The following is a 72,089-nucleotide window of genomic DNA, read 5'->3' on the forward strand; positions in this document are numbered from 1 at the left end:
CTATAACCTTCAAAATCAATCCCCACCTTCCTTTTGTGGTTTTGAACCTAATGTTAAAATTTCATTGAGATCCATTCAATTAAACTAAAGTAAGAGTGCGAAAACTAATGCGTCTTCGGACGACGACGCCAACGTCATACCAATATACGACCACAAAATTTTTTTTGCGGTCGTATAACAATGATTCTTGTATATATTTCTGGGTTTAAATCCTGTACAAATTTACCTTCAGCATTGCACAGAATAGTCCTCTTGTGCTGTTTATGACGTTGTTGTCCATTATACTGGTATTACATGTAAACTGGGTTTCTTCTCAACTGATCATTGTACATTCTTCGTACCTTCTGATTATTTCAGATTGATATTAGAAAGGGGAAAGTTGAGTGCTTAAAATCTAGATTAACCTTCATTTACAACTTTTCTCGACTTACCGTAATGTAGAACTTTAAACTTGTCTAGTATTGTTAAAAACCGTATGACAATGTTTACCTCTGGATATCTGGTTAGATCGTTGTCTCTTTAATGTATACCACAGATTTTCTATTCATATCAAATGTCTGTGAAAATGGCTTATAAAGAATCATCAGTTTCCTTTTATCTATCCTTTATTCATCATTCATCTGCTCTTTATACATACATATCAATATTAACAATGTCTCAATCATTTCAAACATACAGCAATACCATCATTTACAAAGCCATAATGAAAGTACCACAAAAGCACTGACTTTCAATTGTTTAGAAAATTGGTTTTATGATCCTCTTCCAACATACCATTTTAGAAAGTGGCATATCTACATATCTCTCTCTGTAAAACAGCATTTGTTTCAATTATCTTTGAAATCTATGAATGATAGTGCCATCTCAATATTTCTTTCTAAAATTCCAAAATGACAACTTATTTTCAATAAATCAAAAGCTTCATTCTTATCCTTTTATATATATTTTTAACTGACAGTCTGAAGGTGGAGTAACCATTTCTGCCTTATGTTATTAGCATTTTTTTTTTTTAAATTACAACCTCTCATACAAAAAATATTTCACATTAAAACTTTACATCTAATTAAATCTGATCACAATAAGCTGAACATTTATAAACATATTTAATTAAACAAGTGATGCATACACTGTATTTACAAGAAATAGAGCAAATAAACACTATTGGAGATGTCCACAAAAAAGAAATCGGCACCAATTTTCCATATTATAGTCATTCTAACACAATAATGTTTGAATAGAAACACCTTTTTTTTATGTTTATATTAAGGAACCAATATTATTATCAAATTAAGGTAGATAGGGTGTCTTCCTCCATCTTGGATTTTGTAATACCTGAAAACAATCGGTCTAGATCTTTAATAGAATGTGCAAATTTTGAGAGTAGTAGATAATTCATGTGTAAGAATTTTCATTTCAACATAGAAAATGGCATGTTTTATCATATTTATGGTTGTATTTTACAAAAAACAGAAAACTTTTGTTTGATTCAATTTTTTCCAACTTTGCCACATTAGGGGAGGCAACTCAAATGTAAGGGCAGATAATTCAGATAAAGGTACTTTTACAATAGAATGTGTTAGGAATTTACCTATTTTATTATGTAGCAAGAAAACGGGTCCGGTGACCCCATTTTTTCTTTTTCTTATCTGAAAGCATACTATTAAAGCTATCTTCTCATATTTTATCTCAAAATTCTATGGTGTAGTTTTCGTTTTATGGCAGAAAATTGGGTTTTCCATGCATAATCTATACAAAATCTGTTAATTTTGAACAACCTGTAGCGTGAAAATAAGCCCTGTGACCCATTCTTTTTAACATTTTTTTTTAAAAAGCTTGATATAAACTACATTTTGGCAAATTATTAAAAAATTCTATGGATTATAATTTAGACACCCCATCTACCTTAATAGGTTTTTTTCTTTTCAAATGTCATTACTACAAAATGAAACTGAATTCTGTAACAGAAAAAAGTTATTTTAATTATCTATTCTAAAAATTCTGTTTTTTGTTTGATTTTGAAATGTTTCAATTACAGGATGAATTAACCTTGAAATCAAATTCTGTATTAGACATACTAAACTGAAGGCTTTCTTCACCAAATATTTATGCTATACACAAAAAAATTCTGACAATAAAAAAAATAATATTTAATACATATAAACCACATGTCACAAACATTGCTAAATGTACATTGCAACATAAAACTGTGAATTTTCAATAACATGAACATTCTTTTATCAATATGATAACATTGTTGCTAATAAAAAAAATATAATCAAAAGATCTTATTCTTATTCTTGTCATTGGTAACAATTAATCCTTAAAAATGGTGTTCCAGTCTGAGGAATGGACAGAGGCTGAGATGAAGCTAAAGAAAATCTATTGAAAAACAGAGACTTAAGTCTGTCAGAAATTCTTTTTGATAATCAATCAAATCCAAAAACTTAAAATTGTAATAACTCCTAAATCACTATGAAAAATATTACCAAGTCTCCATTTATAGACAACACTGCTCAAAAATTACAAAAGCGCAAATGAGGAAAAATGTCTTTACTTTGCTTTATATTATTATACTTTATAGATGTGTATTATTTTTTTGTATTTTTTTTTACATCAATATATGGTATAGGAGGATGGATTTATTTACAATGAATGATAATTATTTACAATTTTTGTATGAAATATATAGTGAACATGAACAAAAACAGGTCCTTTCACAATACAAAGCACTAACTCAGACATGCTTGGAAATGATGTTGGAGCATTCACGTACATGATACATTAATGATTGACTGATTATTTGGTGTTTAACACCACTTTCACCACTATTGGCTATTGAAATACCAGTTTAAAATATAAACATATGTGTCTAATACCAATAACCATAACTATCTTATGTATACACATAGGCACAATAATCTGAAAGTTGAGGCATTAAACACTAAAATAAGACAAACACTCATTTTAAACATCAAAGAATGAATTTTCTGCTTAAAACAGCATAAATTACATGCAAATTAAATATATATATATGAACACCTTAAGATTTTTCAGGTTCTTTTTTTTTTCCAATTTGCCAAAATCATGTATAGCAGGTGTAAAATATCTTGATTTAGGGGCAACAAAGTCGATGAAAAAAATTTTGGCAGTTTATATTTTGGTGAATTATTAAATCCCAATTCAATATTTTGGTGGATACTGAAATTGTTGCAGTTAAAAAGCTGTAAAAATTGATATAATAGAAAGTACTTTAGTCATATCATGATGGATTATTTGAAATACAAGTCATTGCTTTTTCCAATATCAGTCAATATGAAAACATTATCAGATAACTCAACTTTATATAAGATACCTATATGCATACAAAAATTTATACAATTTCTGCAATTCCACTATGTTGAAAAGCAAAATGAGAAAAATATCTCTCTAGAAAAAACTATATACATTTTGACAGTCAACACTTGAACTTAGGTCATATGAAACCCACATTTCTGTACATTTGGTTTCCTATTGCTAATAATTGTACATTAACAGTTCACATGTGAAAATTTCAAAATGAAAATCACTTACTCCATATCACTATCATCATCGTCAGCAGCAGAGTATGCTGGACTCGTTGGTGAATACTTTGGTGTTCCAGGAGTGTATGTTGGACTTGTTGGTGAATACTGAGGACTAGTTGGAGAGTACGTTGGACTTCCAGGTGAATATTTCGGGCTAGATGGCGAATAAGTTGGACTCTGTGGACTGTATTTTGGACTTGACGGTGAATAAGATGGTGAAGCAGGACTGTACTTTGGCGAGCTTGGACTGTACTGTGGTGAACTTGGACTATATTCTGGTGATGTAGGACTGTAGTTCGGTGAACTTGGTGAATAAGTCGGTGATGTAGGTGTGTACTTTGGACTGCTTGGAGAATATGATGGACTTGCTGGTGAATATTTCGGTGATGATGGAGAGTACTGTGGTGAACTTGGAGAATATGACGGACTCGTTGGAGAATAACTTGGACTTGTAGGACTGTACTTTGGACTGCTTGGTGAATAACTCGGACTGCTTGGACTGTAATTTGGACTACTTGGACTGTAGCTTGGACTTGTCGGACTGTAAGATGGGCTTGTCGGGCTGTAGCTTGGACTTGTTGGAGAATATGATGGCGAAGTTGGCGAGTAGCTCGGACTTGTCGGTGAGTAACTTGGTGATGTTGGACTGTAACTTGGTGACGTTGGACTGTAACTTGGACTTGTTGGCGAGTAAGAAGGTGATGTCGGTGAATATGAAGGACTGGTTGGACTGTATGATGGAGAAGTTGGTGAGTATGATGGACTTGTTGGACTGTAGGATGGCGATGTTGGACTGTAGCTTGGACTTGTTGGAGAGTATGATGGTGAAGTTGGCGAGTATGATGGACTTGTTGGACTGTATGATGGTGACGTTGGAGAATAAGATGGTGATGTTGGTGAATAAGATGGAGAAGTTGGACTGTATGAAGGACTTGTAGGTGAATATGACGGGCTTGTTGGACTGTAATTTGGAGAAGTTGGTGAATATCCAGGACTTGTTGGAGAATATGATGGACTTGTTGGTGAGTATCCTGGACTCTGTGGTGTCACTGCAGGTGATGATGGTACGTAGGAAGGAGAGGCTGGAGAATAACTAGGAGATAGTGCTCCAGCTGGACTTGGTATATATGGACTGGCTGGGGAACCAGGAGAACCAGGTTGTGGAGACCAGGCTGGACTGTATCCTGGACTGTAACCACTCTCACTAGCAGCAGATGGTGAGAATCCAGCAGCTCCTGGAGTCATTCCACTTCCAACACCTGGTGACCATGCACCATAGCCGGGAGTAGCTCCAGTCTGCCATGGTGTCATCTGTGGTGACATGCTGGCTCCAGGACTTCCAGGTGCTCCAAAAAACAAACCAGTACCTGTAATTATACAATTTGATTTAAATATTGTTTTTGAAGTTTACATAGTACATAACATTCATCTTCATTAGTAGTCATCAATCAGTTGTCATTTGCTGAATCATTAAAAAAAACCACATAGTTCTTTAAGTTAACCTTTCTTTTCTTACAAGTCTTTTAAAAAAATAAATGGGGAATGTGTCCATGGGACAAAGATGATGCCCCCGCTTGCATATCATATAAAGTTATTAAGGGACATAACTGAAGAACAGTAAAAGTGACACTACCCAAATTTGTACTTGATCTGAGTTTTGTGGTAATAAGTATTGTGTATAAGTTTCATAACATTTGGTTGAGGCTAACTTAAGTTAGAGAACGGAAACGAAAAATTCAGCAATTTTTCCTTCTGTAAAGGGGCATAGCTCTAGAACAGTAAAAAAGTGACACCACCAAAATTCAAACTTGGTCTGTGTTTCGTGGTAATAAGCATTGTGTATAAGTTTCATAACATTTGGTTGAGGCAAACTAAAGTTAGAGAACGGAATCTTGTAAAGGGGGCATAACCCTAGAACGATTAAAGTGATGCATCCAAAATTCTAACTTGATCTGTGTTTTGTGGTAATAAGCATTGTGTATAAGTTGCACAACATTTGGTTGAGGCCAACTAGAACAGAAACCAACTTTGGGACGTACAGACGGACGGACAAGGGTAAAACTTAATGTCCCCTCCGCTATGGCGGGGGGCATAAAAACCATCAACAGGTCATTATCTATATAGTGAGCTGATGATACATATATAATTTCACCAATGTATTTATTACATGTGCTATTAGGAACACCATACTCACTTCCACCAATTATTCCCACACCAATATTTGTAGGGATCTCCATTCCAAGTTTACATTTCTCTGCATCTAACAACAGATCAAATGCACCTGTGCCAATCTTAGCTAACTGTCCAACCATAATGGCTTCAGATACACCCATCATAGGATCAACTTCTGCATGGGCTGCAGCTTCAATCAAAATATCAACCTAAAAATAAATTTAATGTCACTGATTAGTTATATATATGAGCAATTATGAAAGGGAGGCAATTCAAAATATTTAATATAGAATTTCAAATTAAGAGAAAAAAGATGGAGATCAATAGTTAGTATTTGCCTCAAGACCAACGTTAAAAGATGTTAAAATTATCCTTTGATATTTCTACTACCGTACCTACTCGCTTATTAGTCGGAAAATTGGGAGTAAAATTCATAATCCAGAGAGGGGGACCGACTAATAGACGAGATCTAGCGACCAGAGGAAAAATCCAAGCTTGAGAAAAGTGGTCAGGAGTGAATTTCCTGGTCAAAACTACGTTTTTGATTGCCAAACCTACATAAATCAATAAATAAAAAGTTTTTGTTGAAAATAAATGACTACAATACTGTCTTTGTGTTTTATTTGTTCTTTGGTAAACATTTTCTGCAAATTCGTGTTGAAATTCTACTGTTTCCGGTTTGTGTATTGATTTTCATGGTCACATGGTTTTCCTATAAACCCAAAAGAAGAGCCAAGAACCAAAAATGAAAAGGAGATAACAATGTACCAAATATGTGAAAGGATGTTTTCAGCGGTGTTATTGTGTCATTATTGTGATATCATGATATCAATTCAATGCTTATAAATCATATAATAATCAAAAAATAATTTTAAGATTCATTCCCAAAATCAAAATATTATTCATTAAAGTGTCTCAGGTAAACAAAAATTACAAAATTGATTGACAAGCCAATATAATCCATTGATAACCCCAATTAAGAGACAAAGAGTTGTATTTACTAAAGGTGTGAAAACTATCAGTGATAGGTAAACAGATGACACTAATGAGTTGGAGTTAGTTATTTTAATATATTGATAAGCTTCACTTAATTTTTTTAATCCTTTAATCATCACAATATAATAAGAATTATGAAGTGTACATGCTCATTTAACACCGAGTTATGTATGCTGTGAAAAATATTTTCATCAAGTGTTGATTGACTTTAAATTTTTCAGGTTCATATTGGTTTATATTCGCTTTTCTCAAACAATAGGTTGTTAATCATACCCTACAAAATCATTGATGCATTACGTAAACAACACATGGCTAATCTAACATTTGAACAGTGAACAAAACAAGAGAAATGAATACATCTTTATTATTAACAGCAATATAAATTATCATGATGAGCATCAACTAAATTCAAACCAAACATTAATGCAGAAATGAATATTATTCCTGGATTTGCATTGGTTCTACCGGCGTTCAGTTACTGTCAGCTGAAAAAAAATACCCAAATTTTGTCTGACTTATACGAGGGTCAAGACTAAATCCTTAGAATTTGGAGCTGAAAAGGGCCCCCGACTTATAGTAGGATCGACTATTAGGCGAGTTTATACGGTAATTACTTTACGAGCAACAAAATGTGTAGCATTATGATAATTTCATATCAAATGTCGGTATGTCGCAATCCATGGTTCGTATATGTATGAATGTGCTCATCTGGAATATGGTCATAAACAATATAAATGCCCACCACAAAATACATATATAATGAAGTAAATAAGACAGACAGTCTGATTATGGAATGATACTTACTGTTTCTTCAAAAGAACATCTGGCTAGGGCACCAGTTTCCTGTCTGTTAATGCCGTGACGAGTAATAGCCATCAAATGACCTTTAGCTGTCATCACGTCACACAACAAGGCCAAATGTCTGTAATTTACGTAAGAACCATCAAAAGAAATGACATGAGTCATTTCTTTCTCAATTGACTTTCGCACAGCTTCAATGCCTAGTGTCTGTAAAGAAAAAGAATTTTCAAGAAAAGATGTGCAAATTCTCTTCAAATAATTCTAAATTTGTTTTTTTTATATGCTCATATCGAAAAAATACACAACGTTAAATTAATTAGCAACAATGGCAGCTTTCTTTCACACACTTCGTAAGAATTGTGACTAGGTTTTATCATGATCCCCTTACAGAACATTCTAGAACAGAAAGGTTGGCACATTCAAACTTGTTTAACTCTCCCACATTCTTTATGTACCTGTCCCAAGTCAGGAGCCTGTAATATTTACATTGGAACTGTGTACACATATATGGGGACAAGTAGCAAGTTTTTTACTGATCCAGAACTCAAAACTTGATCTGTTACTTCTTATGCTTTAACTATATAGCTGTTACTTCTTATGAAATAACTATATAGCTGTTACTTTTTATGCTATAACTATATTGCTGTTACTTCTTATGCTATAACTATATTGCTGTTACTTCTTATGCTATAACTATATATCAAATATTTTATCAATTGCTTCAGGCATAACAGAAGAAAATGCATGTAGTATAAATTAACCTGACATTACTAATTACCTTATTCAAAGCTTACCTGGAAAACCTCAACAATATCGTTAGTTGTAGTTCTGATAGGATCTACATTACGCTGACTCAAAACTCTCATCAGAGCTGTACCATCAGTTTCCAAGATCCATTCTGCCACTCCTTTAAACTCTCCTGTGTCAGTGATGAAAATTCTCTTCTTGTCATCAGTTGTTGGTAAATGCATGTATACCTGTCAAAATATACACAGTATGCTAAATGAAAGATGTATTTATAAACAGCTTTTTATTTTGTGGAATACTTTTCCAAAGAATGTAAATAACCAAATTTTACTGTCAGAGGCTGGCTGTCAGATTATAATGAACTAAGATATGTAAACATATTTACCATTTTTTTAGTTAACTTGGAATTCACATGGGTGAAAAAAATAATCAAATACCATCAAATAGGCACTGCAAACTCTCACAAATCCCCCAGGTTGACTGGCAACTATATCACAGGTGTCTTATTTTTTTTTCTATCCTTCATTTATACCAATACTGTTAATTTTTGCAAATAATTTGCTCCATAGTATATTACCTTTCCTATAGCCTCTAAACCCTGTAGAGACATATCTGACAATAGATTTGACTCTATACATCTTAGGAATACATCATCCTCCATTTTGTCAACAATCTCTTCTTCCTACAAAATCAAAACTATATATGAAACATAGGGTTCAACAACCAATTATTTTGGTAAAAATTTTGGTAAAAATAAAACATTTATTACTTTCTTTAAGTCTGCCTATACCACATCCATGTTTTTTTATTACTGTATTTAAACATGTAAAAAGAAAAGGTCCTTTCCCTGTAAATTTTGCTTTTTACTCTGTTTTGTTAGGCAGTTCTAGCAGTCATAACTAGTATATTTCACCATCTTGCAATTACAATGAAAATCAAGATACTTATCTGTGAAATTTTATTGCAAAATTTGAGGCACTTTACTAAACTTACAGAATCTACTTTGTCTCCTCCAGAATTCATAATCCTGATCCTAAGCACTAACTTCTCTGCATTGTCATCATTGAATATACAATTAAGATCATCACCAAATCCTGCTGTGATCTTTTCTGAAATATGTTCCATACTTAATTTTTTGTCAGTCATTCGCTTTCTGTTCAGTTCAATCCTTAGCAACCAGGGTGAGATCCTTGAGACATCAAAGTCAGGCATTTCATAGTAAACATTAACCCATTCTTGATCTTCAGCAATTACTGTGTTCTGTGGGTCTGGATCATAATATATAGCTGTGTTGGCTGTCACTTTTCTAAGTGTTGTATGTTCTAATTTACATAACACATCCTTAAAGAACAGAAAATGTAATGAATAAAATCAACTGAAATTGAGGCCAAGTCCATATAACAAATGTGAGAGATATTTCTTCCATGCAAACTATTTATCATGTATATTTTCTGAGGAAAAGACACCCTGAAAACTTAATTGGACTGCAGATGCCTGAAATTGAGGTCAGTCATGATAATATGTCAGACAGCATAAACTCCTCACAACCAATTTATTTACAGAATATTGTTAACAATGCATTTATTGATTTGAAATTAACATGAAACTAACAAAGTTAACTTGGAGTATTAATATTAGAACAGAAGAAATGTTTGTTTCTACTTTGGTCGGTCATCTTTGTTCATTTTATGGTGTCTAAAACCATTGAGACAAGCAAAGTTATACTATTGAACATGTTTGAAACAACACAAAATTCTTTAGCAGACAATTTTCTATAATTGTGGACAACTCTTATCTATCCACCTTTAGATTTGTCTAAATTTTGTTTGAAGTTAATCAAATAAAGTTAAACACTCAAATAATGCACTACATTTTTTACAATCAAGTAAAGCAACTTATTTAATAGATTTTCAGATGTAACCATATCAATATTTCAAGAAGTTACGAAAAATGTCTCAACATTGCAAACAATTTCAATTATGCATTCTCCCAAACCAGGTAGTGAAATGATGGCCTGTCCTATAAGTATTTCATATATTTCAAGGAGATCATTCAACTGTATTATCCCAAATGTCCTTTTCTGCAACTTAAAGAGTAAAACCTTTATATTGTGCAAGAACTGATACTGACCTTAGCTTTCTCAGCATCTCTGGCTGCTTGACCCGTAAGATATACTGTCAATGATGGAGTTTTTGGTTTCTTTGATATATTGATAATCTCCTTCAATCTAGGTACACCAAGAGTTACGTTTTTAGCTGATACACCAGCATGATGGAAAGTGTTCAATGTCATCTGTGTAGCAGGTTCTCCCAGAGATTGGGCACCTAGAGCTCCAACCATTTCACCTGGATGTACCTAAGTGTATAAATATAGGAATGCTGATGATACATCACACAATGTTTGTCTCAATTCATACATTCAGTGGTACTTCTTTAATTCAAATGTGTGAAACAAAATTGATTTTCCCCTCTGTACATGCATATGCTGATTATGAGAAATAAATTGTAATTTTCTTGTTATTTTCTCAATACTGAATTATCATATTAAGTATACAAAACTATGGTTAAGAATCTTCAGAATTTAAAAAAAAATAAATCGTAATTGATTAAAACAAATATGTTTTTTTTCCTGTACATATAATTGACACATACATGAGACTGTTGAAATCTTGTTTCAATTTCACCAAGCAGCCACTCAAATGCTTCAGCACTGAGTCTGAATTCTTCTGTCACTCTCTTTGCACACAGTGTTGATCTTACAAGACATTTCATCAGAATTGTAGCATTAGCATTAGCTTGAACACTGAGTTTATCGTCTCCTGGTACTGATATCAATCTTTTACACAGCTCAGCAACACCTGAAGTTGTTTTTTTAAATATGAAAACATTGATATCATTATCAGTAATATTACATAGGGAATCAAAAAGGCCAATCCTATAAGTCAAATGAACAAGAATTCAAATTGAGTTGTCATATAACAACCATAATGAACAATGTGTGTTTAAAACGCCCACAATCATCATACTTTGCAAATATTATTTTTTGAAAGCATAAAAAACAAGCGTTCTGTAAGTATTGCCTGGCAATACATAGTCCCCTACCGGTTAAAAATTCATTGTACTGGAACAAAATGCTAACTTGATCTATAACTTGTCATGGTGTAAACTATATAACACATATCATGTCAATATCTTCAAGCATGACGAAATAAAATGTGTAAAATTGATTATTTGAGTGCATTTTCTAAGTCAAGGACCACAACTCTGCACAAAATCATCAGACTGGAACAAATTAGAACTTGATCTGTAACTTGTCATGATAAAACTATATACCAATTATCAAATCAATATCTTCAAGCATGATGAAAAAAAGTGACGAAAACTGATTATTTGTGTGAATTTACGAAAACTGATTATTTGTGTGAATTTTCTAAGTCCAGGGACCATAACTCTGCACAAAATCATTAGACCGGAACAAAATAAGTCCAAGGACCATAACTCTGCACAAAATCATCAGACTGGAACAAAATTTGAACTTGATCTGTAACTTGTCATGATAAAACAATATACCAAATATCTAATCAATATCTTCAAGCACGAAGAAAGAAAGTGTGGAAAACTGATTTGCCAGACTGACAGACGGACGGAGTGCAAACCTAAAGCCCCCTTCGACTTCGTCGGTAGGGGACTAATAAGCCAAATTAAATGTCCAATTTCCAGATTTTTAATATGAAGATTGTTAATTTATATTCTATGTAACATGTTTCCATGTACATTAATTTGGTTTACATTTTACTGCATTTCAATTGGAAAACTTTCAGCTCTGCATAACATTGATCCTAAATCAAATTACCTTCTACAATTTTAGCTGGATGAAGGTCTGTAGGTTTATGTGTATTAATCCTGAAGATTTTTTGGGCATTCCATATTAGTCTGTGTAGATTGCAAGGTAATACCACTTTACTATCTCCTCTGGGGAAGATTGAACGAACTGTTTCCCTGTCCTCTCTTAATTGTTCCCACTCATTTTCTAACAAGGCTAAGGCCTGAGCATCTCCAAGCAGATCTTTAATAGTCTCTTCACTCATTGATTTCCTTAAGAGCCTACACAATTATAAAATGTAAATAACAATATTATACTTGATATCCCGATACATAATACCTATTACATTCAGATTCACCCAGTTGAAGTAATTGATTCCATCTGGGGGTAAACTTTTGCTTCATCATTAGACAGCATTTAGTCTCTTTGTGTCCTAGGCCTAAATGTAGTGGCAATCAAAAACATTTTGTCAACTTTAACCAAAATCTCTATGTTAGGCCTGTTTGGGGGTGTAACTGTTGACAATTGCCAATTTTACCTTCTCATATGTTTATGCAAATACTTGTCATTTTCAAATAATGGACTTTTCATTACCAAATTTCTTTTTACTTTAAATTTCTGAAAGTATGAAACCATAGCCTAATTTCATCAGTTTTTCAGAATTCAAAACAACTTGACGCATACAAATTCTATTAATTATATGTTTGTATCATAATTTTATAAACATTTAACAAAATTAATCTTCTTATTCATGATCATCATAACAGTATATGCTCCTTGTTGAAGGCTTCACTGTTCCTTTGCTTTTTGTTTTATTTTCTTGTGCATGTACTGATTTTGTGTCATGGATAGATACCCCATATCCTTTCTTTTTCTATTATGTGCAAAATAAATGTAAGCAATGTAAAGGGATGGCAATAACTATGTCCTTAAAGCTCAGATAAGAGCTATGCAAGTCCATTGGCATGCTACATATTCATATTGAAACTTTAAATACCTTTAACTTTGTTTTACTGGAAGAAAAAACACCTACCTTTCATCATTAGGATCCAGCTTGAACTTTTTCTCAAAGATGCGCTCAGGTGGTTTAACTGTAGGCAGATCTTGAAACTCAACATGACAGGCATCAAGGCCATCCTCACCATATGTTAACTGACACAACTGTTCAATTTGGTTACGTACAGTTCCATCATATTTTACCATCACACTCTCCATAGCTTTGATCAATCGCCTTTGAATGTAGCCTAAAATGCAATTTTTGCATAAATCATAAATACTGAAAGCCTTCATTAAGAGAAAATAGTTTAACTGGTCCCAGAATTACCTCTAAATTTATCATCAAAAGTGTTGAAATTTAAACAAATTTAGTTTTATACTGGCTGGCAGACTTGTAGCGTTAAAATCTTTTAATATAATCAGTCAAATCTTTCTTTAGGCAACCTTTGATTTTTTTTCCAAATATCCTATTTTTTCTTGCAATGTCCTTTCAGAGAAAAATATTAGAGTGATTAACATTTTTGAAATCACTTTACATCATTTAGATTACATCATCATGAAGGACACCATATAGTTAACTGATATATTTGTTTTGCCTTGCACCTTTGTTTATCTAAGATATATCATTTTTGTCAAGCCTTCGACTTTTGTTCGAAAAGCGAGACATAGCGATCCTACATTCCGTCGGCGTCGTCCACAAATATTCACTCTGTGGTTAAAGTTTTTGAAATTTTAATAACTTTCTTAAACTATCCTGGATTTCTACCAAACTTGGAAAGAAGCTTGTTTATGATCATAAGAAAGTATCCAGAAGTAAATTTTGTAAAAAAAAAAATCCATTTTTTCCGTATTTTACTTATAAATGGACTTAGTTTTTCTTCTAGTCAACATTACATACATTCTACCGTTTAAGTTTTTAAAACATTTATTAGATTCATAAATTATCCTGGATTTTTACTGAACTTGGACAGAAGCTACTTACAATCAAAAGATAGTATAGAGAGGAATATTTTTATTAATTTTTTCCTCATTTTTGTTGAGCCTGCGATTAACAGCAAAAGTAGGCGAGACACTGGGTTCCGCGGAACCCTTACAAATTTTTATTAAACCTACCAGTTTCTGCAGTTTTTACAGCAGTATCAATGAGACCTTCACGTCCTCCCATGGCGTGGAAGTAAAATTCTGATGGTGTCAGTCCGGCAAGGTAGGAGTTTTCTACAAATCCTCTAGATTCTGGACCATAATCGTCTTTGATGAAATGTGGCAAAGTTCTGTACCGGAAACCAAAAGGAATTCGCTTTCCTTCCACGTTCTGTTGTCCCACACAGGCAATAACCTACAACAGACATTTTATATATCCTTATTTGTTAACTCAAAGGTTAGGTTTTCCTCCCCATATTTTTAGGGCAACATTAATTTCATTGGGTTTTGAAAGCAAAATAAATAAATGGGGAATGTGTCCATGGGACACAGATGATGCCCCCGCTTGCATATCATATAAAGTTATAAAGGGACATAACTGAAGAACGGTAAAAGTGACACTACTCAAATTTGTACTTGATCTGAGTTTTGTGGTAATAAGTATTGTGTATAAGTTTCATAACATTTGGTTGAGACAAACTTTAGAGAACAGAAACAAAAAATTCAGCAATTTTTCTGTTTGTAAAGGGGCATAACTCTAGAAGGGTAAAAGTGACACCACCAAAATTCAAACTTGATCTGTGTTTTGTGGTAATAAGCATTGTGTATAAGTTTCATAACATTTGGTTGAGGCAAACTAAAGTAAGAGAATGGAAACTTTGGGACATATGTACGTATGTACAGACAAGGGTAAAACTTAATGCCCTCTCCGTTACGGTGGGGGCATTATTATTTAATAGGTGATCAAAGAATATCTTAGGTAAACACTCTTGTTGTCAATGTCCCGAAATTTAATTACAGGTGTGATGTCAGATAAACTGGTCAATCCATTTAAATCCCTGAGGTCATGTTTTGACATGTGTGTATTATATTTCTTCGACAACAAATGCAAATTTCTACTCATCAGGAGTCAAAATACATATATTTGTATGGAACAAAGTTCGGGAACCACAGGAAAATTTTTGACTCAACTGAAGTGTCAAGTCAACCGAGTTCGAGACGAGAGTTGACTGTATTTGTTATTAACATTTTGAATCTGAAAGTAAATCTTTAAAAACAAAACTTCTACTGAAATATTCTCCTGAGATGAAAACAGTATCAATTCACGACAATCAAATAAATGTCATCGAGTCGAAATTGCACAATGGAGATGATGATTTCAATGTAGATAGCTCATAAAATATTCATCAAATTTCAATAGTTATAATTACGTCAATTACTTTTTTTTATTTATAAAATCTGTGAATTTAACAGAAGAGTTTGCATGAAGTTCACAATGTGTAATAAAATGCTCCGCTGGGGCGCAGCTTGATACGACCGCAGAGGTCGAACCCTGAACAGTTGGGGCAAGTATGGACACAACATTCAAGCTTGATACAGCACTGAATTTGGATTGTAATTAAATATTTGACACAGCATAGGTTTCTGACACAGAATGAAAGTGGTCTAAGAACTTAAAAAATTTAAATTAACCTATTCAAACCATATCATTATTATTTGCTTTTATATATAAATCAGAAATAACCAATTTAAAATGGAAAATTTTACAGAAAAAAAAGGAAAAAAAAATCCCCCCCCCAAATTTTTTGAACCCCCTTATGATTCATCACCCCCAAACTCAATCCCAGCCTTCCCTTTGAGGTATGGTACCTTGCAGTACAATTTCAGAGAGATCCATACACTTGAACACAAGTTATTGTCTGGAAACTAGAAAAATGCTTGTTTTTTGGCCCCTTATTCCTAAACGTTTAGGGCAATTACCCCCAAACTCAAACCCAGCTTTCCCTTTGTGATATGGAACCTTGCAGTACAATTTCATAAAGATCCATACACTTACACACAAGTTATTGTCATGAAACTAGAAAAATGCTTGTTTTTTTGCCCCTTTATGGCCCCTAATTACTAAAATTTTGAGGGAATTACCCCCAAGATCAATCCAAGCCTTCCCTTTGTGGTATGGTACCTTGCAGTACAATTTCAGAGAGATCCATACACTTGAACACAAGTTTTTGTCTGGAAACTAGAAAAATGCTTATTTTTGGCCCCTTATTCCTAAACTTTCTGGGCAATTACCCCCATTGAAACTCAATTCCAGCTTTCCCTTTGTGATATGGAACCTTGCAGTACAATTTCATAAAGATCCATACACTTACACACAAGTAATTGTCCTGAAACTAGAAAAATGCTTGGTTTTTTTGCCCCTTTTTTGGCCCCTAATTCCTAAATGTTTCAGGCAATTACCCCAAAATCAATCCCAGCCTTCCCTTTGTGGTATGGAACCTTGCAGTACAATTTCATAAAGATCCATACACTTACACACAAGTTATTGCCATGAAACTAGAAAAATGCTTGGTTTTTGTCCCTTTTTGGCCTCTAATTCCTAAAATTTTGAGGCAATTACCCCCAAAATCAATCCCAGCATTCCCTTTGTGATAATAAACCTTGTGATACAATGTCAGAGAGATCCATAGACTTACACACAAGTTATTGTCATGAAACTAGAAAAATGCTTGTTTTTTGCCCCTTTTTGGCCCCTAATTCCTAAAATTTGGAAGCATTTACCCCCAAAATCAATCCCAGCATTCTCTTTATGATATGGAACCTTGTGGTACAATGTCTGAGAGATCCATACACTTACACACAAGTTATGTCTGGAAGTTACAAAAATGCTTATTTTTGGCCCCTTTTTCCTTAACTGTTGGTACCATAACCCCCAAAATCAATCCCCACCTTCCTTTTGTGGTTTTGAACCTTATGGTAAAATTTCATTGAGATCCATTCACTTAAACTAAAGTTAGAGTCCGAAAACTAATGCGTCTTCGGACGACGACGCCAACGTCATACCAATATACGACCACAAAAATTTTTTTGCGGTCGTATAAAAAATAGTGTTGATTTATTAGGTGGGTGGAGCTAATAATTCTATAATTACTTTTTTAGAATTCATACATTGCCTTCATACAAATTGAAAACATCACAAGATCAAATGATTCGTCCTTCAGCCAATCAGATCAGCATTATCATGAAATGAACACCTATTGTAAATCCTTCCTTTTAAAATTATAAAGCTATTACACAAGTAGTGTTTAAGTACCTGAGATATATTAATCTTGGAACCTTTAGATCCAGCCACTACCATAGATTTGAAGTTGTTGAAATCTGACAAAGACTGTTGAGCTTTACTACCAGTCTTGTCTCTAGCTCCATTCAAGATTCTGTTCACCTGATTCTCAAAAGTCTGACGCAGTGTATTACCTGGTGAAGGCTCCAAGTCATCATTGTGGGCTTTTTCAATAACCTCTATCACATCAAACTACAATGTGAAAAATCAAATGAAGCAAACAGTTTCATAATTTGTTAGGTTATTAATAATCACAGGTAACCTCATTACTGTCAATTGGTCCTTTGAAATTATTGGTGGAAGTTGTTCATTCTTGAAAATCTATGTTGATCTCCGACATTGAATTTAATGCATTGTGCTATGGATTCTGCGCAATAAAACTTAACAAAATATACATCCAAGAGTCCTTAATATGTGTCCTCCTGATAGTCAATATTTCTGACCCTACCCATACTATATTTATTCTGTGCAATAAAACTTAACAAAACATATATCCAGGAGTCCTTAACATGTGTCCTGCTGATAGTCAATATTTCTGACCCTACCCATAATACTATATTTATTTTATATACTCAACCAAATTTCAACTGTCATTCTCAATCAGAACCCATATAAACAACAAAACAAATTGGTTTATTGTTCACTTTGATCTTGTCCTGAACAAACCTGTAATATTGACCACCTTTGATACAGTAATTAACATTATTCTCTAAATATTTGAAGCATCAATGCCATTTTTACCTTGGCTTTTCTAATAGTGTCCTGAATATCAACGTAAGTTTGAGGATCAGCAATGGTGTCACCAATACCAATACTATTAGCTTCGTACATCAGCCAGTTGTTGACAACAGTTTGAATGTTACCATACATATAACCAGCTGTTTCAAATCCCAGCTCCTGGAATAGCACGTGAAGCAGAGATCCAGAAGAGGCACCCAAAGTCTTCTTACATAGAATACCACTAATCAGAACACCATCCTCTATCAATACCTATAAATATAAGTATACATTGTAGTTTTGTAACATCATTGTAACAGCAATTGTAAGGTCAAATATGCTAATTCACTATTTTAAGATATAAGCAAATTACTGGCATCTTACCCTTATGTTCCATTTTATGCCATGGTGGTCATGTTAGTTGATTGGTAAAACAGAAAGCACAAAACACCCAAATGATGATTGAGCCTATGTTAAGTTAAAACTAGTAGGTACAAGGAGTCATCATGTTTCATTTGTAAATCTAATCTGTAGATTGTAATTTGCTGAAAATTTTAATTATATTTTTACTATATTTATATATTTTCTCTAGCTGATCATTTTGCTGTTCTCTTTATATCTATCATTGTTTCAAAAAATATCCAAAAATGCAAAAAAACTGTCTTTTACCCTTAAATTGGGCATGTGGTTTCAGTGAAAAAAATTTAAAAGTTGAGACAGATGCCAAGTGATGGCAATAGCTCAAAGATATATATCTTTTAATATAACAACTGAATATTATTGTCATATATTTTTACCTTAGTATCACCAGGTGAAATCCATTTGTACGGACCTCTGTCTTCATCATCATTGTGAGTACTGTGGGTTCTTATACAATTTACACGACCTGGAATGACTAAGGTAATCAGCTGTTTTCCTGTCCAATAAGGTCTGGGTTTTAGTATAGCCGGCTGTGGCATGTGACCATCCCAGCTTGGTAAAAACATCAAAAGGTTCATCATTTGTCCCTAAAATCACAAAGTATATGACTTTTCCTGGAACAATTTATTCAATTTATGTCAAAAAGGTTATCAATTTCCATTTTACATGTTTTACATTTTCTCTTTTAAGTGATTTAAACAACTTTCACTCTTTGTACAAATCTAGTTTTAGTCCATTTACACTTGCAAAAGGGTTTACTTTAGATTAAAACTGTTAATTTTTCATATTTTCAAAGCTGTGTGAAGTTCAAACATAGACATAATATACTTGTAATCTGATATAAAATGTTTAACTGTAAAATCTTATTTACCCTGTCTAAAAATACATCTCTTTTGGTCATTTTTCGGACAGCAGTCAACGTGTCCTGTACAATACCCATAACTGGTCTGTTAGACTGTGGTGTTATTATCATCTTGGATACAAGGGCCAAGTTAGAAATCTCAGCTTTCGTCTCTAAAGACTGGGGAAGATGCAAGTTCATTTCATCTCCATCAAAATCTGCATTGTATGGTGTGGTTACACTGCAACAAAATATACAAATAAAACTTTTTTTTTATACTTTAAAAAAAAATAAGAATTATATACATTCTTGAAACAGAATAAGGAAGGTTTCAAGATTTGTTAAGATGAGGCAGGTTGTGGGGCACTTCCATTAAATTGGATGGGTGGTGATTATTAAGAAAAGTAGTGTGAACAATTGTAGGAAATGATCATTTAAATTCATGCATGGGAGATATCTTTAAAAAAAAATGTGCCTACCAACCTCCATATCCCCCTACATTTACTTCTATAACAGCCCTAAGCTCATTTTGTATGTAAAAACCAGCACTTTATCAATATGTAATTTTATCGACCAAGAAATGTTCTTCCAAAATTTTAGTGAATCATGCATATGTTTAAAAAGCTGTAGAGGAAGTTTTATTTTCAGCATATGCTTTGCATCTCTTCACGACTCCCACAGAAAGTGTCTGCTGCAAAAATATTTTCCCATCTTTACCATGTTAATAACTCTACTTCTTACCCTGTAGCTGTTGTTTCCACATCAAAATGGAAAACAAAATATTCCGACAGATTCTCTACAATGGAGATTGTACATAGTAAATGACCCTAAAAAAAATAATACCTCAGATTTAATCTGAATGTAGACCATGGTAAAACTTTGACTCTGTGACACATCATACTCATCTTATGTAGTGTTGGTTGTCGATTAAACACAATAAAATCATTATCCTGCATATGCCTTTCCACCTAGAATTAAAAATAAAACATATCACAACAGGCTCAATTAGGTAGATATTCCATTGAAATGGCTGTTCCAAAATTAAATGCATGGGAGGAACTTTTTGAAAACCCCAACCACCCATAAAATAATTTTTTTTAATTTACTTACCATTCATACAAAATGCTAAGGAAAATGCAACCACCCATATTCAATTAAAGTGCTTCCCATGCCTCACCCAATAAAATTTGAAACAACACTTAAAGAAATGTTCTGCCTCAATGACAGGCTTTAGCCTACAACGTTACATAAAATCAAATTTACACTATTATCATTTAATCATATATTATTTCACAAAAAATAATTAGAATTTGACAGATGGAAAGATACTATATTCTTTTAATGGTAGTGAAAATTGTATAAAATAACAAGAAAAAAACAAATTGAGATACATACCCAAAAAGCTAAAAATATGACTGACCATCAACACATAGATTAAATTGTTATTTACCTTGTGTGATGTCTTAAGAAGATCACTTGATTAAGACAGGAATTTTATATTTGTTCTTTCTTCCTTACACTTACCTTGTATCCTATCTGTAGATGAAGATCACTGGATTTTGGATGAAATCTTAAATCTATTCTCTCTCCATTATCCCGTACAATATACTTAGCACCAGGATACTGATTGGATCCTCTCTGCACTAAATCATGCATTCTGAAAACACAAATATTCAACTGTGCTACCATTTAATATTACAATTATCAATGCTATTTTCTGAACTCCCTATCTTTTGTTTTTGATAAACATGACTTTTCGAACCGTAGCTGATCTATGTCAGAAAAGCATTTGTGTCCATTCTTCAAAATCACAATAATAAATGCATGCAATAATTTCTGAATTTAAAGTATATCTAACGACTTGTCCTCCATCTCTACACCTCAACTTATTTTTGCCTTATAAATATAAAAGACTACTACAAAATATATCAGACTAGAAAACATTGCACTCACTTGTCTATATTAAACGGTGTGACTAACTCAGGAAATGTCATGTTCTGTGCTATAGATCTGGGCACTCCTACTTGATCAATTCTCAAGTTTGGATCTGGAGTAATGACAGTACGAGCTGAAAAGTCAACACGTTTACCCATCAAGTTTCCTCTTACTCTTCCTTCTTTACCCTTCAATCTCTGTTTAACAGACTTTAAAGGTCTACCCGATTTCTGTGTGGCCTGAAAACAAATAAAATGATTTAATTCGAAACTAAACATGAGGTAACCATAATTCAAACAAGTTAAGAAATACTAAGCTTCATTGCTGATTACCAGAAGAATTTTTCCTGAAGAATAACTTTTAGTCCATATTTAAAAATCTTTTCAATGTCTTGGACAGTAACTTAGTGAAAAATTATTTAAACACATTCTCAAAGGAAAACTTATTTGATTTAATTTGATAAAAATTTGGAAAACTGCAGGAGTCTGTAAAATGGAACTAACCTTTAAACACTTTATTTGTAAAGGAATTTCTAACAGAATAAACTAGATATGTCAATATTCGACCAAAAGTCAGTCAACTGAATTGAAATTCATCCATACACAAATGAACTAAAAATATTCAGGCATAACAAAAATAAGTCTGGACAAGAATTTGTTTTTAGAATGAGGGAATGACACTATATTCCCCAGCCACTTAGTGGTGGGGCAAAAAAGATAAGGAAAGGACATGTAGCAAATCTGTTTATTATAAACATGATAAAGTGGGCAATAGTCCAAATAATTTCCTACCTTTGGCAAACCAGGAAGTTCATTATCTGTGAAAGTTGCCACATGATACTGTAACATTTTAGTGTCTTCAGAAATGATGTGTGCAGCTGCACCATTTTGTTCATTTCTTCGTAACTGATTATTTGCTTTGATAATGTCTGACAACTTATGAGTTAAATCATCCTGATTTCTAGCTGAGCCAAACATGACAACAGCTGGTCTGACACAGAGTGGTGGAACTGGCTGTACAGTAATAACCATCCAGTCAGGTCTGGCAAACTTGGGATCCATTCCAAGTACAATGCATTCCTCATCTGAGATGCGCTTCAAAATCTCATGAACTCTTTCTGCAGTCAATACAATCTTTTTCTCCTGTGTTTCTTCATTTATATTCTTCCATTCTGCAGTTAAATCTAAACCTTGTCTTCTTATTTTTGGTTGAAATCTTCCACACCCACCATGCTGATGCTGAAATATTTACACAAAAATTAATCATTTGCCTTTTTTCAATACTTGGGATTTCTTCAGAAGTTTTATTCCAACACTTATTTCAAGTAATTTGCATAATTTTGTGTTCTAGTTACAAATTAACAATTTCATTTAGTTTCTCAAGTTGGATGTGTTCATTAATGAATCATGATCTTATTTTTATATGATATATGCTTCATTCATGAGAATACATGCTAGTTGTACAGAAATGTTACATGCCATTGACCTTTCAGGACACTATTATTAGTATTTTAACCAACTTATTATTTTACAGCAGATTCCATTGAGTGTGTAGCCAAAGGTAATATCTTTGGTTAGCTTGCTTGTTAGCTGAACCGTGAAGTCATTATTAGGTCAGGTATACTACCCTCCTTTCGAAGTAGCATAGTCCAACAGACAGGTCGATTGGTTTTCTGTCGGACAAGTCTATTCTTAAAGTAGGGTAGTTTACCTAACCTAACAATGACTTCACGGTTCAGCTAACAAGCAAGCTAACCAAAGATATTACCTTTGGCTACACACTCAATGGAATCTGCTGTAATCTAAATTTAGTGTTTTCTGACCTGTGAAATATAATGTAGAACCCTTATTTCAGTCCATCAAATTGCTACTGTGACCTTGACCTACCTCAAAATCAACATGATTTTTACCTTTTTCTCTTCATCCTGAAGATCTTCACCAAGTTTACCATCCATCTCATCTCCACCTTCACAGATCTTCTTAGTTTTACAAAGATCATAAACATGTGCAAATCTTTTTCTTGGAAATCCTTTAGATTTTGCTATAACATCTTTAACCTTTGGATGATTCTGAAAACAAAATAAACATATACATTTATATATGCTGTTGAAAACTAGAAAACTGAAATGTCAGCAAGGGTCAATCTTGCACATTTATGTGCGAGCGAGGCACAAACTGGTGCATACAAGGTAAACCATGTTCATTTGAAAAAGTCAACAACTAAAAAGTTGTCAGCATACATGTACATCAAAAATTAATAATTGGACAAAAAATAAAGTTCTCAGTAGCAGGTAATGCTGCTGTTGACATCTTTGTCAATAAACAGTAAATTCTATAACCACTAGTAATATACCTATTTAGTATTTAATAATGGGCCCCTCCAATCAACACTTTAATGAATGCTTAAGTAGACACTATCATAAATAATGACCTGAGAATATACAAAATTATGTTTATTTTTACTATTGAGAAGATTTTTGCCCCTTTAAACAAATAAAAGCAAAATGTACAAGATGTTAAGATAGATTGTTCATGTTTTTCACTCAGCAACCATACAGTTTTACGGTATTGTAAGTAAGCACATATGGGAATGCTAGGAACAGGATTACAAGCAGGATAATGGCGAAATTTTCTACTTGTCAATCTTGAGTACTTTCTCTGATCTGAAAGTCATTAATAACTTTAGATAAGGTTTATTAATGTCTGGTCAAACATTTTTATTATCACAAAGTAGTGAAGCAGAATAAACTACTAAACAAAGCAGACATAGGAAAGTACATTATAATTATCTGTAAATTGCTAACTTACGATATCAACCAACAGCTTTGAACAGTAGAAACACACACATCTTATCATTTTGATGGTTTTTGTCAGAAAGCCAACATGGAAGACTGGTTTGGCTAATTCTATGTGTCCAAAATGTCCAGGGCATTCCTGCATGATCCCTGCACATGTCTGACATCTGGAAGTCCTATCTACTGTTCCTTGTCTGGGATCCATCAATCCACCAAGCTTTGGTCTACCACCCTCCATTGTTTCAGAGTATTTTATACCTCCTTCTGTAACAGACATCCTCCTCTGTAAAATGACAAAAAAATAAGTTAAATACTTTTAAACTAAATCAAGCCAAAAGGTAACAAATTAATAAATGTTTCACTGTAGAGTATGTGTTTTCTCAAACAAAATGCAGACTTAATAGACTTACAAATTAACAGGTTTATCTTTATATACAAATTCTTAATTAAATGCAGTAGCATACTTTTATTCCTCTTTCAAAATATTTTTTTTAGTAGATAGGTCAGACAATAAGGGAAATGTTTCATTCCACATCAATTATAGACATCCTTGAAATAGGTTTATCTAAATGTACATGTATATTCCAACAGCGAGAAAACCTCATTTTACTGTCAACTGGCAATTAATGCAAAACATGAATCTTTGCATAAATATCTTGAGACAAATATTGTCATTTCATTTGTAAAAGCTCTTTTTATATATATCTATGATTACAATATGGAAATGCCAGGTTTTCTATTTTTATATGCACCATGGAAGATACTTTTGTGCGGATGTGTCATCATTTTTTTGAAAACTTACCATTTTCAGACAAATCAATATCCATTCTTGCTACTGAATACAAATTTCTTTCAAAAGAATTAAAAAAGGTTTAAAATTATTAAATTTAAGTAAAAGGCCCCCCTTCAGGATTTACTCTTCACACTGAATTACAGGCCCAGCAGCCAAGGCTTGAAAAATCAACCATACAGTCCAATAGAATAACTAAAATTTTCGTAAAATTAAGCTTGTGGTTGTGGATTTAGAACTCAAAGGATGTCAAGACTGCAGCTATTTGATGTTTTCAAGTTCTGAAATACATATACTTGAAATGTTCAGATTTAGAAAATGAAATTTATGGGCAGAATGAGAATAAGTTTTGGTTAATTTAATATATAGAATACAGTTTTTCTTGCTATATGCAATGTAACAAAATATGACATAATATGTTCAGATAAGTGGAAATTATATCATTTAGTGACTAGATTCATAAGTAATATTTACTGGTTCTCAAATTAAACCCACAATATCATCACATCACACAAGTAAATTGTTTATCTTTGCTCACAAGATGATTTAGGATCCAAGTCTATGGTACAGCATAGACTCAGCGCTGAACCTTACTTTTGGTGACACTTCATATGTAACCAGTTTATTTCCAAAAAGAATCTTAGTTACTAAATATTAAACTGTTGACACAGAGATGTCTCGCCTGTCTGCAGAAAATTCGAAAAAGACAAATCTGATGGACAGCAACATTGCTTATCAATTCAAAAACCCCGGACCATGACCTAGGAGACAGGGCCTCGAAATAGTTGTCAAACTGTTATGTTATGATAGTAATGCAACTTTATAGAAAATATCATTGATCTATCACAAGTAGTTCCTATAAAACTGACTTAAGCAGAAACGTAACAATTGTTGATGCATCCTCTGCACTTAACCAGAAGAGCAACAGCTACGTCTAACCGTTTTGAACAAAAAATCTGTAAAAGTTGTGAATTCTGACAGTATTACAGTAGTGTCCAGTAATTCCGCCCGTCCGGTAAAACAGCCCACTCCCATTTCTTCCGCAATTGTCAATTCCGTGAATATTTCAACTGCTATTTTATTCATAGGAACTATACTTATCATCACTGCATGTCAAATTTTAAAGAAAAATCCTTTATTACAAAAATATCTAGTGATATATATAATACAGTTCCTAAAGTTAACGATAATCATATTATTGCTCACAAAACTCATTTCTGACTTGAAATTATTTTTTGGATTCCCTGGAATCCCTTTATTAGTGGTCTATGAATAAATAGATCAGCTTTTCGCTTCTTAAATTTGTGATAAACTGGCCCTCCATATATATTAACTGCGCATGGGCGGATTTACCGGACAAACACATTTCCATCAGGGCTCACACTACTTCAGAATCATAGGGAGAAGTGACTTCTCTTTTTGAAACTTGAGAGGGAGAAGTGGTGAGATTTGAGAGAGAAGTGCTCGTTCGCTTGCGGCGCTACAATGTTTGGTTTTACTATAATACAAAGGGCCATATGTATCTTATTTTTTTATATTGTTCAATTTGTACCTGGGAGTACAATAAAAGTAACAGTTCAAATTCAAAGTTGTTTAATTTTATCATATCTAGCTGCACAATCATATTAGTCCTCTTGTCAGAAAAAAAAAAACAGTTTAATATCTAGCAATAATATTAATAAAAAAGATTTTTTTATATCCAAAAGGAAAAGAAAGTTGTTATTTCAATTTAAAATGTACTCTGTTATGTTTATGAAATTCAGTGGTTAAAATTCACATTTAAAAGATATATAAATTTAACACAATTAAGCTTGGACATAGTATAGTAGTCCCAGAGTTGAGCAATTTTAATTAATAAATTGAAACAATTCATATACATGGAAATATATACATTAATCAAGTAGATCTAACCAAAAGTATGTTAATGCGCGTGGAATGTGTAATTTTTCCTTTTGGGATCAATATTCCTCTGTCAGCTGTGCCATTCATTCTTCGGTAGTCATTATCTTAAGAATCTGGATTTTGGTCATAGCTGGTCCGGTTCCAATCAGTAGTTTAGTACAAATATTTCAATGGCTGATGCAGAAGAAAAATTTACAAAAATAAACGATGTTAGACACACTATTTGGAAAGGAATATGACATTTTTAATGCAATACATGGATAACAAATTTACTTCAGGCAAATTTCATCACGTTCTAATGAAGTAACGAGCTTATTTTGCCGAAAATTAGAATGATTTGATGTACGCTCTCTAACAAGTACCGGAAGTGATAAAAAATTGTTTTTATGAAATAACATGCAACCAACTTTAAAATCAATGCTTTAACCTCTTTTCTGAAGAAAATAAATCGTTTATGTCTTTGAATTTCTTTACTTTTTACTGAAAGATTGCTGTTTCATCGACTTGGTAAAAATTGAATATTGCGGATGACGAAAGCGACTGAAAGCGAGTATCGTTAACCACAGGGCAACTAGTTTTCGCTTTTGAGGGTCGGGCAAAGCGAAGTGACGGACGGGAAAGCGACTTCTTAGCCCTAGTCGCTAGATAGCGTGAGCCCTGTCCAATAAAATCATGGATGACCCGCTTGTTTTGTTGATTTTAAAATTTATTTCAGATATTTTTTGGGAGATAGATAAACTATTCAAAGTTGATTTGTCAGTGAATCGACTTATATTAAATTTGATACGATTAGTATATAATTATGCAGAAATACATATGATCAAAGCCTTCTGTGTGCAGATTTACCGGACTGCATCGTAAACCTGTTTTGAATGTGGTAAATCATTTCAAACTTGGTAGCAAATTTTATATTGTGCAGACTCGCTATGTATAATTTGACTGACAATTAGTGCGCAATGATAGCAGAATATAGCATGGATATGGCATTATAACAGATGAAATCCTAATCTCAAATGAAGGACATAGAAGAGAAATAAAAACAAAGTATCTTCAGAGAACCTAGCTGCTTCCCCCTTTTTTCTACCCCATCTTTTTATGTAACAAGTCTTTATAATACAATTATATATAATTTCAGATTCATTGTTTTATTTATTATTATGTGTTATATCTATTAGAACTGTGGGGTGACTAAATACATCAAAACAATTTATAACAGAAACATTATTTTTTCGTACGATTTCATCTGGTCCTAAAATCCCAAACTGTACTCTCTTCACGTCGCGAAGAGGTGCGTTGGAATCACCAGTATAAGCCATGATGCTTGTCTGTTATTCCTGAAGTGAATATGTTCTAGCAGAAAATTTTCCGCTTCATTTATCTGGCTTATTTCACAATTCCACTGCAATATGGCCGCCCTTCACAGAGCGTAATAAAGTTTCGGGTGGTAGGTGTTGTGTATTTATACATTTCATCGATTACTACGGGTTGAACATTTTCATTCCAAGGACTAAGCCTCAATTAAACGTTTATCTAAAGCTGTAGTTACCTTTAGCTTTCAAGCCGTGATAGACTACTTTAGGGGGTACGCTAAAGGTTAATTTGTTTGAACTATACATATTTTTATAATTTGGTCGTCTGGAGGCAGTGGAGGGTCTGTTGAATACATAATTGTTGACTTGAAAATAACCCAGAAAAGATCTAAACCGTAAAATAATGAATAATCTAGAGTTGTCAGAAATGTTAATCTATTCGTAACTCTGTAACCCCTTGTTTCTCAACAGGTATATAGTTCTTCTTCCGAATAGACTCCTAGGTAGGAGTGTAAAACTTCCCGGAACTATATATATATCTTTGCTTATCATGTGTATTTTCGGGGAAGTGCTAAAGAATGTGTAAAAATTTATTTGGTGAAATCTTAGTGTTTTAATCTCATCATGCTCATGTATTTTGTTGTTGTATTGTCAAGTTTTGATTGATATAAAGTGGTTGCAATGCACCTTGAAAGCGTTTGTAATTATTTTTTTAAAAGTACTGAACTGAAATTATGAACTATGGAAAGAATTCAAGCATAAATCAAACTTAAACTGATTGAAACTTTACATGTAAAATCTCATTCTAAATGGTTCCGTTCTATCTGAGACTACTATAACACAGAGATTGGTCACTACAGATTTATCGGATTATCTGAGTCTCCGGTAGTTCGCTACGTTATTTTAACGTAGTTTCGTATTCGACCGTAGCAGACGACATATATCACCTATCACTGAGAATACTATAATAGTATCGGATATTATTATTTTTCTTTTAAAAATAATTTAAAAACAAAATTGAATTAATAAAAAAAAAAAGAATATTGTTTTTATCTTTCAAATGCAGTTATCTCTATTCATATTTAAATTATTGTTTTTAATCATTAATAATTTGTTAATAGTTTGTTATTATGCGGCCACTCTTGAAAATGTGAATGTGATTAATCTTATCAATCTTACAGTTACATTGTTTTGCTACACGTCCGTTAATTGTATCTAATATACAAATATTTTACCTGTAAAGACAGGTAGTCTCAAAAGCATGGGCGATGAATTTTGGAATTTTGTTTCACAGCTGGGTGCCCAAGGTACACGAGGCTCCGTTTATTGCAGTAAACTTTTATTCTATACTTGTAAGGTATTTCACTGCTGAGTGCCCAATATACATGTTTATTGTAGTATAAACCTTGTCAAATATCGTCGGTGCACTTGTGGTAGGATTCAGGAGGGTGTGGATGGGGTTTTATAGAATGGAGAAATAGGGGCAAAAAAAGTATAGAATGGAGAAAAATGGACAGACAAATAAAGAATAGAGAAGATAAAATAATAAGTTATTAAGATTTAAAGAATAGAGAAAAATGGCATAGAAATTATAGGAAATAAAGAACCCCCATCCAGACCCTCATTCAGATTATCCAACGTAAAATTTTTTTTTCAAACAAGTTTCAACCCCCCACCCCCACTTTTTTTAAATTTCCGTCTGATAATTAGGTCAAGTTTTTGCAAACAATGTAATAAGCGGCGATCACAGAAGAGAGAAAAAATTTCATTAAAGGTAAATGAGTAATTTCCTTACGTAACAGATCAGCAAAGAGGTTATAACTGCAAATGAGTAATTTCCTTACGTAACAGATCAGCAAAGAGGTTATAACTGCAATGGATACATAAAGCAAACATAAGCCCTACAAATTATATATATGTTCCCAAAATATCGCCGGCATTTTCATTTTTCAATTCACAATGTCCAGTAACATTGATTTTTTATCTTGGGATGATAGTGATCTCAATCGTGATCTTTTACGTGGTGAATATACTGCATCAGATATTGAATCTGAGGATGACTATACGTCCCTGCTGCAAAGACTGCAAAAACTCCAAAAGAAGCATCAAACGCAAGTACATGTAAATCAGAATGAAGAAGCTTCAAAATAACGTGACTGAATAATCAAATTATCTCTATGTTAACATAAATAGAACCACATTAGTGTAAATTACGATGACATTTTTTTCAACACCAGAAATATGTGCCCTCTTTCAAAATCCCAGACAAGAAATTTTGTGCTTCAATACAGAGCCGTAAAGTTTTTGAAAATTTGAATATTGTCTATTGTTAAAGTGTCGTATGTTTTAGTTATATCGCTATGCTTTTTGTAACCTTAATAATTGAGCAACTCAGATGAAAAGAGTTGTGATTTGCTTTAGTTTTTTTAGCCACAGCAAATATAAATGTGCTTGTTCAATGTTTGGTGACAAACCATGTTAATTGTTGTCGGCATGATGCTTTGTAAATAGGTTCCCTATAACATTTTTTTTGTTGGGTAACTGCTGACAGTTTACCATGTGAAAATTCTGAGAAGCCAAAAATAATGCGGAATGTATAAATACGTAGCGATGTCAGATCTAAACAAGAATGTTAAATATGATAGCATATATTGATGTCACCTTTCTGTAAATTCAACTTCGATTCACAACTGCTTGTCAATGGCAAATATTTCATGTACAGTCAGCCTGATTAAACCGAAATGAACTATTTTCAAATTATGTTTAAAGTTTGTTTTTATGTTATTTCGTTACACCAATGTCCCATGCTAGTGGTGGTGATGAGCGCCTAAAAATATTTAACATTGTCACATTCTTTATGTGCCCGTCTCAAGTCAGGAGCCTGTAATTCAGTGGTTGCTGTTGGTTCATGTCCGTCATATTTGAATTTTCGTAAATTGCTTTGTTATTGTAGACACTTCGTTTTCTCTAGTGAATTGTTATATATTTTCCATGTCGGGGACTTTTGAAGCTGACTGCACGGTATAGGTTTTCTCATTGTTGAAGGTAATTACGGTGCATTCCAATAACTTACATCCACTTCATTGAACTTCATTTGGACTAAAGGAGTTGTCTGATGATCATTAGCAAAAATATATAAAAATATCCTTAAAGTTTGCTTCAAGTGGCTATTCCTTTAATATATATAAAGATGTGTGGTTACTTGTTTTATTTTCTTTCATTGAACTTTTAAACAAACTGAGCGTGTTAGTGAATTTCTGCATTCCTGTCTTAGTTTTAATGTATATAATAATAAAAATGTATATTCAAAGACTTAAATATTTATTTCTCCATGTAAGACAAGCATGACAAATTCAATGAAATTAATAAAAATACTAAAAAAGTCATTTTCTCCTGTAGTACTTCTCCCTTCTTCTAATGCGTGATTTCTTTCTGGGGGTATTCCTACAATAAAGAATATATTATAAATAAAAAGAAATAATCTTTGTCAAGTTTATAGCATAGGCAATTCGTTAATTTTCAAGACAGTAATCTGAGACTTGAGACTCAGCAGTAATTGACCAATCATGTCAATATGGATCAAAATAGTTATAAAGGATGCAGACCAAAGGTGCATGTACTTTTTACATCATGTTTGGGTCAATTATTTAAAAAAAAATACGTCTATTTAGGAACTCATAATGTACTGGTATTTCACATGGTGACACATTTTCATTGCATAATACTATTATACTACATGTAGCATGTATAGACTGCATATATATTATCAAGGGAACCAAATATAAATCTAAATTTCTTTCACTAACAATACAAATTCACCTATCAGACCTCATGTTGTGTGTGTGCAACTTGTCTCGTGTGTTTCTCAGTTCTGCAGCGGGAACTTACTGGTCAGAAAAATTGGAATTTCAGATAATTACAAATTTTACATCATTACATCGGTTAATTACTAAGGCTTGCACATACATTATCCGGAAAACAGATTGTTCATCTGAATGCAAGTTATGGGTGAGTTGCTCATTGACCCTGTCCCACGGACTGGCAATAACTCGAGGTTACTTTCCGGTTTGGTCGGTAAATTCAAGTCTATAACTGCACTTATTTTATTTATAGTGCTTATAAACCAACATTTATGAACATGTCAAATCTTATATTCACACTTACCGGAACATAACACTCTTTATAAATCCACATTTGTTAATTATTATTTTCTCTTTCGCTGTCAAAAATGGCGGTAGAATCCTTCTTGTCAATCATTGCAAGTCACGTGCCGAGTCACGTGATCGAAGACTTACAATTAATTACTATTTGACTGGTCAGTACGGGAAGTGACCAATCTCTGTGTTATAGTAGTCTCAGGTTCTATTCTCTGTGAATCGTGAAAGAATTAATGCATTCGTTGATTGTTTGCTTGATGTCCATTTGCAAATATTTCATGCATTTTCAGAACAACACATTTGATCGAATTATAATAGTGATACGCCTTATCTTAGAAAACTGATATGGGGTAGTTAATGTTGAGTCAACCAATAATAATAACAGAGACATATAATACAAGAGATTCGCATCTCGGCGAAATCCCGTAAAAACACGCGGCCACTAGTTAAACCTCGCGAGATCTCCTTAGGTAATAAAGTCATGAATAAAAGTATTAAAAGTACTCGAAGTAAGGACGAATGTTTAAGCATAACATAAACTGTTTCAGTGTTAAATTTATCATAATTAATTAAATAATTTGAGTTCATATATAATTATTTATTTTAATGTAATTTTGATTTAAGATTTGTATTATAGAAAAAGAGACATAATTTGATATTGTATTTAAAAAAAAACTGATAGTAAATAATTAACACTTGATAAATTGTGTCAGAGTTCATTTTATTTGATAGTTTCATAATAGGTTTCCATTGAATATACACCTGTCTCGGAGACATAATTTCACAGTGTGACATGTATATTAGGTTTGAATTATTCGATGACCAGGTAAATCACGAACATGTTATAAATAAGGTGTCTTCCCGATTGTCCCACTTTTTAAAATTACAGGTAAAAAAGTAATGAAATTTTGTGGGACAATCGGGAATATGTTTGTGGGACAATTGGGAAGCTTAAATGTGGGACAATCGGGAATTGTTTTTATAGTGATTAATTTGTTTGTATAGGGTGTAGAAGGATTAGTTACAGGTAAACAATCAGTGTATAATTGAAGTATCATCAATCATAGAATATAATATTAAGTAAAAAAACATCACATATCAATTTTTCATCCTGTCTTGTGCAAAGTCATTTATTTTCAGTTAATACCAGGCCAAGTTATTCATTTTCAAAATCCTCCTCCCCTCCCCCTTTCGAAATCAAATGGTCGTCCCCTTATTGAAAGCTAATGTAAGGACGTCATCAATAGTCTTAGAAAAGTATGATCATAAACATCGTTACCGTAAAAACTAGGATTCTACTATTACAGCATGTTTTACTAACTTACTGTATTTTGTAGAAAGTCTTTGAAAAAAGGATTATACATTCTGTATATGCCTGTCCCAAGTCAGTATCGTGCCGGTATTTGAGTGGTTGCCGTTGGTTCATGTTTGTCTTAATTTTTTTGGTAAATTGTTTAGTTATTTTGGCTGTTAGTTTTCTCAAATGAATTATATAAAATTTTCCATATCGGGGCATTTTATAGCCGACCATACTGTATGGGCTTTCTCATTGTTGAAGGCCATACGGTTGCCTATAAATGCTTACTTCCACATCTCCTTATTTTTACATTATACAACTAGTACTACATAAAATTTACATTATCAATGTTCCATGTAAATGAGGTAAGGTCAGATTAACTCTGTCACAAAGACATGTACACCCTGCTACCATTCCATACACCAAAAGTATTTGACCCACTACTTATAGCATCTGAGATACGGCCTTGGCCATTGAAACTTAACCTTGTTCATAGATCCATAAAATGAGGTCGAGGTCATGTGAACGATGATGTCTGGCGGACATGTAGGCATTGCAAGGATACCATATGTTAGACTAGTAGCCAAGTATAGTTATCCTAGAACTTATGATAAATGAGACATTCACATGACGAAAACAAGCTATACAGTTTTTAGCAGTCACCAAACCATGAACATGAAGTCAAGGACAATGATTATATGACAGACGGGAACTTCGTAACACAATGGATCTATATACAAAATATGAGCCATCCGATTCCTCTACCCCCTGAAATATAAAGCTTTACAAATAGTTAACGGTGTTGCCGTCACCACCATCAGATTGTATTCTGTATGATAAAGAATCTTGTGTAAATGGCATCTGACTTCACTGGTAAAAGTGCAAAGACTAGTGGAAACATCTCTCCATCAACTAGTGCGTGTATAGTGTACAGCGTAATTAAGTTTTAAGTTACACTTTTCTTTAAATTGAATGGATTATATCTTAATTCATTTTAAAAACTTTCGAAAAAAAATTTAAATTAAAATCACAGTATTGATATTTGTTTTATATAAATAAACGTAAGCTTATAAATATAACTCATAAATGTTATATTATTTACTCAAAAGTGCATTAATCTGATGATATACCAAAAAAATCATATCTTATGCTTTTATAAAATTTATATTAAATAAAAGTTTGAACATGCAATAATTAATTCTTGTTTATCTAGCAAAACAAACAATATATTCCTTGTTTATTTAAGAACATTTTACTTCATAAAATAATGTGGGACAATCAGAACTTTTCATGTGGGACAATCAGAACTCTAAAATTTTAAAAAGTGGGACAATCGGGAATAAACCATAAATAATGAGTTTTAATTGACATCCTGTAAACAAGAAGTTGTTACACCACAGGTGTCCACACACGATTTCCAAAAATACAATTCACAAAATGTAAAATTAATTAATGTGGAAAAAAAGTTAATTTATTTGTTAATTAATTGTTAATCATGAAAAGCTTTGTTTTCTATTCTTGATATTTATAAATTATTAAAATTTTATTTATTTTTATATTCATCATTAATTGGGCTTGCATTGAGTTTTTTCTGTGGGATTGCCGGTAAATGTTTGATTTCTAAGAGTTGTTTGACAGTTTCTTCATAGGCTTGCATTGAGTTGTTTTTTAATTGATTGTCGGTAAATTTATGGTTTCTTCATGTTCGAAGTGTGTATTGAGAATTAATATTTAAGAAAATTACATTTAATTTCTCATTTGAATAAAGCTTCATTCATGTGCACGCAATATGGAAAATTCCGATTTTATTTCGTGGGATGACAATCTTAATAGTTACTACTTAGATACTCTCCTAGTTGAATAAACTGATAACGAACTCTTTGTTGATAGTGAAAGTGACGAAGACATAAGCGAGAGACCCACCAACAAAAGCAATTGACAATACTGCATTCATAGATGAATATGTGTGTCCTCGAAGCAACAAAAAATCTATAAAAAAACACAACATTGAAGTGGGAGCCGAGGTCATACATCAAAGCAACATGGAAGACACTATTTAAAAAGTTTTTTATAACCTTTTTTCTACGAGACAATCATTTGTAGTGGTTTTTGTCTTTAAATCATTTGTAGTGGTTTTTGTCTTTTTTATTCTGGGGTAAAGAGATGGCAGTTTAAAAGTAAGTGTGTATACATATACAAATCCTTGGTGTAAATACATTTTTTTATTATCAAATATATATATATATATCTTTTGCAGTCACCATTGAAATGTCCTTAATACGATTTTAATTTAAAAATGAATAAGTTCATGATTGAATGAGAAGCGTAGTCTGAAACGACAATAGATGCATGAAGCTCATTCATAATATTACGACCAGCAGAAGATTTCCTTTACTAGGGAAATTTTACTCCTTTTGTAAATTTACTGCATTCGTTCATCTTTGGCACGCCACCCTAAAAGGAAGAAAAAAACAATGACTTCAGAATAGGAGAAAATAAACAACTTTGCCATAAACAGAATGAAAAATGAATAAATTGCCAAACAAAATGCAGGCTATAAATTTCATAGTGCACAAAAATGAAGAACTGATTTAAGGAAATTTGTCCATGAAAAATTTCAAAATTTAGCCAGTTTAATAAAAAAAAAAGAAATTGGGAGTAATATATATCCCCATAATATGACATATTTATTTGTAAATTTCTAGTTTTGACGAAACAGATTGAAATAATTAGCATAGCTGGCTTTGTGTATAAATAACAAAATAATAGTCACCTTTGTTGATATTTTTAGAAATAACTGTTGGATCAAATTTTACGAAACTGGTCTTATTTTAACGACATAACATCTGAGAGTAATATAGCCCCATACAATTGAATATTTATTCGCACATTTCCAAGTTTTACGAGATAAAATGATAGTTCCAGCACAGCTGGCTTCGGGTATCAATAAGAAAAAATCGCCACATTTGTTGATAATTTTGAAAAAAAAAAACACTTTAGGATCAAATTTTACGAAAATAGTCTTATTTTCACGAAACAACATTTAGGAGTATTATTGCCCCATAAAATTATATATTTATCAGCATATTTCCAAGTTTAAAGAAAAAAATTGGGAGATCAAATGGTTTCTACGGCAATAGGAGGTGAAGTAAAATGGGCCGAGTTTTAACTTTGTTTGTATTTAATTAATCTCATCATTAGAACACATTTTATCAATAACAAATTATTAGAATTCGTTTTTTGTAATTTTTAAATATACTTGCATGCTTTAGCTGTGAAAAGTATCGGCATTATCCATTATAAAAATCGTTAGGCGTAGGACCTTTTTCACAACAATGGCGGATTTTACCCAAAAATCCATCGGTATAATCGGCTTTCCGGTGGCCAAGTCATTTCATTGGCTGTTGTATAGACTCTACTAGAGTTGCGAATCTCTTGTATTATATGTCTCTGATAATAATAATAATAATAATAATAATAATAATAATAATAATAATAATAATAAATTCTTTATTTAAAGAGGGTAACTCAATTAGAAGTATTTCCATAAAGGTTATTGAATCCCATATGGATAACAAAAGCGAGACTTCAGAAAGAAAGACTATAATCAGTTACAGAAAGGTCGACATAGGAACAGTAATCCGGCGGAGGCGGCGGAGTTAACTGTCTTATTAAAATTTAATACATTGTAGTAGAAGCCCTGGATGCTTCATATTTTGTATACTAGTATAGATGTCTCATTAAGTTTCCGTCTGTTATATGTGCATTATTCTTGACCTTTTCATTGTTCAGTGACTACTTAAACTAAGTTAAGACTTTTTGTAATGTAAATTTCGCTCTTATTATGAGTAATAGGATAAGTATGTTTCGTATGTGCGTACCTTGCAAATTTCTCATGCATGTCAGACACTTTTCCCTTGACCATACCCTCATTACATGGATCAGTGAACAAGGTTAAGTTTTCAAAGTCAGGTCCATATCTCATATACTATAAGCAATAGGTCTACTTTATGTGGTGTATGTCAGGCCCATAGCAAGGCATTTCCAAAAAAAGGGGGGGGGGGGTGTTACTTGGACTCGCCAACTGAACTTTAACAGTTGCAATTCAAAAAGAACGTTGACCCCCGAACCCCCTGGCTTCGGCCGGGTGTGTATGTACTGATTGTAAGGTGTACCTGACCAACTGTAAGGTGTCATCTGACCTTGACCTCATTTCATGGTGCAATTCTCAATGTTAAGTTTTTACGTTTTGATCTGTTTTTTCTAATACTATATGCAATAGGTCAACTGTATTTGGTGTATAGAAATATCTTACGATGTTCATATCAGTCAGACAGGTTTTATTTGGCCATGTATGTCTGTCTGGCAGGAACCGTCTGACCTTAGCCCCATTTCATCGTCCGTTGGTCAATGTTCAGTTTTGCTGAATAATTTTTTTTTCTTAGATACTATAAGCAATAGGTCAACTAAATTTGACCCATGGAATGATTTTAAGGTATACATACAAAAAAGGATGTGGTGTGATTGCTGATGAGACAAAGATAGGTCAGTGTACGGCCTACATGTCTGCATACATGTTTGTCTGGCAGGGTTCATGTGACACTGACCTCATTTTCTTGGTTCATTGGTCAGTATTAAAGTTCCATGGTTTGGTCTGTTTCTTTTATATCTTAAGTAATAGGTCATTTATATTCGGTGGATTGAAGGATTATATTAATAGTGTAGTTTATGCTTTTTTTTATCTGACCTTGACCTCATCTTCTTGGATCATAAATGTTGATGTGATACTTTTAATAAAACTTATATTTAGGACTATCAATATAAAATCAATGGTCAGCATTGTAGGCGAGACATTTCAGCGTGTGCATTTTTGTTTTATGTAGGGTTGAAGAGTATTGTTTTGGAAGTTGTGCTCGCAGTATCTCTATAGTTGATAGAAGTTTATGCTCTATATCCAATAACCAATAATTACCCTTTGACCTGCATGGTGATTATTTCTATGTTTTTTTCTTTAGTTTTTGTACCTTATTTGATAATAAGAATTCAAAGTTTTAAAAAAACCAACCTTGACAAGACTATTGTTTAGAGTTATGCATCATTATGTATGGTAATGACACTTTTCTGTTATTTTATTATATTGACTTCTGATGTCTGCTCTGTTTTTATTGTTTTTTTTTATGGTTTCTCTTTCATGAATACTCGAGTACTTCAATAAGCATGAATAAACATAGCATAGAATGGCAAGACACTTCATAAATATGCTCATGTTTCATTTAGTTACAATGCGGTTACGATAATTTTTAGTGGAATAAAATATAAAACACCATGATCTATAGAAAAACGATTAAAAGTAAAAAATCCACAACACTCTAAACAGATAATAAAAGATTGATTAACAAATCAAAGATCAGTGATGGACTCGAGTCTTTCAAAAGCTTTACTGGTGTCCCAAGTCATGTTAGTACATGTTAAGGTTCCTCATTACAAATGGACAACAAATGGATGTTATTCCACTTCGAAAATTACTCAGAGTACAAGCACATCTACTAGTAATATAAAAGTAAATGCATTTTATGTTTATGAAAGATAAAATATTTTTTGGAATTCGATTGACATTTTATTCATTCTTCATATAACTGCAAAATAAACAAAACATGAATTACGTTTGATACTGTCCACTCAGATACACCCTTTTAAATCACCTATAATATTTGTCTATATCAATGGTCCCCTAGATGCATAAAATGCATACGAAAATAAGAAGGTGAGGTATGATTGTCAATGGAATAACTCAACCAGAGACCAAATAACACAGAAGTTAGCAACTATAGATCACTGTACAGCTTTCAACAATGAGCAAAACTTATACCGAATAGCAAACTATAAAAGATCCCGTAAAATAATTTTAAAAAATCTAAAATTCATAAATTATTTCTCTATAATTCGGAATTCATATTGCAATACTTTGTTAGCAACACATGTAAATTCCTAATGAAACAAATTTAATCAAACAACTATTATATTCAATTTTGTGATCAAGATTTATTTCAAGCTGAATACAGGATATAACTGTCAAAAATCACTTTCATCATCATCAGCAGCATCATAGTTTATTGGACTATGTTTGAGTGCTGCTTCAGCTAATATTTCCATCGGATTTTTTCGTGGTGATTTTGGTTCTGGTTTCACACTCGCGTTAGAATACGGATTACTGGTAGGAAATCTTTGTATCTGCGGGTTGAATGTGGCAGACATTTGCCCGGAATTAACATTTGAAAAGAAAGACATTTGATGATACATTGGGTATAGATAGGGATACGGAAACTGAAGGTTGAGGTTGAGGTTGACACATGGGGAAAGCTACTTTGGCGGTCTTATGTTTGTAGAAATGTCATCATCATCAATTTTCAGGTTTCTTTTGACGGGATTAACCTGGAGATTTTCTCTTTTCTTATTAATGGAATTAAGTGCTTCTGTAAAATCCAAACTGTCTCTTCCGTTTTCAGTTGGTGCCTCACCTTTAAAATACGTTTTTAAGGCAAATAAGTCCCTCATCAGTATAGAACCATCAATATATTTTCTAGGATTCGAAGCTCTTAATCTTTCCCTCATATTGCTGATAAAATCATGTTTTCTAGTCTGCGCGTATGTGTCTAGCATTTTCTGCTCCTGTCATATTTTTCATTTTTTGCTTGAGTTGTCCAACCTCTCTTTGTTTTCTTCTTTTTTTGATTGTGTATTCAGGATGCTTGTCAACCTGACCACAGTTACTTATTGACATGCCCTATTCAATAAGTAACTGTGGTCAGGTTGACAACTCAAGCAGAAAATGAAAAATATGACAGAGAGCAGAAAATGCAGGGCAGTTCTGCGCAGGGTTGGTTGTTTTTGTTTCCATCTGCCTTGTGCCCTGTTTCATGGAAATTTGTACATCTTCTTGCTTGGTCTTTGGCCTTTTCTACTAGAGTCATTGTATTAAGTTCAGCTTCTGAATTGTCCAGCTGGCGTTTAAGTGAGTTAATTGTTGCTTTGTTGGCGTCTGAAATTTTGCCCATACTGGGCTTTTCTGCAGGCTTTTGTTTGGTACTAGCTGACAACTCACACGACTCACTCACATCTTTCAGATTCATTAATGCATTTTGTAACTGTCTTTTTTTTTTGCCTAACAGCAAACAAATGTTAGCCTCTTTAAACATTATTTCTATATCTTCATTAACACGAAAGCATTTTAATCTTCCAATAGTATCAAATCCATTTTGCCTAAATACTGACGAAAACGACTGATATTCTGGACCTGTTTGTATCAAGAACTCTTCAACACTTAATCCATCCATTATCAATTTAAACTTGAGAATGAAGCACACAAAAAGTCATGTGACAAATGAGTTGACAAATAAGTTTACAAAGAGAAGTCACATAGTAACTCAGGTAACAGAAAAGTCGAATGTGGGGCTAATTGCATGCTATTCATGTTCTACACTTACCTATTTTGAAAGTATGAATGGCATACCTATACATTTGTCTGGGGCCATATGCAGGTTTCTCAAATCAGATTCTACTAACATTTTATTAAAAGACAAAATATCTCAAATTTAGATCATATATTAAATTGATAATTATTTTCAAATCTCATGAAGAAAAAAAATAAACATATAGGAACATTACAATTCTTTAATTGTTCCGAAATATCCTTAATAGACATAGTATTGTTTGGAATATTTAAAATTTGCCAACACTTATATTTCAAACATGGAAAAATCAAAAGCAAGGAGATTATATAAAAGAGTAAAATCATTACAAGAAGAATTACAGTGTAGGATAATAGACAATCAAGTTTGGAGGAGGAAAATATGTTGAAGAAATTTCAGAGTTGACAAGTGTGGACATAAGAACTGTTAATAAAACTATTCAAAGATATATGCGCACTGGAACAATTACAGATAAACCATACAGGAGAAAAGCTGTTTTGGTCAATGAAAATATTCTAACAGAGATTGAATATTATCTTTATAGACAGCCATCACTGTATCATAAGGAAATTCAAAACAAATTAGTCAATGATGGGGTATGTCAGCCTGACAATGTTCCTAGTGTTGTTTCTATATGCAGAATTATTACCAAAAACAAACTTTGCTTCAAAAGAAAAAAACTAACCATTAAAGCTAAAGAGGGATTAACTGATCAAGTTCAAGCTAAATTTGACTTGTTTCTACACAATATTGAAAATATTAATCCCTTTTAAATTCATTGTTTTGATGAAGCTTCTGTCGTTCTGACTGGTAATAGGAAATATGGACATTCTTTTCCTGGTGAGAGAGCTTTGGAAATTCAACGTTATGCATCAAATGCAAATTATACCATTAATCTGATGCAAAGTCCGTTAGGAATTGACTATTGTAACATTATTGATGGTCCCTCAAACGGACTTCATTTGCTTAACTTTTTTATTGACGCATTGCAAGAAACCGATGTACACGGTAATGCGTTTCTCACTCCTGGCAATGTTGTTGCAACGGATAATTGTGGTTTCCATCATGGGCGATTTACCGAAGCTAATCTAAGAAATATTTTACAACAACATAGAATAAGATTAGTTTTTCAACCTACTTACCATCCTGAACTTAATACTTGTGAACTCAGTTTTTCTAAAATAAAGTCCTTTTTAAGGAGATTTCCAGATTATTTACATGAGTATACCGAGTTAGCTATATGTGATGCAGTAAATGACATTTCACGTAGTGTTTGATTTGGTTATTTTCAAAAGAGCGTATACCAATGTGTATTCATCTTCCCTCCAGTTTTCAGTCAAGACATCTTAAAATTCACAGAAAGTTTGTGAACCATTAAAGGTTGTGCTTATCAATTAATAAGTCGTATAAAGATAATTTCCCCGTTTTCTTATTTCATAAATATCATCATAAAACAAATAAGGATATCATGGTGATATGATTGTCAATCTGACAGCTAACTATCCACCAAATTACAAATGAGGTGGATGTTAGCATTTATAGACAACTGTATATGGCCTTCAACCATAATAAAACCCATACCGTACAATCAGCTATAAAACTAAGGCCATTCAATCGAGGTCAGATTAAATCAGAATGAAGTAGAGACATAAAAATTGTTCTTCGTGTCTGCATTATTTATCTAAAACTAATAAGTAAGGTTAGTTAACGGACCAAGTCGATGTTCATAAACTCTGCAATATTTCCAAACTGCAGTTGTTTGCTGGTTTGTTGTTTTTTTTCCGTTGCATTTTTAACTAAATAAAAGGTCCACAACCGTGAATGGTATTAAGAAGTATGCTTTTTTTTCTTTTCTGTGTGAATATAAAAGATTTTAGTTCTAAAAACTATGCATATATATATGAAGAAAAAAACACCAAGAGCATAACAAAAGTTTCATGCGTGGGGAATACACCAAAAGACACCAATTAACTAAACTGCCTATTCCCGGCGTAAATATTTAAACAAAACATAAAACGTTACTCCGCTTCTAATTTATTGTAATAAAAAGATTTTTTAATTCAACCAAAGACTATATATAAGAAATGAAACTTGATTTGCATAGTTGTCTTGGTAAACCTGTTTGTATGAAACATACATGTTATAAATAATAAACAGGCTATTGATATGAGTGTTTTCATTGGACGATGAATTGGTGCTATCACTGTTTCTAAACTACCCCGGCAAAAAAACAGAGAAAAGGTAGGTTTCTGTTTATTTATTTGTTAGCTTTATGATATCGAAGAATATATATACATATATAACTATTTTCTATTGTGAGATGTAATATTTTCTGCAACCGTTCTAGATTAACGGAGAAATAAGTAAAAATGCACTTCAAAATTACGAATTGAGTGAACCTTGTCTCGAATTTGTTTAATTTCTCGTTAAATTGTTCACATTGTACGGAAAGAAAGGTACGGTAAGAAAGATATTGACATGGAGATTACAAAACTAGTCACTTTGAGCATCTGAATACTTGTATTTCTGTGTATAAAACGTAAGAAATGGGTCGTGTCAAAACGGAAGGACCCGGTTTTGTCAATGTGTACAACCCGGTTTTGTCCTAGATATCACAAAGCAGAACCCGGTTTTGTCAAAGAAAAAAAATGCATAACCGCATAACATAATTTAACTTCAGCGTTTAAAAGGAGTTTGGTGGCTCGTTGGAAAACGATTTCTTTCAGATAAAAACTTATTATTTATTTGAATCTGCTAACACTTAAATTCCTTCTTTATTGGAACAAAAATAATTATAATTTTGCTTTGCATTTAAAAAAAAATACTGCGAAAAAGATAAAAATGAAGGTTATAACGCAAATTGAGGTTTAAGCTCTCTATACGTTTTTTATATGAATTGTGTAAATGTAAGTGTTTAAACTTGAAATTAGAGTTTACGGTCTTGGAAATGGAGGCACGCACAATTGATATGTGATTTTCTTGTACAACAAGATGGTTATCTTTAAAAAGTAACCCAATCTACCTAGGGGTGTAATCTTTTCTATGGTCGTTTAAAATGAACCTTCTTAAGGCTTAATGTTCATTATAAGGCATGATAATAAGAATAATATATATGCATGCAGAATCGCCATAGAAAAAGAATGAGTACCCGGCCATCGAAAAAATGCAATACTGATTATTTTATTTATAGTTCTATAAATGAACGGTTCTGTTATCTCTCCATTGTGTTATGATTATCGTACATTGACGTTATTATTGACAATATATAGGGACGGATTCAGCTTTTATCAAAGTGGGCGAATTCAAACAGCTTACATACCGCCGATTGTAGCGAGCCAAACAATTTTTTGGACGATTTTATGCTAAAAAAAATCGTAAAAAACATGATTTAGTAATTTTTGGGCCATCATTGGTGGGGGTGGGAGCATGCGATCTATATACGCCGCCTGGATTCGCCACTGATGTTATATATCTAAATCGTATACCAACTAAAAATTTTATAAGAATTTAGAAAACAGGGACACCCGCGTATGTGAGTAGGATTATCATGTTTATTCTAAAAATTCACATTGATATTTTGGAATTGTCGGAATGCGAGACCATGGGATGCAAATTCGTCGCGGCTTGAACTATTTGTATGAAGCTTCATATGTCAGAAGTTAGAAGGCCTGACTGCAACATACCTCGCACACAGATCTTTTATGTTACGATGTTTCTATCCGTCATATGTCCATTGCCCTTGACCTCAATTTCATAGTACAGCGATTTCCTAACAAAATGAATAGCTGTTTTTTTATCAAGTGAATTTCACACGGATAATGGTTGATATCTATGATCAAGGTTAACATTTCGTGTGCGTGTCCGTATCTCTAATACAATAAGTAATAGGTCAACTTTATTTGCTCGTATGGCCACATGACTATTTATGTGACCTTGAACTTATTTTCTTGATTAATTGGTAAATGTTAAGTTTTTTTTCCGGTCGGTTTTAATGATTGTAATGTGTTCATGTCAGTCTGTGAGGTTTCATCAGACCTTGACTTTTTATGGTTCCATGAATAATGTTAAGTTTATTAAATTATTTATCTTACAGACCTTCAAAATAAATTCAATTACGATCACTCGAGCAGTCGCGACATGTCAATGCGTGCACTCTTGTATAAATAATATGAAGAATTTATTTTTATTGAAAAAACGCAAGTGAAGTTGTTTTGCCATGTCTGATTAGTTTATCTCGTTCGTGTAAGCCTTAATTATGAATTGTCAGACATTTTTTTTATTTCAAGAACGGTTCAATCTTGTTTGAAATTCTTGGTTGGTTTTAGCTCACCTGACCCAAAGGGAAATGTGAGCTTTTTTTATCACTTGGCCCCCGTCGTCCGTCGTTCGTCGTCTTACGTTAATTTTTTACATAAATCTTCTCCTCTGAAATTACTGGGCTACATTTAACAATTTTTGAAACCTTACCAACAATCTTATGTCGGTTTTAAAAGGTCTAACGAAGTTATGGTTTACTGTTTTTTAATCATCATTGGGATTTCTAGTTTTAAAAAGTTTTCAATGACCCCGCTTGTCAACCAAGATGGCCGACATGGCTAAAAATAGAACATTGAATTTCTTTCGATGAACAATGTTCAGATCCGTCCTTACTCTCTATCTTACATTTGTATATTTAAAAAAAAAATGCTTCCTTAGAAAGATGTATTGATTAGATAATATCAATAGATTTATATATTGTATATTGCTATTATATTTGTGTATATTATGTTGTAAATTGGAAGTTATAAATAATAAAAATTAAAAACAAAATGTTCAGATCCGTGTTAACGTTGCTTTTCATAAATTTGTGGTTTCAAAACCAATAAAAACCGGGTCTTATACATAGACAAAACCGGGTCATTGTGTAGTCAACAACATTGACAAAACCGGGTCCTTCCATTTTGACATGACCCATTTCTTTCGTTCCATACACAGAAATACAAGAATGGAGGTACTAAAAATGACTAGTTTTGCAATCTCCATGTCAATATCTTTCTTTCCGTACCTTTCTTTTCGTACAGTGTGAACAATTAAACGAGAAATTAAACAAATTCGAAGCAAGGTTCACTCAATTCGTCATTTTGACGTGCATTTTTTCTTATTTCTCCATTAATCTAGAACGGTTGCAGAAAATATTACATCTCACAATAGAAAATAGTTATACATGTATATATATTCTTCAATATCATAAAAATAACAAATAGATAAACAGAAACCTACCTTTTCTCTGTCTATTGGTGTTCCGTCACCGTGCCGGATATTAGATACCATCGAGTCCAAACATTTTTTTGCTGGGGTAGTTTAGACACAGTGGCTATATGCTCCTCCAAATTTTAAGGTAATAATCATTTCATGGTTGAGCTAGCAAGGAAGCTAACCAAAGATTCTATCTGTAGCTTCATACTTGTTGGAATCGGCTGTAAATACAAATGCCCTTTAATCTCTTTAGACCAATCTCCCGAGCCAATAATTATAGATTATCGTTGGTTATCTCAACGAGATTGATTTTCTCACTTGAGCCTGTACGTCGAAAGTGAGAAAAGCAATCGAATTGAGATGACCAATGATAATATGTTTATCGCTATTTTACATATGAAGACGTTGTTAATTTCCTTGACAACGGCACGTGTTCACTTAGTTTCTAGCAATAATTTTCATATCACTCGACTCCGTTTTCATATCACTCGACTCCGCTGAGAACGGAAATTATCAGTCAGCAAGATCAAAGGAAAAATTTGTAAAATAGCGATAACTGATAGACAAAGACTGAATATTACTCAATGTTTTCGTGTGGAAGCGGGTCATGATATCCAGTTGTCTCTGGTTAAGAGAGGGTATCTCCATTCCATATAACAGACGAGGAATAGCATAGCTCTGGTATATCTTGTAGGATGTCTGCGGATTTAGCCCATTTGTACCATGTAGACCAGTATTCATCAGAGAGTATAGAGTTCTACTCGCAATGCTGATGCGAGCATCAATATTTAGATTATTCTCTTTTAACTCTGCTCTTATAAAGCCAAGATGTGTTTTGTCTTCTGATGGATAAACAGAGGTATTGCCTAGTGTCTAAATTAAGTCAGACCTGTTTATGTTTTTCGGTTTGTTGAGGATGACAGCTTTGGTTTTGGTAGGATTGATTGTAACTCTAGACTGTTTGGCATGATGAGCCGCCGGTTGCAACAGAAAGCATGCATTGTAATTCCTGATGGCAGTTGCTAAAGAAGGCTATATCGTCCGGACAAGTTGGGCAGCCCACATAATTTGAGGGCTAGGCTGTGCGATTTAAGGTCCTCAAGCAGATTATTCACATAGACTTTATACAGAAAAGGTGAAAGGATGCCTCCTTGTCGTACTCCCTGATGAATATGGAAGCTGTCACTGATGTTTCCCTTCCATTTGGCTCTTGAAACTAGCCCCGAGAAAAGATTTTGCACTATAGACCAAAGAGGATGATTCTGGGTATGGTCATGTAAAGCATCCAGTAATATGATGTGACCTACCACGTCGAATGCCTTCTGACTGTCCACAGTAATGAGAAATAAAGGCTCCATTGTGACAAGTTTTACTTCTGCTCTAGCTTCAGTGATAATGAGACTGGCCATAAGCATCGACAAGCCTTTTGATTCCTTTTGTAAAGCCGACTTGGAGTGTTGACTGATTAAAATTCACTGTTAGACGTGGAAGAATGGTACATTCGAAGAGTTTTGAGATGACAGGTGTTACAGCAATTCCTCTATAGTTGTCCATTAGCATTGGATTTTTCCCTTTTTTGAGTACAGGTGTTACTTTACAAGATTTAAATATATCAGGTACATCATGTATATGTTGATTGTTGAATATGTTATTAAAACATTTTGTAAGAAATTGAGTTACCGTTGTAGGAGAATTTTAAAAATATTCAGCAACAAGACCTAATTCATCTGTCGCCTTGCCAGAATGTAACTGTTGGATTGCATCACAGATATTTTGAGGACTAAATTGTGTTCCATTGCTGTTTTGTTTGCAAAGTTCATCGAAGATGTTATGTCGGATATCGCAGAGATCTGAGAATTTAGAATCATATCCATTGTCTTTGGGTACAGCCAGATCCTCGAAGTATCTTGAGAAGCTGTTTGTTTGGTCAGTTGCAGAGTAGTGTTGCTCTCCATTTTCCATTATGCAGATGGAATATTTATTTCTGGAGCCTCTGTTTCGTCGAATGAGCTTATGAAAAATATCATTGCTTGGATTGTCCATTAATTTATTATAGAATTGAGCTCTATCCAAATACTGTTAATTCCTTCCAGAGTTGTTTGCGAATATTTCGTTGAGTCAGTATTTTGTCCGTCTTGAAATGATAATTTTTCTTGCCATGAGATTTCCAGAGTTGATATTTTTCTTTACTTATTTTGAGAAGAGTGGTTGGAGATGCCTTGAATTTTGGACCTCTTAATATGATAATTTTTTATGGAACAGCAACTGTAGCAGCTTTTTTAAGACAATTGCACAAGAAGTTATTGCTTTCTTCTATTGAATGACTTTCAATATTGTGCCGAGAGAGTTCATTACTGATGTGATTATGACATGTCTCACTATCTAGATCTTTCCACTGGAGTTTGAATTGACTGACATAGGCGGATTTTATTGCTTTATTCATTGGCTTTGATTTAACATTCATCTTTGCGCTCACATGAACATGACTTGAAGTATTGGAGTGACATTGGTCAAGGATCCTATAGTCTGAAAGAAAGGTAATTGTGGCAGTCAATTTGAGAGGCTGACATTCCAGAGTGACGAAAACATGTTGATACCTCAGGGCGATGATGTCGAGGATTCATTTAAAATTATAGGTTCTTTATCTATATATTACTTTAAGAACTTTTTTGGTCTTTTGAAAAATGTTGTTTGTGCTGTATTTAGACCCCTCTACCTAGAAATTTGTTTTGCATGCACACGTATAAAAATTGCGGTTTTTATCCAACGCAATCATAGGTTTGAACGTTGTTTTCAATTTAGACTTGTTTACTTTAAGAACTTATATTGTTCTTTATTTTGTTTTTTTGTTTTTTATCTCATTGTTTGTATTGTATTGTGAAAATTATTGATGTTGTAATGTTTATGCCCTTTGGTTTGTATTGTATTGTGAAAATTATTGATGTTGTAATGTTTATGCCCTTTGGGGCCCATAATTGGAAATAAAATCTTCTTCTTCTTCTATACATTATGTACAGTGGCTTTGGTGGTTTAATAAGTTGGTGTGGGTCCTTCAAATTTTAGAGTGGATATGCCACTTTTGAAGGATTCCAGCCTGTTCCTTCAGGTAATGAATTCCAGTCAGAGATGGTGTTCGGATAAAAAGAATATTTATAGATGTTACGAAATTCGTTATTCAAACTAAACTAAAGTGTGTATTCGTGTTTGTGCTGTGTTGTTGGGTGTATAAGTTTCGGGTCGTGCCTTTCACTCGTACACTGACGACAAATGCCAATGATACACTTTACAGGGTTACCCTAGAAATCTACTGGTAGCGTGATTAAGGGAATCCTGGTCACATAAATAAATGGATCCTGGTGTAGTCTGAACGAAGTATTGTAAGTGAACATAACACAAAGTCGATTAAAAGTTCAATACTGTATTATTCAAAATCCAAAGTAACAGTAATACAATTTACAACATCTAAACTGCAGGCTCAACAACGATACGGTGGCATACTCTTAAATCTCCTACGTACTCTTCCCTCGTACACAAAATCATAACTCCCCTCTCTACAGCTATTTCTCTCTTTTATACCACTCTATTTGCCCTAGTAGCCCGATTACAAATATGGTTAAATGACTCCTAACAAAGAAATAATATACCGGAGCTAGAGGGTAACCGGAGCCCTAGCAGAGGTCAACCAGAGCCAGGAGTTGAGGTCAACCGGAGCCAGGAGCTGAGGTCAACCGGAGCACCTGTATAACCAGAGCAACGGGGCACCAGATTAACATGATTAATTTAACATTAAACTCTTATTGAAGGCGATAAAAATAGATTTAATGAATTACTTTACAACGGTAGACATAAAAATATAAAAACGTTACATAGAAGTCTTTATTAGTTACTATTTGCCGAAATTTATACTTTTCAACTGATGTCGAATCTTATGTATTTGTAGATCTTTGTATGTATGTGATAAAAGCTCTTTATAGATCTTTATAGGGCCCTTTAATTGGAAAATACAATATTCTCTCATATACCTCCGGATATGGACGGAGCACTCCCTCTTCAGATATTTATATCAAATACACTAAAGACTATACGGATTTGGCACAACTTTTCTTGAAAACATTAACAATTGGGAACCGTGCGCATTATGATAAAAATCTAATTAAACCTGGGACTATTATAATATATTATGTCCTGATTAAACATATTCAAAATGACAAAAAATGTGATACTATTGTTATACTTCCAGAAATCCACATTGATCATCATTAGAGTTTTCGATACGCACGTTACTGTTACTTGTCGTTCCGCATGCGTGGTATTTACCAAAATTTAGTTTTCTTGTAAATGCCAAAGAAAAATATATATATAAATTTGACAATTTGTGCATGTATAATACAAAAAAAAACAAAAGTGATTAAAATTAACATTATATATTTACAAAATTAAGCATTTGGGTTAAATCAGTTCACAGAGAACACCTTATGTAAGGTGTGCTCTGAAGCTGTCAACTGTAGTTGACTGTACTGTGGCCCTTGGTAGCTTGTTCCATTGAATGATGGTGTGTGGAAAAAATGACCATTTATATGATTCTTTTGTGGTTCGTATATGTCTATAAGTATTTGGGTGGTTTTGTCTTGTTTTATTGTCTGTTGGTATTAAAATTTCAGATGGTATGGTAATAAGGCCGTGGACAACTTTGTAAAATATAATAAGTTGTGCTTTAAGGCGGCGTTCGACTAATGTAGGTAGTTTTAAGTTGTTCATCATATTTGTAACACTACTGGTGTTATGGTAGTTTTTGAAAATGTACCTAGTTGCTCGTATTTGAACCATTTCTATTTTTTGAGTAGCATCTTTTGTGTGAGGGTCCCATAAACTACAGCTGTATTCTAATTTAGGTCTGACTATTGCTTGATATGCTCTTGATTTAATGTCTGTGTTTGATATATTTAAATTTCTTTTAAGAAATCCTAAAGATTTATTGACGTTTGAAATAATGTTGTCATAATGTAGGTTCCATTTCAGATTTGATTGTAGAGTAACGCCCAGATATTTAGCAGATGTAACGGATTCAAGAATGTGGTTATGTAGGGTGTAATCATGTATATATATGGTTTCTTTTTATGTGAAATTGTGAGTTTAGTACATTTGTCTGGGTTGAAAGTTCTTGTAATTTGTTGCAGTCTGATTGAGATTTGATTTCTCTATATATGATGCTGTCATCAGCAAAGATTCTTAATTTGCTATGTGTTAAATATTCGGAGAAGTCATTAATGTAAATGAAAATAATATGGGGCCCAGTACAGTACCATGTGGAACTCCAGATGTGACTGGCACTGATGTAGAAGAAATACCATTTATTACGACTGTTTGTGTTCTATCGGATAAGAAAGCTTGGATCAAGTTAAGTGTTTTTTTTTCTTATATCATAGTATTTAAGTTTGTAAAGTAATCGTTGGTGAGGAACTTTATCAAACGCTTTAACAAAGTGCATAATGATGAGGTCAGTTTATATACCACTATTATTACTAGATGATAGTTCTTGGATGAAGTCAATTAATTGTGATTCAAACGATCGTTTTTTTTTCTGAAACCATGTTGTAGATTATTTAAGATGTCATTTTTTTCTAAATGTGACATTATGTCACTTGTGATGATATGTTCCATGATCTTACAGCATATACATGTTAATGATATGGGTCTATAATTTACAGGTTTATATTTTTCCCCTTTTTTATATGCGGGAGCAACGTTGATGTTTTTAATCTTTCGGTGTTTCACCCGACTTACTGATTATTAATGTAAGTATTGGTGATACTTGCTCTTTTAATTCTTTTAGTACTCTACCGTTTATAATGTCGGGTCCACATGCTTTGTGTGGGTTAAGTTTAGATAGTATCTTTGTGACTCCTGTTTTGATATTAGATATTTGTGGCATTTCGAGATGTGGGCTAGTACCTTTGCCTGGGATATTTGTGTTAGATTCAGTCGTGAAGACCGATTGAAACTGATGGTTTAGAACGTTTGTTTTTTCTTCTGTTTCAGTGATTAAAATCCCTTCTTTTTTTAAAGGTGCAATACCTGTACTATCTGTTCTTGTGCTTTTAACATAGCTGAATAATTTTTTGGGTTTTGTATTTGATGTCATATGTTGATCAGCATCGTTTACAGGTAAATCGCAGATTATTTTTTCTAGTACCCTGTACGTAGTTCTTTCTGTACTTGTTTTTTTTTTTTTTTTTTTTTTAAATTTTTCTGGATTTTTCTTTCTCTTACAATATGCTTTATTTTTGTTGTTGATAAGTTTGCGTAATTAATTTGTCACCCAAGGTAATCTGTGTTTATATGTTATCATTTTTTTCGATTGATGTAACAAGGTCCACTTTAAAGGTGTTCCATAATGTGTCAACATTACTTATTTCATAATCTTTTTCTAATGTTCTAATGTTATTTCATAATCTTTTTCTAATGTTCTAATGTTATTTCATAACCTTTTTCTAATGTTCTAAGTGGTTTTTTTTCTAAATCAGACTTAATATTATCCCAGTTAACTTTATCAAATTTAAGGATTTTTCTTGGTACTTCCCTTACTCTTTTGAGCCATGTATCTATTTCGATGTAAACTATGTCATGATCTGCTTGGCCAACTGGTGGTAATGTTGTGATTTTATTTATATTTGTTGGGTTTTTTTGTAAAGAAAAGATATAAAATTCTATCTTTACGTGTAGCTTTATCTGTCACTTGATGTAGGTTGTGATCATTTGTTATATGTCTAGTAATTGTTGATGTAATTTTGGTTCAGGTTTTCCTGTAACTACAGATGGTATAGACCAATCAACATGGCCCAAGTTAAAGTCGCCTCCTACCCATATATTTGATGTTGAAGTATTTTGACTTCTATTTAATGATATGTTTAAATTTTCAAGAGATATTCCGTCATCATAGGGAGGCCGATAATAGGTACCAACAATGATCTTTTTTGTACCTGTGATATTCATTTCGGAACATATAAGTTCACATTCAGTTTGTAATTCACTTAAAACTAATTAATTTCTGAGCTGATGAACTCTTTTGTTATTGCTAAAAGTACCCCTCCATGACTTTTGTTTTTACTATTACTAGGTGTTCTGTCTTTTCTGTACACATTATACAGGTCTAGTGGAAAGTATTCAGATGAAGGTGTTGTTTTATTCAACCAGGTTTCAGTTCCCATAATGATGTCAGGTTTAACTGAGTTAATGATCTCTTGTAAATCTGTTTTTTATTTTTATATACAAATTGATTGAAAATTTATATTTAATATTCAATGGGTCTCTTTATATTATTTTGTTTTGCTTTAGTTTTGGTATTTATATTTTGTTTATATCCGTCATCTACATGTATCTTAGGTGATGAAGTGGCCGTTGGTGCCCCAGGGCTACTTAATACTGAACATTTACTAGGGGTTGAAAATTGATTTTCAGTTTCAACGCTCATATATGTTGAATTAAATATTGCCGTGGAGAAATTTGGCATACCACATTGTAAACATTCCCAAGACATATTACTTGCGTCCATGAATCTAAATATATTTTATTGTATGTTTTGGTATTTTATGTGAAACCATGAGACATACATATGTACCGACTGATCTGTACGGAGAAAGGCATCATGGACAGCAAATGAACATATAAAAAACGTTTTTTTTTTTTTTATTATTCCTTGTCTTTTTCTCAGTTTTGTTTGAATCAATCTAAAGATTGAAAACATGCATTTTAATGTAGTGTATTAATGCAATGAATTCGAAAATTAAACCTCAAAGGATGACTTTGTAATAGAAATATGGTTACCTTTGGTCTTCTTCCGACCGACAGTAAACCCTTGCCAAAGTGGGGCGTCCCGTTTGACTGTGTGGGACTGTACAAGTACGCAGCCACGTCCGGTCAGAATAGGGACGTTTAATCCGATGACTCGTGCAAAGAGTGAAACGCTCTCTCCACATTACGAATCCTTGCAACAACTATTTGAGTGGTCCGTAGGTGGCCTGTTGCAAGACAAAATGGCTGTCAATATCCAATATACCCCCATTTTCCAATCAGGCAGTCCAATTTTTACAGGAAGGCCTCTATTTGACAGGAACTACCTATTGTATTTATTGTTAATTTGTTTTCGTCCTGAATATGCATGAAACATTTGCTACTAGACGTTAAGCGACAAACAACCAATCAATCAATAGAAAATTTAATTGCTAGACAAACACATTGCTAAACATACACTCTAAGGGATCATTTGACCCACCGACAGAAATGAAAAGGCAATATGAACAAATCTGTGTTATAATTCTGAATATTTACTCATTAATTATGGATGTCTATGTAAGTATGACAAAGTATGCTAAAATTGTTTCAACCCTAGAAATAGTAATGAAAAAATGATGAATGGTAATTTTCCTTACAAAGTTAGTTGTTTGCTCGGATTAGTTATAAATGTAAAATTAACAAAAAAAATTACTTTGGTTCAATGTTAACAGTTAGACCAATTAAGACAGAATGCCAATTATAGTTCACAAATGCTTACATGTCTTCGGAGGCTTATCTATAATTATTATACTTCCTGTCAAAATGCCAGATTTTGATTGGTTTTAATACGAGGGAGACAATTTACTCTATCCCATGCATGGCAAATACTCTATTACCCTTCACGGAGACGCTTGCTCAAGTCTGCGCTTTAATAAATACGTACAAGACGACAAAGTTTATTACGTTGAATTTGAAATTTAAAAGACAGTAATAACAGAACATTCAGTATAATAAATTAAATAACACATATCCGAGAGGGTGATAAGTATAGATTATTACATGGCATTTATCATATCAGACCCTTTATCGGCCCTAGGTCATGATATCAGCCCAAGAGCCGCAGGCTCGAGGGCTGATATCATGAACGAGGGCCGATAAAGGGTCTGATATGATAAATGACATGTAATTATCTTTTTATCATATACTTCAACAGAAGAAATACAGACAAGAACTATTAATTAAAATTTTGTCTTTCCATGAATTTTTAGATAATAATTTACAGACAACCAAATACAAATGTCTTAACTTTTATTGTTTTTATTGATATTACAAGCATTTTATTTATCTTGTCACAACAATTAACATGTTCTTAGTTTGAAATTTGCTCCTCAACTATTTTGTGGAAAGTCTTAAATCACTTGCGGTTTTCCGCACTGTGTTGTCGTTTTCGAACAAATTTCCGGAAATGCACGACGTTGCATGTGATAAACGTCACGGAAATTAACGGAAAGGCATGTGATAACATTCCGGAAGCAGTCAATGAAGGTTTCTTTATCAGCCCGCTGAGGAAATTCTTAGGAATCTGATAAATAAACCTAGTAATCCTTTCATAGCCTTTTAATATTTTTAAATGTTATTGAACTGTAAAATTTTAGTAATATTTTATACAAGTATATGATAAAGCAGATTGTTACCCCTCGAAAAGACATTGTCAACCTTGGCTTCGCCTCAGTTTACAATGTTTTCTCGGGGTAACAATCTGCTCTATCACCCTCTCAGCTATGTGAAATTTATATATTCTTATTGAGAAAACTTTTCACATATGTATATGTGTGCTTATGTATATATTGCCTTGGCTAGGCGATACTAATAAAATCCGGGTATTTGCCAACCCTGGTTCAGAGTCAGAAAATTCATCGATAACCTCGCTGTTAGTAACCGGACACTGTCCTACTGAAACATCTCCCTCTGTCGGTAAATACTATTGAGCGTATATTGCTGCCAAATATTGTATCTCTTAAGCGTTGAGCCTTCCATTGTTGCTTCATCAGTAAAGTCCAGCAGTACCAAATAATTCAAGTATGTTTCAGTAGAACATGCAAGGATGCCATCTCTGTAATTAAAAATTCGGATTTACAGAAAAACATGTAAGTATTGTTATATTTTATTAAATGTTAAAGCAACACTGAAAAAGTGATCAAGGATAAGGGAGGGTCTGGAAGAAGGTCATTTTTCTCCATTCTTTATTTGTTTCAGATTACTCTCCATTCTCCATATTAAATTTCAACTCTCCATTATTCTCTATTTTCATTGTTGGCCTATTTTTCTTTACCCCCTCCCCCAATTATTTTCTACTCCTCATATTTATTCTCTGTTTTATAAACCCCACCCAGACCTCCATTAGTACATTCAAATGGGAAGAGCCTCTAAAGAGCCTGTGTCGCTTACATGGATCTATGTCAGTGCATCTTCAATTATGGCCCTCCTTAAAGGAAAGGAATTGAAAGACGATTTTGGCCATGTTGACTTATATGTAGATCTTGTCTTGATGATCATTTTCGCTGTCTAAATTCAAGTATATATATCTATTATATAGTTATCAAGATAATAGGCAAAAACACAAACTATTGGTAAAATTTAAAGAGTGATAACTCCTATAAAGAGTCGACAAACGTTTTCGGCAAGTTGACATAATTGTAGATAATTTTCATTATTCAGTTTCACAAAAACGCAAAAAAGTTGTTAAAATCGTCACTAAAGAACAATAACTCAAATAAGGAGTCGACTGACCATTTTAGCCATGTTGACTTATCTATAAATTTGTTCTTTTTGATCCTTTTTGCAATCAAAGTTTCTCTCTATCTATTATAGTTTTCAAGATAAGGCAACAATGAAAAGTTGTAAAATTCGTCATTTAAGGGCAATAATTCCTTGCAGAAATCGTCTGACAGTTTTGATGTAAATAGACAATAAGTAGATCTGATCATTTTGAAACTGTCAGATTTTCTCTTTCTATAGCGGTTTCTAATCTGATAGACAAAATTAACTTGCATTTAACCTATTTGTTCTATTTTAGCCATGTCAGCCATGTTGGTTGGTAGGAGGGAATCATCGCACACACATTTTAAAAAAGATAAATCCATGAGGATTGTGGCCAAGTTTGGTTCCGTTTGGCCCTGTAGTTTCAGGGGAGAAGATTTTGTGAAAAAAAACAACGGATCTTACGGACGCCAAGTTATGAGAATAGCTCACTTGACCTTTCGGGTCAGGTCAGCTGAAATGAGGCGGAAGATGCCAGAGGGAGAATCAAAACTCATTAGTCGACGAGAGAACGACAAAATCGTGGAAATTAAGAAACAAAAGACAAACAACAGTCTACACAATACACTATACATAAGCAAACTAAAGACCGAGAATACGAACCCACCAAAATCCGGTGGTGATATCTTTTATTCCGGAAGTATAAGCAAATCCTGTTCCGCATGGCACTCGTCGTGTTGATCCTGATAAGTACGAAATCGGTGTTAGGTCTTATTCAGTGATGTCACAATCGAAGAAAAGAGGACGGGAGAATGGACAGGACAATTGGAAAATATCAGTTTTCATCTGTGACACAGATATTCCATTATTGCAACCAACTCATGATGGTGTCCGTTAATGGTTAAAATATTCTTTACGAAAAAAAAAATATATAACTTATAATATCATAACTTAAATTGGTAACAACTTTAAATGAATTAAATTACTTACAGAATCAAGGATAGAGGAAAATGGGGCGTAATTGTTAATATTGGTATATTTTTTGGACGATTTGGATCGGATAGCTTTTTTTCACCAAAGGCCTTAGGGGCGGGGCGTTGGGCATACCACCCCTCTGAATCCGCTACTGACACATTCAGATTTATTGTAGAAGTATGATTCCTCTCAGTTGCAGGGATGTCTGTTTGGGATTCTCACCAAATTTTGTCAATATAACGGAACTATAAACAACTGTCATACAAGTGGGAGGTTTAGCTAGCTATAAAACCAGGTTTAACCAACTATGTTCTTCAGAAAATGCCTGTACTACGCGTTGCTAGGTAAACTCAATTTGCGACAGTAAATTCTAAGAAGGCCAAGCTTAAAATACAATACAGTTATCTCCAAATTTCAGAAGTAATAACAATAACAATAAAAAAAAAAATTCTATTATCGTTTTTAAAATGAACATGCTGGAGGTGAAATGTTATACCAGAAACACTCTGAAAACTTGGTTCAATAGAAAGAACATACGATTCTGCATGTTTAGAATGTTTGTCATAATTTTTATGTTTATCGATACGTAAATATGAAGCATAGATTAAGATCATTAAAATATAATTTTTAAAAGCTTCTTATGCTTTTCGGATAAATAAAAACAAAAACGAAAATTGAGCAACACGAGCCCCGCAAAAAAATGGTGGAGTATACTCCACTAGTGGCATCAGTCGTGTGGCTCATATCTAGTAAAATTCCGAAGATCAAGTCGCATTCGGGATGATAATATAAATGATTTGCTGTCCGTAAACCACACGAATGAGTGTTAAATGCGATAAAAGTTTATCATTATGGTAAATAATCATAAAGTATCAGTATAGTATGACCAGGTTGTTGGTCACCTCTGTCATATTAATTAGTTTCGGGGGAAACTAGCGGTAGCTCAGATAAAGTCCAAGTCGCTGGAAAGTTTACATATTTATTTCGCATCCATATATTTCAATCATAAAAACATAACTGAATAACAACATAAAAACAAATCTAAAATACATATTCAAAAGACTGATTGACCTGCGGAATATCAACCAATCAAATATCTTTTCATTAAATAATATTAATTCGCGTTTTGCCGAAAGCGGGGATTACGGATTAAAAACATGCTTCGTATAAGTTTGTCAAGAATGGCAAGAGTGTAAAATACAAGTAACTTTTGAATAGCGTAAAATACAATAAACTAATAAATTATTAAAACGCAATGAGGACTCGGAATAATAATAAAAAGCTAACATTTATAAAAATATACAAAATCCTAAATGTGAACTTTGAACGAACAATTGTCGGGTCATATTACCCCGTCGCTCCTTATCTGATACTCCCGTATCAGCATGTGTAAATTATGAACGAATAATATTTCAAAATGCATAGAGGAGAAATTAAAAAGAGCAACATTTATTTACATTATTTACAAGCGCGCTATTACGAACATTTTTCACTAAAATTTCTTTAAAGTACATGTAATTAAATCTTAGGGTGTCTTTAAAATGGCGTTCCGGCTAAATGGAAATCAAGAAGGAATACTTCGCTCCTTAAACTTTTATTTTAGCAGTCCGGCAAGACCGAACAACAAACTCCAAACCAAATGTAAAGTAACATGCAAACAATAACAATATATATAAGCACAAGCAATTAAAAGATTAAGAAGATTAACATATGCCAAATAGAAATAACAATAGATTAGAAGAGTAATTAATGTCCGACACGTATAAGTAAATTATTGTCTAAACTGTTACAGAGAATAAATAATTAAATGGATAGAGTAAATGAATTTAAGTCCTTTGTCCAAGATCATGACACATAATCCGTGTAAAACACTTATGCCTAAATTTACGACAAAGTTCAGAATAATAAAATAAATGCAAAACCTAAATATACATTAAAACAATTGAATAAATAAAATGTTGTTTAAAACTATTTTCACACTGCACAGTCCAAATTGTCCGGTCATATATTCCCGCGGCCCTTAAAGACACGACCCGGGTCTTACTGTTCATCTGAAATTATGGTTCCGAAAGTTTCTTCTGTGGTTGTGGCGTCCTCTGTAACGATAGTTTTGGTTTGGATGATTATCTTCTCTTGTATTATTTCGAAAATTATCTAATTCGTCTTCTAGTTTGGTGATTCGATCCCGCATATGTTCTTTGTCGCGTTGTAATTGGTATTGCTGGTCGATTGCTTCACATCTTTGATCGTAAATCCGAAAATTAGCTTCTTCAAGATCAGTAATGCGTTCCCGTAATTGTTCCATATCTATTTTATCATCTGCACCTTGTTTTTGAAGTTTTTCTATATTTCTAACAACACTGGTATGCTTTTGATTTAATTCTTTAAATTTCTTTTCATAGTGTACACTTTTAATTTTGAATTTAACTCTCTCGGAATTCACTCGGTCGTGCCTGAGTCTTACGTTATCTATGAATTCCTTGTTATATTCTAAGGTTGGAAAGAAGTCCATCAGTTCAATAGTATTGAGTTCCGCACAAGGAAAAATTGACATAGCTTTCTGTTCTTTGAATTTTATCATTCTTTCTGCGTCTCGACGTAATTTTGATTTGGATTTACCTTTAACAACTTTCACGTCCGGTTGTCTGTGAAAGTTACACATTCTGGCGAAATGTCCAAAATTTCTGCACTTATAGCAAAATGACGTTTTTGCTATACATTGTCTAAAATGAAATTGATTGTTCACAGTCTTTCCACAAAACTTACATAGGTAGTTGTCCATATGTTGAAAATTTCTTGTCTGAAAGGTAGTTCCATGATCAGACATCTGGTATCTCCAGTCTCGGCCAAAATTTCTGGTTCTCCGCGTATCCATTTTTCTGTTTGCTGGGGGGTCAGCTTCACAGGTAGAGTAAGGTATCCGAAAGATGCGTTGCCCGGGTCCTCCACCAGATATAGCCGGGTAAAATGGCGTTCCGGCTAAATGGAAATCAAGAAGGAATACTTCGCTCCTTAAACTTTTATTTTAGCAGTCCGGCAAGACCGAACAACAAACTCCAAACCAAATGTAAAGTAACATACAAACAATAACAATATATATAAGCACAAGCAATTAAAGGATTAAGAAGATTAACATATGCCAAATAGAAATAACAATAGATTAGAAGAGTAATTAATGTCCGACACGTATAAGTAAATTATTGTCTAAACTGTTACAGAGAATAAATAATTAAATGGATAGAGTATATGAATTTAAGTCCTTTGTCCAAGATTATGACACATAATCCGTGTAAAACACTTATGCCTAAATTTACGACAAAGTTCAGAATAATAAAATAAATGCAAAACCTAAATATACATTAAAACAATTGAATAAATAAAATGTTGTTTTAAAACTATTTTCACACTGCACAGTCCAAATTGTCGGGTCATAATAGCATGAACGACAAATAACTATTACTAAATGAAATGTGAACATAACCAGGACACATAGCAAAGCACATCTGTTGTCAGAATTCAAGGTACTCTTATTAAAAATTGGTACTAAATCATTAAAGAGTTATAGATAATTGCTAGACTTTTATTTTCCAGGGTTTACATATTGTTTTCATCTTGGGTAAGATAAATGTTATTGTCAATTGATGATTCTGCCTGAGGATGAGGTTAATAAAAGCCAAACTGCCGTTTAGTATATCAATATAAATACGATTCGACAACATGTGAGTCATGTAGTATATTGCACGGAGTGTTGCATTTTGTTCCTTATTGACAAAATTAGCATTTTGTTTTGATTAAATGCTTAATTTTGTTTCTGGAACGAAAGAGATTGTATTTATAAAAATATCATTAAAATATCACAATTTTAAGAATAAAATCCATTAACTCTTTAAAATATATAACTTAAATGCGTGTTTTATCTCAAGAGGCAACTTAAAATACTGTGGCAAAGTAAAATATCCTATTTTACCTTAAAGGACCCATTTAGTTATACCACCTGACACCCTGTAGGTGTCAACGATCGCGCCCCTATCTGTAAATCTCAATCTCATAATAGTTTTATTTTGTCCTTTGCAAACTACTGCCTTAGGCATTGTCATTCTCTAATTGAATCCAACTGACGACAGATATAACAGAAATATGATTTCTTTAAGGAAAAGTTAAATTTATAGAAATTGTTATTCCCTTTTATTGTTATTGATAAAATTCATTAATACTTGTCCGGCGGTGGTCTATAGGACAACTATTTTTAATCAATATTACAAATGGATTAATTTTGGCTGGAGCTACAGAAAAATTCCTTTATTCTAAACTTTAATTTTTACGTAATTTGATACATATCAACAACCTAAAGCGACAATCCGCCAACCATGCTTAGAAATCAGACAGAATGATAATTATACAATTTTTTAAAGGATATATGCAGTTGGATAACTTGAGCCGAGAACATTAAACTAGAGGCTCTAAAGAGCATCTTCAACAATGGCCACTTGGTAAAAATCATTGTTAAAAATAACTCTAAAAATTTAAGTGACAATTTCAGTCCTGTTACGCAAAACCGTCGTAAAAAATGGTCATCATTTAAGAGCAATAACCCTTATAAGGAGTTGACTGACGATTTCGGCAATGTTGACTTATTTGTAGTTCCTGTCTTGCTGATCATTTTGCTATTTAGATTTCTATCTATCTATAATAATTTTCAAGATACAAGATAAACATTGGTAAAAATCATCATTTAAGGGCGATAAATGTTATAAAGTGTTGACCAACCATTTCAGATTTATCGACTTATGTGTAGATCTTGTCTTGCTGATCATTTTTTGCTTTTTAAAGTTTCTATCTATTATAGTTTCCAGCATAATAGGTAAAACATATAAAATAGGTACAAATCGTCATTTAAGGGTCATAACTCCTATAGGAGTCAACTGACGATTTCGGCCATTTGATTATTTGGAGAATAAGATCTTGTCTTGCTGATCATTTTTGCTGTTTAAAGTTTCTTTGTATCTATTATAGTTTACAAGACAGAAGGCAGATATGAAAAAAAGGCAAAATTCACCAGTTAAGGTCAATAACTGCTATAAGCAACCTGAGTCATCCGACAGTTTTGGTGTAAATAGACAGAATGCAGATCTAAAGATTTAGAACTGCTCTGCCATGTCAGATTTTCTCTGTCTATAGCGTTTTCTTTAGGATAATAGACATTTAACCTCTATGTTCTATTTTTAGCCGCGACAGCCATGTTAGTTGGCAGGCGGGGTCATCGGACACAATTCTTAAACTAGATATTCAAAGGATGATTGTTGTAGCCAAGTTTGGTTCCAATTGGCGAAGTAGTTTTAGGACATACGATTTTTGTAAAAGTTAATGGACAACGGATGCCAAGTGATGAGAATAGCTCACTTGGCCGCCTGTGCCAGGTGTGTTAAAAACGGGTAACTCATCTTAGTTAAAAGAAGTCAATAATTTATAAAATTGAGAATGGAAATAGGGAATGTGTCAAAGAGAAAACAACCCGACCATAGAGCAGACAACAGCCAAAGGCCACCAATGGGTCTTCAATGCAGCGAGAAACTCCCGCACCCGGAGGCGTCCTTCAGCTGGCCCCTAAACAAATGTGTATACTAGTTCAGTGATAATGGACGTCATACTAAACTCCAAATTATACACAAGAAACTAAAATTAAAAATGATACAAGACTAACAAAGGCCAGAGGCTCCTGACTTGGGACAGGCGCAAAAATGCGGCGGGGGTAAACATGTTTTTTGAGATCTCAACCCTCCCCCTATACATCTAGCCAATGTAGAAAAAACAAACGTACAACAGTACGCACAGTAAAACTCAGTTTAAGAGAAGTCCGAGTCCGATGTCAGAATAGGAAACAAAAGAAAATAAACAAAATGACAATAATACATGAATAACAACAGACAACTAGCAGTTACTGACATGCCAGCTCCAGACCTCAATTAAACTGATTGAAAGATTATGTCTTCATCATATGAATATCAGGCACAATCCCACCTGTTAGGGGTTTAGTATTATACCATCATAAAATATATGAGAAGAACATAACCCGTGTCAACTAATTTGTTTACTTCGGAAAACATACTGATTAAAAGTTATTTGGAACCTTGATTATTTTTTTATTATCTGTTATAATGCTCAAAATATGTAATATCTTACTTTCTTGCTGCATTACCGAAATAAAATCTGGAAAAAGTAAGATAGCAAAAATACCGAACTCCAAGGACAATTCAAAACGGAAAGTCCCTTATCAAATGGAAAAATTAAAAGCTCAAACACATCAAACGAATGGAAAACAAATGTCATGTTCCTGACTTGGTACAGGCAGTTCCTTATGTAGAAAATGGTGCATTAAACCTGGATTTATAGCTAGCTAAACCTCTCACTTGTATGAAAGTTGCATAAAATTCCATCATAGTGATAACAATGTGTGAACAAAACAAACAGACATAATATGATATGAGGAAAGACGTCATATTGAGCCCTCTTTGCTGACGGAATAATCATTTAGGCATACATTGAGGGGAGAGGGGGGGGGGGGGGTAAAAAGAAGGCTTGCCCGGAAAGGAAATCTACAGAAATGATTATCCAGTTATAAAGTTTCTTCAATATTTTGTATTCTATAGTCTTATATGTACTATCCACCGCAGTGTTCCCATCTGCCCAATTGATACTATTTATAGTAGTTTCAGTGACAACTATAGAGTTGTAACTCTTTCAATTGAGTTTCCTTTTGTCTGAATGGTATTGGTATGTTTGCCTTTCCGATGTCTTTTGGGCTTGCTGTAAATAAAAAAATGAATCGAACAAATCTTATACCAAAGCGTTCACTTCGATTTCGAAATATCGTTTTCTTTGGAGATTTTAAAAAAGTATGCTTATTTTTTAATAAAATGGGACATAAATGGCATCTAACTCTTTAGTCGAAATTAGAAAATAAAGCCCAAGATAAAAATATACTACTACTATTTAGAAACGTTTTTCATACTCGAGAACATTTTGACTTTCTTTTCGTTTTTTCTATTTTTTGTGGGATAAAATATGGATTGTTTGCAATATTAAAGGCTCTATTCACAGGCACTTTCGTTATATTTCGATTCCTCGGTTGTATACCCCACTAAAACTTATTATGCCGTAAATCTAAATTGATTTATATACACAATGGTGTATGACACGCCTACCTTTGTTGTCGGCATCATTCGTAGCAGGCCTCCCAAGTATGTCAGTCGTCATTATTTCGCCTCTCACAGCCCTTTGGAAATATAAGGTTCGCAGTAAATGGTTAATTATAAAAAGGGACATTCAAATGTCCAGAAGAAGCTTTAAGCTGAGATGTTGCAGTGACATGATTGTTTACTATCTGACTCTCTGTGGAGTGCATGGCCTTGAATGTAGAAGAATCTATAATTTCATTCGTAAGAACTTCCGTGTAGTATTTACGTCCTACCACAGCCACCACATTTTTGGCTGCATTTTCGGCTTGTACGAAAACAAATACTTGAAGTTTGTTTTTATTCCTTGAGATGGGCGTATATTTTTAAAATTAATTTCTACATAATTTTCGAAATGTGATATTCGAATATCAACAATATTCGGACATTTATTCAAATAGGAATCATGGGACTTTTTGTCAGATTTTCCTGGCTACATCATTTGTTACAATAGAATGAAAATATATTTGATTTGACAACATTCTTTCCAATTTATTTTTGATAGATGCCGATCTTTTGGTACATGTTTCCGCTCGGTCCTGAACGAAGCCTTGTTTATGTAGTAATAAAATTTCCGTATTAAGTTTTATCTATGACGTATTGAAAGTTAACCAAAACTATTCAATTTGGAATTGAGTTGCAGTATTGTCTCAAAAAATAAATTTTATTTATATACTAAACTCGAAATAGGATAGAAATGCTCGACAAAGCCTCTGATTCCACCGGTTTCTAACCCTTATACAGATACATTATATATTTGAAACAAACTAAGGAATCAAAAGATGTTGTTGGAGGAATAACCCAAGTATGTTAATGGTTTCCACCTCTCACAGCCCTTTGGAAATATAAGGTTCGCAGTAAATGGTTAATTATAAAAAGGGACATTCAAATGTCCAGAAGAAGCTTTAAGCTGAGATGTTGCAGTGACATGATTGTTTACTATCTGACTCTCTGTGGAGCGCATGGCCTTGAATGTAGAAGAATCTATAATTTCATTCGTAAGAACTTCCGTGTAGTATTTACGTCCTACCACAGCCACCACATTTTTGGCTGCATTTTCGGCTTGTACGAAAACAAATACTTGAAGTTTGTTTTTATTCCTTGAGATGGGCGTATATTTTTAAAATTAATTTCTACATAATTTTCGAAATGTGATATTCGAATATCAACAATATTCGGACATTTATTCAAATAGGAATCATGGGACTTTTTGTCAGATTTTCCTGGCTACATCATTTGTTACAATAGAATGGAAGAATATTTGATTTGACAACATTCTTTCGAATTTATTTTTGATAGATGCCGATCTTTTGGTACATGTTTCCGCTCGGTCCTGAACGAAGCCTTGTTTATGTAGTAATAAAATTTCCGTATTAAGTTTTATCTATGACGTATTGAAAGTTAACCAAAACTATTCAATTTGGAATTGAGTTGCAGTATTGTCTCAAAAAATAGATTTTATTTATATACTAAACTCGAAATAGGATAGAAATGCTCGACAAAGCCTCTGATTCCACCGGTTTCTAACCCTTATACAGATACATTATATATTTGAAACAAACTAAGGAATCAAAAGATGTTGTTGGAGGAATAACCCAAGTATGTTAATGGTTTCCACCTACAATTGTTTCACAATGGCGGAAGAAGAACCAAATCAAATAACATTGATGATCTGAGACCAACACAGTAAAGAGAAAGCAAAAATTATATCTATATGAAAGTGACACGTTTAATGTATACATTGTATATCAAATCAAAGTACTGAAGTACTGAACTGTCACAAGCACTTGTCTCAGAAAAAAAATCACATCTCTATACCTGACAGTGAGGTTAATCAGGAACATATATATTAACGGGACTTGACACTACCTAATTAGATATACTGTTCCCAGGGTTAATGTACAGGATTTTTTTTTCTGAGACAAGTTCGTGCGTGGATGACATAAGACATAAGACATAAGACATAAAGCTTTATTTAGAGTCGGTATGTGCAAATACAAATATATAACATAAGCTCTGAAGAGCTTTTAAAACCGACAGAGCAACAAATAAAACAAAACATACATTAATACATGTATGTTTTGATTTGACAACATTCTTTCCAATTTATTTTTGATGATAAATAAATGACATGGAATTCAACTTCATCGTAATAACTATTATATTGTAGTGATACAAATCAGTATACTCTGTTTTGTTGTTATATATTATATTAATATTTGTATATTACAGTTAGATGTATATAAAATTTTCATCCATTTGTATATCATTCTATTCTACTATATAAATAATAGTGCAGTGCAAGTGCATGGTGGACACTCTTCTGTAATAATTCGATTTTTCTAATAGATTGGATTTTAGTAGGCATTCATATTTTCCCGCAAATCATTCTATCTCCCATGCAGAGTTATTGGTCCTTGAGAGAGAGCAAGGATCGATAACTCTGCATGGGAGATAGCAAACGTTCTTGCGATATTCTTCCGCATGCGTTAACACACTTTTTTCTGTACGTTTGCATAGATATTAAAGATTTTTTGCTTATATATATACATTTCTAACGACAAAACATTTTCATATTATTAATTTATGTTCTAAAAAAATATTTTTAGGAGTATCCATTGAAAAAATGAATTTGTAACAAGCGATAAGGATCTCGAATGTTATTTTGCACTCGATAATGTCCGCGTATTTATCATGTTTATAGACAAACCATGAAAACCTTACATACAGTAAAATGTAAATGTTGTTACTGAAATGTAGCCAATGTTTCTATTTGATTTTTTCTTTTCAAATAATTAAGTGATTTTTTCAAATATAAATATATACATAATAATCTCATTAACATTGATAGTAATATTTTGCATTACACATCTTTGTCTAGAATAGAGGGGTCAGCGACAGTGTCTTTATTTGCTCAATCATTTAAGTGCGTGTGTCATATTAGATAATAAAACATTTTTTGAATGGTGCTGTCACGATGTTAGCCCTAATAATAGTTGTGTATTTTCTTTCAATAACAGTATTTAGGTATTTATATTTGGTTTGAGCGTTCCTGATAAGGTAAATCCATAAAACGGCGCTTCAAAGTTATTGTGAAACTACCTATTCTAGAGGTGGCGTGAATCAGATGTGGATAATAAAAAATTCCAAAGATCTTTTAGAGTACATACAATCTAAGAATCTTTCATCTTGCAATAATATTCAAACATTTGACTTTTCTACACTTTACACAAGTATTCACCATTCCAAACTAAAAGACAAATTGAAAGAGTTGGTCCTGCTTTGTTTCATAAAAAAAGAATGGCCAACGTAGAAACAATTATCTTGTCTTAGGGAGGGATAAATCCTACTTTGTAAATAATCACTCTGATTCAGACAAAAAAATCACTGAAACTGACATTATCAAGATGCTTGATTTCTTGATTGACAGCATATTTGATACGTTTGGATGACGTGTGTTTTTTAACAAACAATCGGCATTCCCATGGAAACAAACTGTGCCCCTCTTCTTGCCGACTTGTTCCTTTATTCATATGAGGCTGACTTCATACAGGAACTTCTTAGGAAGAAAGAAAAGAAGCAGTATCCTTTAACTTTACTTTCTGCTATAAAGATGATGTTCTCTCACTAAATAATTCAAATTTTGGTGACTATCTTGAAGGCATCTATCCCATCGAACTTGAGATAAAGGATACAACAGATACATTAAGTCTGCTTCATATCTTGACTTACATCTAGAAATTGACAATGACGGTCGGTTGAGAACAAAGCTTTACGACAACAGAGATGATTTCAGCTTCCCAATTGTGAACTTTCCATTTCTATGTAGCAACATTCCAGCAGCGCCTGCATGCATACGGAGTATATATCTCCCAGTTGATACGATATTCCAGCGCTTGTATTTTCTATCATGATTTCCTTGATAGAAGGTTGCTGCTCAAACCAAGAGTTCCAAGTGTTGAAGTTGAAATCATCCCTTCGTAAGTTTTACGGACGCCATCACGAGTTGGTTGATCTTTATGGAATATCCGTTTAACAGATGATAGCGGATGTGTTCCTAATGTCGTAACTACAACCCGTCCTCTTTTCCCGAATGTGACCTACCGAATTGGACTTATTACCGGGTTTTCACTAACATGAGCAACACGACGTGTGCCACATGTGGAGCAGGAACTGCTTACCATTCCGGAGCACCTGAGATGACTCCCAGTTTTTGATGGGGTTCGTGTTGATCAGTCTTTAGTTTTCGTTGTTGTGTTTTGTGTACTATTGTTTGTCTGTTGGTCTTTTTCTTTTTTAGCCATGGCGTTGTCAGTTTATTTCCGACTTATGAGTTTGAATGTCCGTCTGGTATCTTTCGCCTCTCTTTTTCATTTGTCCTTTTGCGGCTTTATGTTTTATTTGGTATACAATATTAAATAATGCATGATCAAAATTCAATAAATAGATATTTAAACTTTCAAGAAAAGAAAAAAAAACCAAGCTAGGGAGTGAAGATCACCTGTTCAAGAAGGACTTGCAACAACATGACCGAAAGGATTAAACATTAGTTTGCGTGGGATACCACGGGTGAAAATGCATTGTTTACCATTCCCGAACACCCGTGTTTGTTCCTTACGATGTTGTTTCGGTGACTTTAAATTGTGTTTACGAGATTAGTTAACTTCCATGTTTGTTTTTTTAATTATTCATTCAATGGAGTCTCTTTTGTGTATTTATCACGAATATTTAAATGTTGTATTGGTTTCAAATTTTTCGTCTGTATTAAATAAGCTAAACAAAAATCGTTACAAAAGTGTAGCGTATATTTTTTAAACAATACATGGAACATAATTAATTAAATTTTCATCATGGATACAATACAAATATGCGTTGGTTCATGATGACTTTTAAACAAAAAGTTTCCATAAATAGCATATTAATGCATAAAACCAGATCTAAACTTATTTTCATGGGATATATAAATGCTTAACAATCCTCAAATGGCTATTTTTATTGTCAATATTTTTTTCACAAAAGGATGTATGTACACTTTAGTTTGAGGCAGAGATAGAATTCGTGTCAAAGACCGATTTAAAGTTTACCTAAACAAAGAGTTAATATTTGAGTTAACGAATGAGTAAGAGTTACGCTTCCAATTGAAGTTAGTTTCCATGCTACAATTCTTTATCACAAATTACAAAATAAATTATACGTATAAGCATTTATTATGGGCTTATATGGCACGAAGCTCCCGTCACAAGTTTAATATGAAATTGCAAAAATACACATCAATATTAAAAAAGAAATATACATAAAATTTAAGCCAAGATTTTAAAATACAAATCGAAATTTTTCTTGTGATTCGAGCGTCAATGATGAGTCTTTTGAAGACGAGACGCGCGTCTGGTGTACAAAATTATAAAGCCTTGTATCTTTGATGAGTTTTTTTTAATAACTTGAGTCTTTCTTTTGTGCTTCCAAATGCATTTCCTTTTTGTGTTCTTCAGAAATATTGAAACAATGTCTAATGTGTTTTAAATGTTCTTATACACTCATACTGATATGAAAGCAGCTAGAAATAATTAAGAAACAAACTCAAGAAAAAGAAGAGCAAATATCTGAAGAAACCTCCAAAAATAATACGAACGGTCTCTCACTATGACCACAGCCACCCCGAACAATAGAAATTACCTTCGTTGGCAAAATATTTACAAGAAAATAAAACAAGAAAACATCAATAACTATTATTTCTCTTTGTAAACATTATAAAAAGAAAACCCGACAATACCTTTTGAAACATGAAAATGGTAACTCCGCGGGATAGATCATCATAGAAATTAACGTAAACACCAAGGTCATTCGATGTTGAGAACGCTGACATTTAAAAAAACACCCGATTCGAAATTTGAAAATTTCCGTTCCGTAACCAGATCATAGATAAGTAACAACAAAAATACCAAACTCCAAGGTAAATTCTAAAAGGGGATTTCAATAAAACCTGGCCGGTAAAAATTAAACGCTCAACTTTATCGAACTAAAGGAAAGACTGGAAAACAACTGTCATTTTCCCAACTTGGAATAGACCTCACAGAAGGCACCAATGTCATGAATTCGACCAAGACTGACAGGTGCTATACCCAGGCTTGTTCAGATTTTAAACATATTTATCAGTTTAGAATTTGACCCTTTGTATTCCGCAAACGGACTTCGACATATTAATAAAGCATCATTAGGTAAAAGCCAAGATACATACACATGAGAGAGAAAACAAACTGACAATGTCATGGCAAAAAAAAACGAAAAACGATCAAAAGACTAACAGTATATAAAACACAACATAGAAAACTAAAGACTGAGCAACACGAACCCCATTAAAACCTATATCAGGTGCTCCGAAAGGGTAAACAGATCTTGCTCCACATGTGGTACCCGCCGTGTTGCTCATGTTTGTACAAATCCAGTGATAGGTCTAATTGCGGTAGGTCACATTCGAGGAAATGAGGACAGGATTTTGGTGACAATTGGAACATGTCCGTCACCATCTGTAAAAATTATATATTCCGTAACGATCAACCAACTCATAATGGCACCCGTAAAATTTTAAAATGGATGATGTAAGCTCCGGAATATTATATCAACTGAAAGATATATACTCCATATCAAGTCCCTGCTTCAGCATAGCTATATAGAAACGGAAATTTCACAATTGGAAAGCTTAAACAGTTCTTTTGTCGTAAATGTTATTTCACCACCGATTCTTGTTGTCATGTCTAGATGTAATTCAATTAATCAAGCAGACTTAACTGTATGTGTGGTATCTAAGTTTGAAAGGAAAGATTTTGTGAGAGGACATCATATATATATATATATATATGTTGTCACGATGTAGCAGAAGCAACTGTTCGAATCCCGGTGAGGGAAGAACAAAAATTTGCTAACGCAAATTTGAAGATCTAACATTGTTGGGCTAAATTTGAGACGAGTTATATATATATTATGGTGTTAGCCCTGTATAACCACGTGTCATCCGATGGAGATTGTCTGTCATAAAGTTGTCACATGTTAAGACGTGTATAATAAAATTAGAATTTGATGTGGCGGCATGGTAATTTACATTATCATCCTTTACGACAGACAAAATA

At 33.2% G+C, this 72,089-nt stretch overlaps 1 protein-coding gene and 1 long non-coding RNA gene across 2 annotated transcripts; both read right to left on the reverse strand.

The window, feature by feature from the left end:
* Window positions 1-587: 587 nt before the first annotated feature.
* LOC127698256 (DNA-directed RNA polymerase II subunit RPB1-like) lies at window positions 588-28,217 on the reverse strand. The gene is made up of 22 exons (XM_052201621.1): window positions 27,993-28,217; window positions 24,079-24,348; window positions 23,181-23,339; window positions 22,063-22,509; window positions 21,290-21,510; window positions 20,861-20,993; window positions 20,180-20,304; window positions 19,367-19,577; window positions 18,873-19,082; window positions 18,100-18,348; window positions 17,332-17,550; window positions 14,211-14,433; window positions 13,135-13,345; window positions 12,132-12,382; window positions 10,931-11,136; window positions 10,410-10,634; window positions 9,273-9,620; window positions 8,857-8,961; window positions 8,327-8,509; window positions 7,536-7,739; window positions 5,758-5,944; window positions 588-4,930 (listed from the first exon to the last, which is right to left on the reverse strand). The coding sequence occupies exons 1-22, from the start codon at window positions 28,071-28,073 to the stop codon at window positions 3,567-3,569; spliced, it is 5,832 nt and encodes a 1,943-aa protein (XP_052057581.1). The 5' UTR covers window positions 28,074-28,217; the 3' UTR covers window positions 588-3,566.
* A 3,154-nt stretch (window positions 28,218-31,371) lies between these two features.
* LOC127698306 (uncharacterized) lies at window positions 31,372-32,422 on the reverse strand. Its single transcript, XR_007980778.1, has 2 exons — window positions 32,232-32,422; window positions 31,372-31,511 (listed from the first exon to the last, which is right to left on the reverse strand). It is a non-coding gene; the product is annotated as an uncharacterized LOC127698306 (long non-coding RNA).
* Between the last annotated feature and the right edge of the window lie 39,667 nt (window positions 32,423-72,089).

This window comes from Mytilus californianus, unplaced genomic scaffold (genome assembly GCF_021869535.1).
Source record: "Mytilus californianus isolate M0D057914Y unplaced genomic scaffold, xbMytCali1.0.p SCAF_4, whole genome shotgun sequence".
Taxonomy (NCBI): Eukaryota; Metazoa; Mollusca; class Bivalvia; order Mytilida; family Mytilidae; genus Mytilus; species Mytilus californianus.

What these genes read in the sequence shown, in the direction of transcription:
- LOC127698256 (XM_052201621.1), bottom strand. Translation starts at nt 28,073, where the DNA reads ATGGCTTATACTGGTGATTCCAACGCACCTCTTCGCGACGTGAAGAGA. An exon ending in TTTTAGGACCAGATGAAATC is followed by an intron (nt 24,349 to 27,992) that starts GTACGAAAAAAT and finishes GTCATTTTACAG; the next exon opens with AGGAGGATGTCTGTTACAGA. An exon ending in TCCAGCTAAAATTGTAGAAG is followed by an intron (nt 11,137 to 12,131) that starts GTAATTTGATTT and finishes AAACAACTTCAG; the next exon opens with GTGTTGCTGAGCTGTGTAAA.